Source organism: Lactuca serriola, chromosome 9, assembly GCF_051521515.1.
Source record: "Lactuca serriola cultivar US96UC23 chromosome 9, Lser_US96UC23_V15, whole genome shotgun sequence".
Lineage (NCBI taxonomy): Eukaryota > Viridiplantae > Streptophyta > Magnoliopsida > Asterales > Asteraceae > Lactuca > Lactuca serriola.
The window spans coordinates 218,153,885-218,225,973 of record NC_136416.1 but is presented as its reverse complement, the minus strand read 5'-3'; the positions used below and the strand labels follow the sequence as shown (position 1 = coordinate 218,225,973).

The 72,089-nt window shown below is 36.1% G+C and overlaps 5 protein-coding genes and 3 non-coding genes across 8 annotated transcripts; 3 read left to right on the top strand and 5 right to left on the bottom strand.

Annotated features, from left to right (window-relative positions):
• Positions 1-4,961: 4,961 nt before the first annotated feature.
• Positions 4,962-8,284, bottom strand: LOC145075549 (uncharacterized). Its single transcript, XM_079021755.1, has 7 exons — positions 7,236-8,284; positions 6,960-7,160; positions 6,697-6,803; positions 6,212-6,587; positions 5,877-6,068; positions 5,687-5,793; positions 4,962-5,598 (listed from the first exon to the last, which is right to left on the bottom strand). The coding sequence occupies exons 1-7, from the start codon at positions 8,136-8,138 to the stop codon at positions 5,094-5,096; spliced, it is 2,391 nt and encodes a 796-aa protein (XP_078877881.1). The 5' UTR covers positions 8,139-8,284; the 3' UTR covers positions 4,962-5,093.
• A 5,251-nt stretch (positions 8,285-13,535) lies between these two features.
• On the top strand, positions 13,536-15,258 carry LOC145076947 (Tetratricopeptide repeat (TPR)-like superfamily protein). Its single transcript, XM_079022742.1, has one exon. The coding sequence runs from the start codon at positions 13,700-13,702 to the stop codon at positions 15,158-15,160; it is 1,461 nt and encodes a 486-aa protein (XP_078878868.1). The 5' UTR covers positions 13,536-13,699; the 3' UTR covers positions 15,161-15,258.
• Positions 15,259-15,606: 348 nt separating this feature from the next.
• TRNAA-AGC (transfer RNA alanine (anticodon AGC)) lies at positions 15,607-15,679 on the top strand. Its single transcript has one exon. It is a non-coding gene; the product is annotated as a tRNA-Ala (tRNA).
• Positions 15,680-26,580: 10,901 nt separating this feature from the next.
• On the top strand, positions 26,581-26,653 carry TRNAA-AGC (transfer RNA alanine (anticodon AGC)). The gene has a single exon. It is a non-coding gene; the product is annotated as a tRNA-Ala (tRNA).
• Positions 26,654-31,824: 5,171 nt separating this feature from the next.
• On the bottom strand, positions 31,825-31,897 carry TRNAA-AGC (transfer RNA alanine (anticodon AGC)). Its single transcript has one exon. It is a non-coding gene; the product is annotated as a tRNA-Ala (tRNA).
• A 5,139-nt stretch (positions 31,898-37,036) lies between these two features.
• On the bottom strand, positions 37,037-38,108 carry LOC145072776 (small COPII coat GTPase SAR1A-like). Its single transcript, XM_079019251.1, has 3 exons — positions 37,823-38,108; positions 37,551-37,682; positions 37,037-37,430 (listed from the first exon to the last, which is right to left on the bottom strand). The coding sequence occupies exons 1-3, from the start codon at positions 37,949-37,951 to the stop codon at positions 37,110-37,112; spliced, it is 582 nt and encodes a 193-aa protein (XP_078875377.1). The 5' UTR covers positions 37,952-38,108; the 3' UTR covers positions 37,037-37,109.
• An 11,349-nt stretch (positions 38,109-49,457) lies between these two features.
• On the bottom strand, positions 49,458-50,195 carry LOC145076572 (uncharacterized). Its single transcript, XM_079022399.1, has one exon. The coding sequence runs from the start codon at positions 50,193-50,195 to the stop codon at positions 49,458-49,460; it is 738 nt and encodes a 245-aa protein (XP_078878525.1).
• A 5,387-nt stretch (positions 50,196-55,582) lies between these two features.
• On the bottom strand, positions 55,583-58,970 carry LOC145072097 (calreticulin-like). Its single transcript, XM_079018473.1, has 12 exons — positions 58,813-58,970; positions 57,957-58,064; positions 57,407-57,858; positions 57,218-57,322; positions 57,055-57,141; positions 56,889-56,946; positions 56,715-56,782; positions 56,528-56,623; positions 56,385-56,432; positions 56,156-56,185; positions 55,980-56,039; positions 55,583-55,836 (listed from the first exon to the last, which is right to left on the bottom strand). Exons 1-12 carry the CDS (start codon positions 58,913-58,915, stop codon positions 55,825-55,827), a joined length of 1,227 nt encoding a protein of 408 aa, XP_078874599.1. The 5' UTR covers positions 58,916-58,970; the 3' UTR covers positions 55,583-55,824.
• Between the last annotated feature and the right edge of the window lie 13,119 nt (positions 58,971-72,089).

Below are 72,089 nucleotides of genomic sequence, written 5' to 3'. Positions count from 1 at the left end.
GCGGACTATTCAGACGCTCGAGAACATGCTCCGAGCATATGTGTTGGACTTCAGAGGAAGTTGGGACACATACTTACCATTGGCTGAGTTTTCCTATAACAACAACCACCATTTAAGTATTGGTATGCCTCCCTTCGAGTTGTTGTAAGGGAGGAGGTGTCGGACTCCCATCTGCTGGGAAGAGGTAGGGCAGCGAGTGATGGGTAGCACTGAGATAGTGCTTCAGACGACTAAGCAGATACAACAGGTCTGAAAAAGGTTGTTGACAGCTCAGAGTCGCCAGAAAAGTTGTGCGGATAGGCGACGATTCGAGTTCGAGTTCCAGGTTGGTGACTTCGTACTCCTGAAGGTATCTCCTTGGAAAGGAGTGATCCAATTCAGGAAGATTAGCAAGCTGGGGCCCCGGTACATTGGTCCTTTCAGGGTGACCGCGAGGGTGGGTAGGTAGCTTATCGTTTAGAGCTACCTGCGGAGTTGAGCCAAATTCATGATACCTTCCACATGTCTCTGTTGAGGAAGTGTATAGCTGATGAGTCGGCGGTGGTGCCACTAGAGGATATACAGGTGGATGCGAGCCTAAATTATGTTGAGAGGCCGGATTGGAGGATCAAGATTCTGAGGAACAAGGAGGTGCCCCTGGTTCAGGTCCAATGGCAACATCGGAGAGGGTTCGAGGTGACTTGGGAGCCGGAGTTGGAGATGCGGGAGCAGCATCCAGAGTTGTTTGTAGAGCGAGACTTCGAGGGTGAAGTCTGATTCTAGTGGGGGAGAATTGTAACATCCGGATTTCCAGGTATCATAAATTGAGTATTTATTTTGAGTCAAGGAGAGGGACTCGATGAGTTGACGCCTAAACTCGTCGAGTAGGATCGCGACTGCTGACTTGGTTTAATGAATGGACTCGACGAGTCCGCGCTGTGGACAGAAACCCTAAATCCTTGGGCCTGAGCCCTATTTAAAGGTCCTTATGGCCTTCATATGCGGCCACACACTCTTGAGAAACCCCAAATAAACCAGAGAGCGTAGAGAGAGAGAGAGAGAGGAAGCCATTTTCTTCATTTCTAGTGTGATTTTGCAAGGAAGAAGGAAGGAGGGCAAGCTAAACGGCTTAAGGAGCTCAGATCTGCTACCATTTTATCAGAGGAGGCTGCTAGAGGTATGGATCTATGCTCAATCTCGTGTTTATGGTGATCTACTTGAATCTAGGGTTTTCTTTCCCCTTCTTTAGCTTGGATTCGAAGCTTTTGAGAACCCAAGGTGCAATAACTCTTAGATCTGGACCTTAAGAGGTCCAGAGAGTCCCTTCCATCCTGCTTTATGCCATTCCTTTGGAGATATGAACCTAGGGTGCCATTTTAGAAGCTATTTCTCCAAAAGAAGCATTATTGACGCTGCATGAGTGCCAAGATTGGACCTTTACATGATTATTGATCATTGGGAAGTCAGATCTATAGGTTAGAAAAACAGATCTGACCTCAAAAGGTCATTTGAGCATGGCCATGGTAGAAACTCGCCGAGTCCATAAGAGAACTCGACGAGTCAAGTTGGGGTTTCCCCATGATTCATGACTAGTGGTAACCCGTCGAGTGGAAGGTTCACTCGACGAGTCGAGTGATGCCTTAGAAGGATTCGGAGGACACGCTTGGACTCGCCGAGTCACCCATGTGCACTCGACGATTCTGGTCAAAGTTTGACCGTTGAATAGAGTTGACCATGGTGTTTTGGTCAAGATGATTCTAGAGAGGTCAGAGAAGGGTATGATGGTCTTTTACCCATTATTAGAGATGTGGACATGAGAGGATTTTGATTAGAGATGGTATCCTGTTGATAGGAGGAGGATAGGTCGGAATATTCGAGCATGAGAGTTTATCGAACTTCATACGAGGTGAGTCTTCTAACTATACATTACCTAGAGTGGTAGCTATGTGCAGACCGGAGGGTCTTATGTGTTTGTGTATGCTTGAGATCATGTGCATTGTGTTATATGTATGTTATGTGTTATATAGACCGGATCAGAGGATCCAACGACTCATGAGGCCAGATAGTCCTCAATCAGACCGGACCGGAGGGTCCAACGATCTATGACCGGACCAGAGTGTCCAACGAGCTACGGGACTGTAGGGTCTCGCTGAGACACATCGACCGAAAGGTCGTACCGGGATATAGCCTTGAGTGGCGTATGTGTTGTATGTGGTATTTTGGGGAACTCACTAAGTATTTATGCTTACCGTGTTATATGATATGTGTTTCAGGTACTAGCGAGGATTGCGGGAAGGCGCCGACATGATCTGTACATATTGAAGAAGAGTTGTTTGAGATTCTGGGATTTGTTATTATTATGACATATGACATTATGAGATTTTGAGAACTATTATATGAGTTATGGTTGTTTTATTTAAATGAAAAATTGTTTTAAATTTTTACGTTGTTACATTCATTCAATTTTCTTTTTATTTTTATTTTATATTTATATTTATGTTTTTCTTTTTATTAAGATTCTCTATAGGTACCCTTGTTTTATATATATATATATATATATATATATATATATATATATATATATATATATATGTTTGTTTGATTGATTATGTATATATGTATGTTTGTTTCATTTTCTCTCTATCTTTTCTCTCTTTTCAAAATGAATCCAAACATTCGGAAAATAGTAATGGAAGTTAACGATGATAGTTCATCATCTGAGGATGAACTTATCAACAATAATTTGTTACTTGTATTGTCTCATACTACACAACTGCTTCTTTAGAATAATGCTAATTCAAGAAACATTAAAAGTTGAAACGCAATTCACAAAGATCGTTTAGAGGCTGAACGGTTGCTGATCTAACATTATCTTGCGGATGATTCAACCTATGGTCACGCGCAATTTTGCAGAAGGTTCTGTATGAGCAAATGTTTGTTTATGCGGCTTGTTGGTGACCTGGAGATGAATTATCCTTATTTTTAAACAAATTGGATGCAACAAATCAAAGAAGTTTCAGTACGCTACAAAAATGCACATTAGCAATACGTCAATTAGCAAAGGGTTATAACCCAGACTCATTAGATGAGTATCTGAATATGTCAGAAAGAACTTCTCGTGAAGCTCTTGAAAACTTTTGCTACGATGTTGTCCAAATGTATAAGGCTGAATATTTACGTCGTCCAACATCCATTGACATTCAACTTTTGTATGAAGCACATGAAGCTAGACATGGATTCCCTGGAGTGTTTGGTAGCATTGACTGCACACATTGGAATTGAAGGAATTGTCCAACGGAATTGAGAGGCCAATACATGAGGGGTGACCATCAGTATCCATCAATGATACTAGAAGCGGTGGCATCACAAAATTTATGGTTTTGGCATGCATTCTATGGTGTAGCGAGTTCGAACAATGATTTAAACGTCCTCTACCAAACATGGTTACTATCTTGTGGATGAAATATATCCAACATGGGTTGTATTTGTGAAGGCATATCCATATTCAGTAACTGAAAAAAGATACGGTTCAAGGCGGCACAAGAATCAGCAAGAAAAGACGTAGAACGTGTTTTTGGGTCCTTAAAAGACTTTGGGACATATTAAAAATGTTTGCACAGGCTATGACAGTGAAGAAAACAAAATATATGGTGTACGCTTGTATTATACTACACAATATGATATTGAAATATGAGAGTGTTGCGATATCTCCTGTATATCAGCCTGACCCCCCCCCCCCCCCTCCCCGTCGAAGTTGATGACCAAGAAATAGTACATGAAATGCGCAATGCTGAAACTCAGCACTAGCTTCGATCCGATCTTACTGATCACATTGAACATGTCTACATTCAAACTTTGGATAATAACTAATTAATTTTAATTGTCGTTTTAAGATTTAAATTATGTTGTCTTTTTAAAGTGTGTTTTTTTAATTATTGCGTTTTATAATTATCGCTTATTTGTTTTTTATTTGTAGTGTGGTTTTTTAATTAAATGTTATTTTTAATATTATTTTAGATTTTTTTTATTTGAAATTAGCAAAATAATTTTTTAAATGAAAAAATGTTATGTTTTATTTTATTTTATATTTTCTAATTTAATTAAATAAAAAATAATGATGTGAAAGTAGGTTGAGTGGGATGGGATATGTTGTTGGTTGGAAAAGATAGAAAATAAAAGAAAAATAAAAAAGCTAATATAAGAATAGGTTGAATGAGTTGAGTGAGTTAAAAGGGAATGACTCCATGTCAAGGAGCCTTGACAACCATTTTCTTCTAACACATCAATAAGCCTTCCAATTTCCTAACCAGAGTATTATAATTGTAAAGTTAAACAAAAAAAATTGTCAGGTACTAAAAATATAGTATAGATTAATATAAAGATGATATTAATAATAATATAGTCCACGTGCAAATTATTCATGCTTCACCTGCATCCCTTGAAATACTTCAAAAAGGATGTATTCCAATGTAGCATAGATATTACTTTTGTGGAATCCATCACATGCTCCTTTTCGATCTTGATTTTCTGCCCTGAGTTCATTACAGCTTAGTGAACCCTGACAACTGCAACCAATATCAACATGACTATCGGAGTCAAAAAAGAAAATCACACTTCCAAAAATCCAAGTCGATTTACCCCAGAAATCCATTGCTGCTCCCAATCAATACTATGAACGAAGAAGTGTTACATTCCTTAGATTAGACTGTGGCTGGAGATTCGGCGTTGGTCTCTGAGATCATCCAAGAAGGTTAGGCTAAGGAGCAAGAAGGTCAATCAAGGGTGTTGATTTTTAGGGGCAATAGCGTCAATCCACTTATTTTTTTTAATTATAATGATTATAAATATAAAAAGTAATTATAAAATGTTTTAAATTTTATCTTTTTGGGAAAATATGATATTTTGAAAGTTAGAAAGAATAAATATGATATTTAGCTTTTAAAATGGATAAATAGGATATTTTGAAGTTTAATAAAAATATATACAAAATTCTTTCTATATTAAAATTTTAAAATCCCCGAAAGCCGGATCCAAATAATAGAACATAATATGATCAACATATAACACCATCTAAAGCACTTCCCATAGAGGTCAAGAAGTAGCTCTTACAAATACTAAACATCTCTTTGCATTGGCCTAAACTGAATCCCTTGGACAATAACACCATCTAAAGCACTTCCCATAGATGTTAAGAACACATAGAGCAATCTATGATCTTCTAACTTACGTAATGGTTTACACAGTATAACCTCCATCCAACCATCATTTCTGTGATCCATCCAGTGGTGCATGCTATCATCCGTGCAGTTTTTTGGCATTCTAGGAAATTTGGTTCTTGATATGTACGATGAATCATGGGATGTATCATAGTTCTTCGGCTTGATTATTGGTATATTAATAGGTTCATGTTGATTCAAATGTGCAATTTTGTAACTTCCGGGTTCCATATCCAAGTTGTAAGATACTCTAAAGAAACCCTTATCATCAAGCCGCTTGTGGGTTTCTGCAAATTTGAAGACAAGATAACAAGCATACGAATTTCCAGATGAAAACATGTCTGACTCAAGTTTACATACAAATGCATACGTTCCATATTGAAGTTGTATCGCCTCTTTGAATCTGTTGATGTATAAAGATATATTACTAAGAATTTTTAGAGCAGATTAAGCTAGAGATTAATTATATGATCCAAAGATAAAACAAAAACCTGGAATCAGATACTGACAACCTATTCGAACGATCATCAGAGCGTAAAATCTCTATAGCTGGCAACATATGACATTTCCCACCCGTAGATTTGCATAGGGAGAACCACTGTTCATCAAATAGTTTTTAAAATGTCGTTATAAGGATATTAATTAATAGTATACCATAAGATTTAAAAATGGAGTACCTACCTTTCTACCATTATCAATAAGTATCCCATCACATAGAAGGAAGTAGAGCTCCTTGTTGTTGTTCTTCTTCAAATACATGTCTGATCTCTGAATTATACCTTGGTAATCACTTGGGACCTTCTTCTCCCAATCTGTATCTTCATCTGATATCGATACACTTTCTAGTCCTCGAATCCCAATATGTCTTTTCATCTAGGAAGATAATATTTTGAATTCAATCATACATTGTGATGATAATAAACAAATAGACAATCGGTATTATTCCATATCTTTAACTTAAAATGTATGCTACAAACACACATATTATAATCGAAAGGGTATATAGAGTAGCTTACCATAGGTACGGGTTCAAATTCAATTTGGTGAATCAAGATGTTGGAAATGTCTTGCTCTTCTTTGAAATATGAGATCTTGTCTAACACAACGTAAAATTCAGCATTTTTGTCACCATTGAGAAAATGCCACAATCGAATCTTCAACCATCCATCCTTTTCTCTTTCTGCAATATGCGTAGAGGATACACTCAACTCTTGATATTTCCAGTTTATCCTTGCTAACTTTGATGATTCTCCATAGACATTTTCACGCCCTCTTTGAAAAGAAAAAACTAAGCTAGCTGCATACATGACACCAGGTGATAACATACTTGTACTTATTCGGCAACGAATATTAAGTTGTTCACTATAAGGAAATATTGCCGCCTTTGAAAATCTGCATCCAATTAAATTTATGCATGTTATAACATTACTCGACATATAGTAAACAAGAGTAAGAATTACTTAAGAAACTCAATCCATGAACAAAAGGATAAAAACCCAACCTGAATTTTCTTCCGGATTGCCATTTATAGGATCTTTTATTCATGTTTAAAAATCTTTTTGCTGATATCAGTTCACATTTTATTCCATCTTCGTTAACTGAAAAGACCTGTTCAAAAAGAACCTTTAAGCTACGTGTGATTGATATTATATTATATATTATGTAAAAGATTGTAATTAAAAATGTGTCCTCTAGTATTTTAAGAAGACAATATAACTCAGATACATCATATGGATTATTAATGAAATAGATCGAAGATTTTACCCGTTCGCGATCATCGAAGAGAATTCCCTTGTGAAGAAGTGAGAATAGTTCCTTTTTGGTATTATAAACAGCAAGAGGGTTTAATCTCTTTATTATGTCTTCACTATCCTGTGGTAATTTCATCTTCCAAAATTCCTCAGTATCAAATTCTTGTGCCATGGCATTTTTCAACTTCTCTTCCTTCTCAAATTCATATTCCACCTATCAAAATTAGATGGATATTAATATATGTTTTCTAGTAGTTGATAATAAGGTGGAAAATTGAATCAAACTTACTTGATATTCAAGTGCAGCTTCGAGTTCTTTTACTATATCATCCATCAATGGTCGTTCTTTTGTGTCTCTCTGCAAACATCTATATGCAACCGTAGAAAACGTGTACAAACAATTTGGTGAAATTTGTCCCCTATGAAATATAATTGTATCCAATTTCATTTCTTTGTAGCACTTTTGTGCCAATGTTGGCAAAAAGCGACGAAAATCCTCGTAATTTTCCACACAAAACCTTCCACATAAAACTTCAAATAAAACCACACCGAAGGAGTAAACATCTGATTCTTTTGTCAAGTACCCTGTCTCCATGTAGAGTGGATCACAATACCCAAACGTCCCAACTGTATTAGAGACCAAAAATGTAAATTGTTGGTTAGCTGGGCCGAATTTGGAAAGGCCAAAATCCGAAACCTTGGCTTTCCAGTTTTCATCAATTAGGATGTTGGAGCTCTTGATATCACGATGTAAGACTCTTTGTTGGGTGTCTAAAGGATCATGAAGGTATTGTAGTCCACGAGCTGCCCCTATGCATATATGAAGGCGTTGAATCCATGAAAGATCGTTGCTTTTTAAATACAAGTCGAGACTTTTGTTGGATAGATACTCATACACAAGGATATTCTCACCATTCTCATCACAAAAGCCTAAGAGAGAAACAAGATTTTCATGTTTATATCTAGAAAGCATCATGATTTCTTTCCAAAACTCGGGGGGTCCTTGCCCAAAAGCAGTATCTAAGCGCTTTACAGCAACCATGGTCGGCTTATCTGATAAGACAAGTTCTCCTCTGTAAACTTTCCCGAATCCTCCTACACCAATATAGTTGCTGACCCCAAAATTGTTGGTTGCGGATTCAATTTCTTTGAGCCTAATTTTGAGATGATCAAACTCTTTTATGGAGGACATCCTTTTGATGATCGAAAGAAACACCAAATAAAAATGCAACTGAGCAATTGCAAATGGGATAACTTACGAGTATATTTAAAATATATACCATAACCACTCGGTCAACTCGTTTTGGTATCCTTAAAATGATACTCTAATAGTATAAAATGTTTTCCATACCTACTAAATATATATAATAGGAATTGATTGGGTGAAAAAAGCCAATTCGAGCTGAATTTTCCACAGCATCTTCTTATTTTTCCGTTGAAAAATTAATGCATTTGACAGTTATACCCTCCCTTAATTATTGAGGAGAGAAAGATTCCAAGAATTCTACTTCAGTCTCGTTACTACTCATCTTGCCATCAAATTCGAAATTGAATCTTGTCCACGTGTGCTTCATTCTACGGTATCACTCTAAGTTCTTCATCTTCGACCTCCAATAATCTCGTATCTTCTCATTACCCAAATAAAGTTCAACTAAATTAATCTCCATTTTCATTTCCTCCTTCACATCTATCCAAAACCTGATTGCAATTTGCAGAGAAAAAAGTGAAATCAAAGGTAAAAACAGAAAAGATGAGAACTTGAACAAGTTAAATGGAACTGCAGTTTGATTTTCAGATGTTTACCCAATTAGATATTTTATAGCAAAGTTTACAAAGTTGGGGGGTTTCAATCGATATTGTCGTATCTTGTCTCGCTAGTCAATCAGGAGGTGTTAAAGATTCATGGAGAAGGGGAGATGTTTAAACTGGTTCGAATTTTCCTTAGTTTGAAGACGCATCTGATGGATAATTGTCAATACATTAGTTCTTGACTTTCTTGTGTTTTTTTACTTTCTTGAATATCCCTAAATTAAAAAGAGGGGCATAATTGTCGTTACATTAATTATTTAGGGGATGCAAGTTTCTATCCCCATCCGGTGTATATATAAGGGTCAAATGACGTAGGATGTATGTAAGTGATTATTATTACTTCAAGTTGTGATAATTTATTTGTTTTAAATGCTTGTAAGAAAGTGATTATGATTATGACTTTTTGATTCTTTAATGTAAAAACTAATTCTATATGGAGAAGCAGCCAGTAGGTAAGGAGTTATTATAAGAAACTAATTGTTGGGAGTTTGGGACAAATGTAAAATTACCTAACTCTTAGTAGATTTCCCTTTTTATATATGAATTACAGTAGCTTATGGTCAAATCTTCTCATGGATCATATTGTAACTACAAGAAATGTTATTTTTATCAAGCTTTCTGCATAGACTCAAAGAGGAAATATGTTTTGTTTTCATTATAGTTCAAGATACATCTTTAGCAAAAAAAAAAAAAAAAAAAAAAAAAAAAAAAAAAAAGTGATCAAATGCCAAGCATAAGTCAATATCTTGTTTATTGTTATGGTGATCCGGTTGATCAGCCCCTCCTAGATTAAAAATGACCTAATTTGTATTGTATTCAATGGTATACTGTCGAGATGATTGACACCACTGAATAGTATTAAAAAATTAACAATCTTTTTCTATAGAAATCCAACAGAAAGTTTACATATTGGTAGCCTAATTGGGCACTCTAAGCTCGTATACATAAATAAGCCCAGAAGGCATACAAAGAATCATCCGTTTTACATCCCCCCTTAATTTAGGGTTCTTATTCCAAGTCTTCCAGCTTCATTCGTATTCTGGTGGCAACCGGTTTTGAGATCCAACTTCGAGAAAATGGTTGTTGCATGTAGTTCATCTTCGAGTTTGTCGATGATGAGTACATGTAATTTATCAAACATAGTTGACTTATTTACCATGTTTTGAAAACCGGACCAAACCGGCCTGTTCGACCGGTTCAACCGGGAACCAGTCCCGGATCCGGTTCTTAAAGGCCAAAAAACCGGGTGTTCGTATGAACCGGTAAAAACCGGTCCGGTTCAACCAGTCAAAACTGGAAATTTTAAAAAATATTTATTTTTTTTCAATTTTTGTATTTTTTATATAATTAAATATAATTATGATATCATCCGGTTCTTCCGGTTTTTGAGACCGGTCCGACCGGTTGGACCACTTGAATCATCGAACCAATAAGACGACCGATTAGATCTCCGGTCCGGTTTTCAAATCCTTGCTTATTTAGGGCGATGCAAAACATCCAGCTGACGTTTTTCTTTTTCACCAACAATACTGGGTTTGGGCTTAGAACGGGCTAGTATTGGGTTGTATTCTGTGTGCTTCCAGCCTTCATAAGTTTCTCAATTTCTTCTTTTTGGGCATGCATGTATCTTTATGGTCGAACACAAACGGGTAATGTACATTCCCGAAGGATGATTACATGCTTGTGGCTATGTTGGGGAGGCTACTAAGGTCTTAATGGCTAAAAAAAAAACCCTTTCAGTCGCTTATTTAGCACGATTAGAACTTTGGTTGCTAAATCGGAACACTTCAGAGATTTTGATGTCAATTAAGTCAAAACTCCATATAAAAATAAGTATGAATTTATCATTTTATGTAAATGAAAATGGCAAATACGAAACAAACTGAATATTTAAGAAAAGTAAAAATGAAAAACAAAAGATATGATTGTTGGACCATATCACCATACCATATGCACGTGTAATTTTTTTTTTAACCAATTCTATGTTTAGAAATTCCAAAAAGAAATAGTCCGACAATAAAAAAATAGGGAAAATACCGGCAATAGTCAAAAAAATGGAAGTATTTTCAAAATTTAGACATGAAAATGGACATTTCTGAGTATAGACATGCATTCCGCGGAGGTAGCTCCGCGGAATGGCAAAATTGTAAATAAATTAGTCTATCAAAAAAAAAAAATCAAAATTCATTCTGCGGAGCTACCTCTTAAAAATGAACTCATTCCGCGGAGGTAGATCCGCGGAATGGATCTTCAATTTTTTTTTTCACATCGATTCTTCGGGGTTTATATTCATTCCCCAACTAATTATTTTCAAGAAAAAATTATGTATCATAATCTTTTCTTGAAATAATTAGTTGGGGAATTGATATAAACCTCAAAGATTCGATGTGAAAAAAAAAAAAAAAAAAAAAAAAAAAAAAAAAAAACTGAAGATCCATTCCTCGGAGCTATCTCCGCGGAATGAGTTCATTTCTCGGAGGTAGCTCCGCAGAATGGATCTTGAGTTTTTTTTTAATACACTGATTTATTTACGATTTTGTCATTCCGCGGAGCTACAATAGATTCCGCGGAGCTACCTCCATTGAATCCATGTCTATATCTGAAAATCCAATTTTTTGTGTCTATATTATAAAAATACCCCCTGTTTTTTTACTATTACCCGTATTTTCCCTAAAAAAGTAACCTCCATAAGGCTATACGGTATACATGCAACGAGCATGTTCATGGTTGAGTCGGCTATGAACAACGGGCGTGCACACTACCCCGTTGTTTCGTGGTGGCTCGTGTTCGAGACAACGGAAGCGCATGGCCAATTGGATTGAAGGAAGCGATTTGAACGTTACACTAGCCGTTGAACGGCTAGTTTGTTAAAAAAATCAATTATAAACAATTTATTTACCTATATAAATACAACATTTTTACTCCTTATTTTTTACACCATTCTCTTCTATCTCTATACATAATTTACATACTACATCTTCACAACCAAAAACCATGGATCCCAACCAAAACACCCCTCCAAACTACAGAAATTGCAAACCCGATAATGCTTTTGCGTTAGATACAACACCTCGCCAATTCCCGACTATGGAGTCACCTCAAGGCGGTTTTATCAATCTACTTCAAACCGGTTCCCATATCCAACAAACACCACTTTTCCAACAACAATATCAACCTTTTCCGGCTTTCCAACAACAACAAATGCAACAACAATACCAACAATTCCAACAACGACAACAACTCCAACAACAATCGTCACAACAACAACAACCACCAAGCTCACAACCACCATTTTCACCGGACTTTGTTGCGGAAACGCAACCTTCACCACCACCTCAACCAAAAAAGAAAAAAAGAAAAAAAAAAACCGGCCCGACCCACTACCACCCAAGAAAGGGTCCCATGGACAAAAGAAGAAGAAGAAATGTTAGCGGAGGCATGGGTGGTGGCTTCCGAAGATCCAATTGTAGGAGATAGTCAGCTTTACGGAAGTTTTTGGGAAAAATACGAGCCATTTTTTACGAGTTAATGGGAAGTGAAAATCGAAATGCCGATCAAATTTTGTCGAAATGGCAAGATATTCGACTAAAATGCACCGAGTTTGGAGGAATCTACAACAACCTCCTAAACATACGCAAAAGTGGCTCGAACGATTTTGATGTTTTCAAGGCGGCCATGAACCAATTTGAAAAAACAACGCCAACACGCAAAGTTTTTCCGTATATAAAACCGTGACTAAAATTGAAAGACGCCACAAAATGGAAAGAGCAAACGGAAGGAACTTCCCAACCTTCCGGTTCAAAGTGTTCGAGAAACCCCGATGGAACTTCTCAACAATTGGACGGCCGAACACATATCGACATCAACGACGATCCGATAGATCTTGAAAACGACCAACCTCTTCGTCGGCCCGTTAGAAGAAATAAAGCAAAAAAAAAAGCGGCGTCAACATCTTCGAATTCTAGTGTTATGGATATGTTTGGCGATAAATTTGATCGATATGTTCAACTTCAAGAAACGAAGGCCGAGGTGATAACTCGGATGGAACAAAAAATGATTGAAGCACAATCATCATTTCAAGAGGCACAAGAGACACTCCAAACAAAAAGCGATATGAAAATCTTGAAAATGAAATCGAACGACCTCGAGGGTGAAGACTTGGAACTTTTTCAAGCGATGAAAGAGTCGGTTCGAGCCCGACGTAGGCGTAGGGGGTAGTTTATTTTATTTATGGTTGGAATTTTTAAATTTTTTTAATGTTTTTTTAATTTTTTTTAATTTTATTGTTAGTTTTATTTTTTTTAATTTCAATTAATGTAGTTTTTATTTAATGTAATTTGGTATTTTAATTTAATAGAAAAACTAGTATTAAAAAAATGATTTTAATGTATTTTTGAATTAAATTTAAATAAAAAAAAATTGAGGTGAAATAGTGTGTTAGTGATAGGTATCTCATGCTAGTGGTAGGAGAATGTGGTACTGATACTGCACCCACCACATATATTGTATGTGGTAAGTATATACTTTGACACTAACGCCTTATTCCTGAGTTCTACTTAAGGAGAAAAATGGGAGGATACGGAGGGAAAGTGAGGGGTGGCGAAGGAAAACTGTGTTCCCGAGTTTCATTAATGAAAGGAAAGTGAGGGGAGGGGAAGGATTTTGAAGCCATATTTTCCTTCCAAATTTTCCTCCCAAATTGGACGGATTTGGGAAAAAAGTAAGGGGAAGGAAAATTTCAAGTTTTATTTTCTTTTTCCTCCTAACTCGGGAACACAAGGAACAAGGCGTAAACGAAAGACCACAAAACCAATAACTACAATAACAATGGCAACACAATCAGAAACAACCAGGCCTACTTCCACAAACAGAAAGATCGCTTCATCACTCGGCAATTCATCAATAACTATAATAAAATAATAATGGAAGCTGCACTGTCATAAAATGAGTAGAGGCGGCACGATCAGGGAGGTTGAACGGAAAATCCTCAGCCACCTCCACGGCCGCCGTAGCCGGATACATCTTACCCAAATCCATGCTCACATCCTCCGCCACCACCTCCATCAATCCAACCACATCCTCTCTCACTTCATCTCCGTCTGTGGCTCCCTCCGCAAAATGGATTACGCCCATCTCATCTTTCTCCAAACCCACAACCCCAACATCCTCCTCTACAATTCAATGATCAAAGGTTACTCACTCTCACCACCCTTCCAAACGTCACTTCGCTTATTCTCCACCATGAAGAAACACCGAATTTGGCCTGATGAGTTCACCTTCGCTCCTATACTTAAGTCCTGTTCCAATCTTTCCGATGTTGAATTCGGGCAAACTGTACATTCTCAGGTCGTATCACTTGGATTTCATTGTTTCAGTGCTATTAGAGTCGGAATAGTTGAAATGTATACAAAATTTGGAATATTGGAAGATGCGAAGAAGGTGTTCGATGAAATGCACCACAGAGATGTAATCATTTGGAATTTAATGATTCATGGGTATTGTAAAACAGGAAACATAGATATGGGGTATAACCTCTTTAAACAAATGAAAGAGAGAAACATCGTTTCTTGGAATACAATGTTATCTTCCCTATCAAAAAGTAATCAGGAGTTTGAAGCCATGAAACTTTTCCATGAAATGCGCGACAAAGAATTCGAACCTGATGAGGTAACAATCGTGACAATGCTTCCAGTTTGTGCACGTTTAGGAGAAGACAACATCGGGCAATGGATCCATTCATATGCAAAATCAAATGGATTCTACGAAAATCATGTTTCTGTATGCAATTCACTTATGGATTTCTACTGCAAACGTGGAAATCTTGATTCTGCTTTCATGGTTTTCAATGATATCCCATCAAAAACGGTTGTTTCTTGGAACATCATGATCTCTGGTTTGGCTTTCAATGGGAATGGTGAAAAGGGGTTATCTCTTTTTGATGAAATGATCAAGAACGGATTTAACCCTAACGAATCCACTTTTGTTGGGGTTTTATCATGTTGTGTACATTCAGGGTTGATTCAAAGAGGAAGAGACTTGTTTTCTTCAATGGTGTTGAATCATAAGATTGAGCCAAAGCTTGAGCATTATGGGTGCATGGTTGATCTTCTTGGGCGTGGTGGGTTTGTGAAAGAAGCTTATGGGTTGTTGAAAAGTATGCCAATGAAACCAAATGCTGTTTTATGGGGTGCATTGTTGAGTTCTTGTTGTAATTTTGGTGAGATGGAAGTTGCAGAAGTGGCAATTAAGGAACTTATAACTTTGGAGCCATGGAATTCTGGGAATTATGTTTTGTTGTCGAATTTGTATGCAGAAAGAGGGAAATGGGATGAAGTTGAGAAAGTTAGAGTGTTGATGATGGATAATAAGATTGAGAAAGCACCAGGACAAAGTATGGTTAGGTAATTTAAGTGGAATGTAGTTTACAAAAGGGAAATTAATACCAAGTAAATTTTAATCGTTTTGCTCTTCTTTCGATATTTTTCTAATGATTGTTTATCCTATTTTCTGAAAATAATGTTGTAATACACTAGCAAACACAAATCTTATACAGGGGGGTGGACGAGGTTTTTAAATTTTACATAGAAAAAAAAAAAAAAAAAAAAAAAAAAAAAAAAAAAAAAAAAACGATTGTTCATATAAGGCATGATAATCCAATTTCCAAATCCAAATTTTATGTTTTTAAATTTGTTTACAAAAATGCTAATAAGGAAACCTGAAAGAAGAAAGCGAATTTGTTTTAAGTGGATCAAATTATTGATCTATTCAAATTGAAACAAATATAAGATTCACTCGATGCCTTTTAAGGTTTCAATAAAGTTTTATATGTGATTTAAGATACTATACAAACAGGGGATGTAGCTCAGATGGTAGAGCGCTCGCTTAGCATGCGAGAGGTACGGGGATCGATACCCCGCATCTCCATTTTTTTTATATTTTTACCATAATGGTCCTTCACCTTCCAAAATTTTATATTTTTTTTTTTTTTTTTTAAATAAAAAATGATGCAATGACCAGTTTTTTTAATTTTTAATCTTGTTCGTCATAATTACAAGCTGAACATACATTATGCGTAATAGTTATAAATGATAAATTCAAAACTGTAAACCCATTTCTATAATTTTGGGTTTAATTATGTAAAACATCAACTAGTTATCCGATTTATTACACTATAATCCAAATTATTTTTTTACAATAAGTCTACTTTCTAAGTTAAGTGATATTTCTAGTTTTATTTTTGTAAGTAAGTTATTGCTATCAAACTAAAGAATTATTTATAGGACATAATATAGATCAAATTCATAGAAAATCAAGTTGGCATATAACAAAACTACAAAAGCCAAAAGGTATCCAGTTTTAGACCATTGTATAAGTCCAACTTTTTTTGGACTCAAACCATGAAAAATAACAACCATAAAAACCATTCTTGCAAGAGTTTTTTTAAATTTAGATGGGTTGATTGATTGGTATTGTAATCCTCATGTTTTACTGTATTTTTTTCCTATCTATTTGTTAGTGTTTTATCAGAATTTCGTTCCCTCCAAAAAACTATACGCATATACATATATGTCGAGGTATGCATACATATAATCTCTCTCTCTCTCTCTCTCTCTCTCTCTCTCTCTCTCTCTCTCTCTCTCTCTCTCTCTCTCTCTCTCTCTCTCTCTCTCTCTCTCTCTCTCTCTCTCTCTCTCTCTCTCTCTCTCTCTCTCTCTCATATACAAAGCATACAATGGAAGTCTAAATATAGTACATTAAACATTCTAGAATACAACATAAAATGTAAATAATACAAAATATCCAAAATATAATCGGATGGCTTGTCGTAAGATCGAACTATGAGTTACTCCCGACCACCTACGTATTGAAACATTTTTCTAAATGAACATGTGTAAGTCTAGCAGCTTAGTATTTATATATATTTTTTAGTAGCGCACAGAAGTATGAGATGCATAAAAGCCATTTCCATCGCAATTGAATTTATAACAATTAAGAGCTTGTAGACATCAAGAGACATCTTGTAGACAGTCGTGTAACTTTTTTACATTCTAAATGTTTGATTGCTTATATAAGCATCAAATAATGATTCATTCGAGGTGTCAAACAATCCTAACACCCGTAGACTACACTAGCTACTCTAATAATGTATCTATTGAAAGAAGTACTAATTCATGTAACAAATACCTGAGTGACATTCAAGATTTTATGGATATAATATATAATATATAAATCGAATATGTAAATATGTTTATGTTAAACACCATTCACACTACACACCACCCCTACTCTTGTTTTTGTATTTTTAAGATTTACATTCTACAAATGGTAGGAATAAATGAAAATAACTCGAACATAGACAGATTAACCATGACTACTTTCACAAAGGAGAAGGTATTTTTATTCAAGAGCTTGAAAAAAAGTTATAGTGTAGTTGAAACCCTATCTATCAACCATATTACATAAACAAAGTATGCAAAATAGCTACATAGATCAACTCATGCTATATTTTCACTAACAAAAATGATGCAATAACCGGTTGTTAATTTGTAATTTTGTTCATCATCATTTAAGTTTGTGTTATAAGCTATAATGACCTATATCCATATAGCTATTATATAACTCATGTTCATATAACATTGTTGGAAAATTTAATCTATGCCTTTCTAAACTTTAAGTATTATGCAAATGTCCTTATAAATTTAAATTTACGTATATATCATTCTAAAGCTATACTATTTACATATATCAAAACTTATATTTTAGACAAAATTGCAAAAATGGTCATGTGGTTAAGTGAAACTTGTCACTTTTATCCAAATAGGTTTGGAATAGTATCATATGTCCAAATGTTTTACTTTCTTACAAGTTTGGTCAAATTTGGTTTGAACCTTTTATAAAGACGATTTTGCCCCTTATTATTTAATTTTCCATTTTTATTACAATAATTAAAAACAATTAAAATTAAAACAAAATCAAAGACCTCTCTCTCTCAAATAAAGAGAAAGCATCATCTTTAATATTTGAATGCTTCTGGTACTACCATCTTGTAACAAAAATGAACTCATTTTAAGATAAAAACATTTGAACTCACTGTGGAAAACCAAATCATCGTAGCTAGATTTAAGAACATCACACAGATACACACAAAATCTAGATTTTTTTTATTTGTTCTTCAACATACACACATGCTCAAGAACACAAAATTTGAATCACATATTTGATTTTCTAGGTTTGCTCTTCAACACACACATAATTCTGAATCTTAAAAATGATTACATAGAGTTTGAAAAATGATTTTTGAATCTGTAAGTAAAACATGATTTCATCAACTGGATCATCATGTCCACCCAGAAGCTTGAGATCCCAAAGTGAAAGTACTAGACTCAAGTTCATCTTATCTTTGTTTCTTCTTTTTCTTCAACATATTCCTCACTTCGCATGAGATAGACCTCTTCCCCTACTTCCCTATGAAAATAAAATCAAAATCACATAGGGGTATCCCCTCTCGTGGGCGTGAGGGATGGGGGTTTCACAGCGGGACATGCTGCTTTAAAAGCAACCACAAGCAAAGTCACCAAACATGAGAGATCGTGCATGGAAAATCAACACGTGTTCATACCATTTGCATTTGATACGTTTGGTTTCCTCGCACCAGATTCGCTAAAGCTTCTTAAAAGAGTACAACGAATCATGCATAGTAATGTTATATCCCTTAGATCTTTGGATGTAGTCTTTAAAAGAATTAGCTTTACCATTCAAAAAGGCTTAGCGGCACAGCTTGTTGCCTGTTTTCCATCTCACTCATTGTACGATGACAATTAAAAATAAATAAAATCTGCTTAGAGTTTTAAAAAATAAAAAAAATTAAAAAAAAATTCACACACACATACACACATACACACACACACACACACACACATATATATATATATATATATATTCTAACATAAGAGATAGTTGGATTTCAGAAACAGAAAAACTTGTAATGATGGAAAAAATTTATAGATTTGTCAAACAAAAAAAAGATGAATGGGGTCAGTTGAATGAGGTGCAAGAAAGGAAAATCAATCAAGTAGTGAAAACCATACCTCGGCGAACACGACGAACCCCAAATGGCATCGAAAACAAAAATCTACCACCCACACTGTCGTCTTTGTCTCTACAAACCCTAGTTCGACGAACACGGCAACACTCACTTCGTCTCTTCCTTCTCCGACGACATCATTGTTTTAAATCCTAACATTCGTCGGAATGGAGACAGTGGTTGATTGCTAAGGGTTTCAGCGATTGTGTGAAACCCATTAAAGTTCATTTAAACCCACATTCTGCCTGAAAAAATGATACTAGTTTCGTGAAGTACCATAGGTGTACTTCGAGGATAATGTATCGAACCAAAGATGAGTATTCTTCTTTGACCATTGATGACGATGGCTTTTGAAACGACCCAAAAATTTTCATTTTTCAATATAATCAAAACCATAATATGAGTATCATAACATAAAAACATACGCGATGTATCCCAATCATAATAAAATACTGTGCGGAAAACTGTATCATACTACATCAAATCCAAAACAACTAAAACCATCCCCAGGATAAAAGCTAAGTTGTGGTGTGTGCGATGCTGTCACCCCGAGCTCTTCCCTTTGCTTGCGGAAGTACCTGAAACCAAAACTGAAACTGTAAGCACGAAGCTTAGTGAGCTCCCCCAAAATACCACATACCATACAATAACATATAACACATATTGGGCCTTGCCCACTGCATCGGGCCGAAGCCTGGAAACTGCATCGGACCGAAGTCCGGAACTGACTGGGACCTTGTCCCCTGCATCGGACCAAAGTCCGGAACTAACTGCATCGGACCGAAGTCCGGAACTAACTGCATCGGACTGAAGTCCGAAACTAACTGGGACCTCGTCCCCTGCGTCGGACCGGAGTCCGGAACTAACTGACTGAACATATCATAGCATATCAACTAGCATGAACACATATACTGCATACTACATCGAGCCGTAGCCCGGAACACATAACACGTAACACATAAAACATAGCACATAAATCCTGTCTGAGCCACGAAGGCATCAAACATACTAGCTGCAACATCGGACCGAAGTCCGGAAACTACTGCTAACTGGACGGGCCGGCATTGTGGCCTTAGACCCGTGCCTACTTGAAGGAAACTCACCTCGTAAGCTGGCTGCTGAGTGTGTGGCTCGGGAAGCTAACGGCTGCTGCTCCTGAATCTCCTCGGCTACAAGTCCATAAGCACACTCAATCAAATACTAAACACTGCACTTGGGGTAAAATGACTCTTTTACCCTTGGTCAAAGTCAACTCTCTTTGGGCTGACTCGCCGAGTTGGGCCACCCAACTCGCCGAGTCCTACTCTCACTTCTCAGTTCTACACGCTGCTACTCGTCGAGTGTGGCATCGACTCGACGAGTACCCTCTTGATCCAAGAACTCAGACAATCTTCATCCGACTCGCCGAGCCGTATGAACAAACTCGACGAGTTGTTCATGATCCTAAGAAGATTGCCTTGGACTCGCGCCGAGTTGTATGAACAACTCGCCGAGTCCCTCCATCACTGAGTCTACCCTCAACTCGCTGAGTCCACTCTCTAACTCACTGGATTCACTCGACACTGATCAAAATGAAGGACTCGGGAACTCGCGACCCAACTCGCCGAGTCGTTCTTCCCGACTCGCCGAGTTGCCGCCATGCAACTGACTTTTACTCGATTTTGTTTGAATCCAACACATACAATTGATAGATCTGAGTCCAATAAGCTGATTTACCACGTAAAGTTTCCAACTTTACGTGCACAACCTCATGAATAAGGGAAATAAGGCTAAAAGATGCATAAAATGGGTAGATCTATGGTTAATATGCAAAGTAACTCCAAAAAGACAGTAGATCTGGGCTCTACAACACCCCATCATTCAGATCTAAAGATATCTCGACTTATTAAGGCATTCATGCAAACATAAGGCTTGGAACAAGCATCAACTAGCTCTTAGGAGAGCCCTAATGGAAGTTTAAAGCATATAACAAGAGGGGAACTCCGAAAATACCTCAAATAACTCAGATTTGCCCTTGGATCTTTGCACTACAACTCTTCTCCTTGCTTCTTTCTTCTTCTCCTTCTTCACACCTTCACAAAATGGCACCAAAAACACTTATAAGCTCTCAAGGGAGGATTAGGGTTTTCTCACTGTGTTCTCAGGGTGAGGGAGGCGAGAATGGGGCTATAAGGTGGTTTAAATAGTGGGCAACCCGGGGATTTAGGGTTTCACCCAGACGGATGGACTCGCCGAGTCCAGGATATGGACTCGCCGAGTCCCCGGCTCACGCGTGCTCGCAGCCGCGACCCTACTCGGCGAGTCAGGCTATGAACTCGCCGAGTTCCTCTTGCAAAACTTACAACAATTACCAAGGAATTAACATACCGGAAACGGGTCGTTACAGCTTTACTATCATAAATCACACTACATTGAATTCCTTGAGCACCCATTTGGATTACATTGAAGAACATCAAAATCCATTTAGAAACCGAGTTGGTTTCCATGACTTTGGGTCTTGGTTAAAGCAGGATTGGTGAATTGGAATAGAGAGAGAAGTCTTTAATTTTTGATTTATTTTTAATTATTGTAATAAAATAAAAATGGAAAATTAAATAATAAGGGGCAAAATCGTCTTTACAAAAAAGTTCAATCCAAATTAGACTAAACTCGTAAAAAAATGAAAACTTTGGACCTCTGATGCTGGTCCAAACCTATTTGGACCAAAGTGACAATTTTCACATAACCACATGGATCATTCTTGCAATTTTTTCTATATTTTAATTGAAATCAAACTAATATTATATTAAAAAGTTCAGACTAAACTGCAAAAATTGTCTATTTGGTATATCGAAAATTTTCGCTTTGCTTCAAAAAGATTTAGACTAACACTACTAGTCCAAAACTTTCATTTTATTGTGTTTTTAGTCTAATTGTTTTCAAATATTCAAAAAAAAAGATGGATCTACCTCTCATTTTATATTTCTTTTTCATTTTATTTACTTTACCATTTATTTCATTAAAATAAAATAGTGAAGAGAATATAAACCTACCTACCCCACCCAACCCCCAAGACACTACATTTCTCTTTCTTTAGTTTGGTCGGAAACAACCACTTTCGCCGCCATTAACATTGGATTCCACTACAAGTGGATATAGTGTCACACTCTTCATCTTATCTAGGAAAATCCGACAACAAAAACCTAACCCTAAGGCAGTGAAAACCTGACCATAAAAGCTTCAGGCGGCGGCGATGACGACATCTGTCGAGCTTGTCGGACCACCACTATGGCCAGAGATCTAAAAATGTAAATTATCACCGCCATAGGCCTCTTCCTTCGAAGAACTATTTATCTTCACTAGTTCGGTGTTTAGCGTGTCAAACCCAACAAATGATAGGGGTACAACAGACTCCAAATGCACTGCTTTAATGTACTAAAAACTAGTACAAGGCAAGCAGGGTCGAACCACAGAGACACGGGATAAAAGTCTATACCTCTTTGCGCATGGTACTTTGGTCACAAAGGGGGTTTTGTTTGCAAAATCAAAATAATAAAATAACAAACTACTTTAAAAGCATGTACAAAATGAAATAAACTTGTAAACAGTTGAGTGAATGGTTCTAGTTCCAGTTCTCAATGTTGTTGTTCAACTTGATTATGACTTAATGTAATTCATGATTGCTATTCTAAGTTGGTACTGAAAGATATTAACATGCTCTAATACCTCTCGCTTGTCAAATTATCTAACCAAATAACCCTCTTTGACTAGACCTAGCTTTACTAGTTCAACCTAAACATGCTCTTAGATTGTATTGAAAAATTGCATTAAGTTTTGTACAAGCTTCCTAAAAATGTTCATTTCTTCTCATACGCTCGAAAGTGTGAAAACATGTGATATATGTTTTACAATAAGAAAACTTATTGCTTGTAACCAGTTATTAACTTAATAGAACGATTAAGTGCCCTAAAAGTTAATTAACTACACAAAAATTCAATTCATGAAAGTGGCCAATCAAACACAAATCAAATTCAAGGATTCTAGTTTAAACAAAAACTTAATCACTAGAATAGAATCACAAATCAAATATCAAATCATATGCTTCAAGTCAAGCAATCAACATATTTTTGAACAAGAACAAGAAATTAGGGTTTCTTAGCCACACATGGCAAAGAACAAACAAAAAAAGAATAAAGATGGAATTGAAATGTTTAATGCTTACTAAAATGAAATCAAAAGTGTTTGCAATGATTTGGTCTTCTCAAAAGCTCCAAGAATTCTCCCAAAATCGCCCCCAGTTGTTCCAAAAACCGTCTCTGCCCCTCAAAATTATGTCTTCTCCTGTTTTAATTAATGTTCACGTGCATGCCATAAGGCCATGTATTTTAGCATGGTCGTCCTTTTGCCCATGTGTTTTTGGCATGTCCATTTGTCTTGGCATGGCCCATGCTTTTTGCTAAAGATCCAATAAGTCTTCAGTATTGGCTCCATCTTCAGCCTAGCTTCACCACGAGTCATGTTGCTCAAATATAAGATGAGAAAGGACAAACACGACTCGTGCCGGTGTGACATGAACCGTGTTTTGAACGTAGTCATTTGCTAAGATAATAATGCACAATGAATCAGGTTATGTCTTCATGTTTTCTTCCATGGCATGACCGATCCCATTTCTCTTCAAGATCCAAAGCTCCAAGCTCCAACTTCCATGCTCCATGATCCATAATGCCTGCAAAAATAAATCAAAAATAGTGAAGAACCATGCATTCTTAATGAAATATGCAGTTGCCCAAATAATTAACTAAACGCAAGAACTATAAAGTAGAATGCTATGAAATGACGGAATTAACATGCAAAATAGGTGCATAAAATGCACCTAACAGTCGGACTTACTCTGTTGTATAGCCACCCTCTAAATGTCGAAACCCTAGAAACACTAACATCGTTGTTTGTCTTGCGGATCCAGATCCTCATGACGAATAGAGGACCAAAGGACTAGCGTTGTCCTTCATCTTGCAGCCAACTTTGTCTTTCGTCTCTTCGGAAAAAATGTCGTCGCCCTTCGTCTTCATCCCACCATGCTTCAACAGATCGATCCGGAGAAGGAAGACTTCGGTAGTTGTTATTCATATCTGAAACTTCCTTCCTAAATGACCGCCGCTTTTTCATTTTTGTCTTTCCGGATCTGAGTTGGCGAGCTACGATGGAGATGAAGGACGACATAGATCTAAAGGTCGATGTAGATGGTGCGACGGTAGGAAACCCCCTGAGAAACCTCTTGTCGCCGCCTGTCATAGCAAACCCTAACGGCACACGGATGGTTTGACACCTTCTCTCTCTCTCTCTCTCTCTCTCTCTCTCTCTCTCTGGTCTGAGGTGGTTTAGGGTTTACAAACCCTAGTTTCATTTGTGTCACTCTTCGTCTCTCTTTCTCCGACAACGGCAACGACGACAACTTTCGGTGGTGGTTCTTCTGTTGACGGGTGATGGTGGTGTTAAGTGATGCACCTGGCAAATAAAGGGAGTCACTACAAGGAACGAGACCTATACCGACGACTTTTTCAACACCTATGCCGACGACATGTCATCGGTCAAACCTATACGGACGACTTGTCGACCGTACAAAGTCGTCGATATAGCTCCGTCGGTAAAAGTCAAAATTGTCGTCAGTATAGATGCCGTTGGTACAGATCCACCTATGCTGATGACTTGTCGTCTATAAAGAATAGTCGGGAAAGATTTTCGAGGTAAAAAAAAAAAGTTTTACTATAAATCTATACCGATGACTTGTCATCGGGAAAAGTTTCCAACAGTTTTTATAGGTAAAACTCATACCGACGACATGTCGTCGGTATAAGATTTTTTTTAACTAACAAAAAAAAACAAGTCTTCGTCTTCAAAATAACAAAAAGATTAACAAAAAAAACATAATAAACATCTACTATAAAAATTAGAAAACAAAAAACAAATCTTCATGTTCAAGTCTACAATTATAAACATTGAATCAAACATATATCAAATTTCAACCAAAAAAAACACTAACCTATTTTGTTCTTTTTGATGTGATGGCCGGATTTCGGTGGTCGGATTTGATGGTGGTGGCTGGTGGGCACCGGAAAAGCACAAATTAAGAAAATAAAAGAAAAACCCTCAAATTTGGAGTTAAAATCTTGAGCAATCACAAGCAATCAAGAAAACAAGGACCAAATATGTACCTATATCTCGTCGTTGGTGAAGATGGTGCAAAATCATATGTCGATGACATATGATTATATGCAACTCAACAATGAGTGATGCACTAATGCCTTCTGTAATGGTAAAATCCTATGTCGACGACATGTTGTCGGTATAGGGTTCAAATGCCGACGACATGTGAAGATGGTGCACTATCTTTTGTCTTTATTAAAAGAAATTAAAATTTTCACACGGATCGCCACGTTGGATTCTTACCCTATACCGACGACTTGTCGTCGGCATAGAGTTTCAGATGACCGCGAAATTTTTTGTCTTTCCCACCCACTTTGTCCCGACGACTTGTCGTCTGGATACCTTTTAAGGTCAAACAGATCTAGTCAAAGTAGTCAAATGTTTTGGAGACTACTTGTCGTTGGCAGAGACAACCTTTTAGCGACGATTTTTGTCGTCGGGATACGTGTCGTTGTGATAGCCTGTTATTCTTGTAGTGAGGATGAGTGCTTTTTTTTATTTATTTTAATAAATAAATAATAATTTAAAAAAATACTAACGGCAAATATATCATTTTAAATATTTTTTTAAGACCAAATTTCAAAAAAAAAAAAGAAAATTGGATAGTAGTGCTAGTCCAAACTTTTTTTTTTGCATGAAAGTAACAATTTTCAGTTATTCACATGTACCATTTTTATTGTTTTGTCAAAAAATTATCTAAAAATAAAAAATACATATAACTAAAATGAAACCATTTAATTAGGATTGGGTATTTAATATTGAAAGGTTAATTTTACTCCTCTTCGCATGCACTCGTTTTCTCCTATATATTCTTCTCTGCAAGACTGCACGCAATTTTTCTCAACTAATCATATTGAAAATTTTCAAATCGTTTTACTCCTCTTCTTTCTCCTACACATCGTGTGGTATGGTTGTGTTAGTAGGGGGATCTTGACTTTGGTGTGTGTGTTTTCTTCCTTCTGTATATGTTTGTTTTTGCATGTATCGTTTCAATATCTATGCGCCTTTAGTTTGGTTTTATCTGATAAAATCTTTGCATGTTTTCGTCATGGGTTTATCCTTATACTCCGTTGGCATGTTTATGCCCTTTATCGATCAGTAATTGGAACAGTTTTATTGGATGCTTATTCAGAAAAAGGCTTTGTACTTGGTGGGAGTTTTTTGCTACACTTTGACCATTTTACCCCGGGATTGGTTGTTTTTATGGGGCTGTTTTCGTTTTGGTTAATTGAAGATTTCAACCTCATTACATAATTTTAAATCCGTTTTTAGTTGGTCTGATGCTTTTTGCTCTCAAGTTTACTAGTGGGAAGATTTTTTTTTTGTTTGTTTTGGACCATTTTACCCTCAAGAAAGAAGTTCATGATCGTACCCAAAGGATGAAAATTTTGTTACCGAAAATGCTCATAAGAAAACCGAGGGAAGAAAGCGACTTTCTTTTAGTGGATCAAAATATTAATCTATTCAAACTTGAAACACATATTCTGGACTGATTAAATTGCTTTCTAGAAATTAAAAAAAAGAAAAATAAAGTATCATATAACAGTTTTTAACAAACGGGGATGTAGCTCAGATGGTAGAGCGCTCGCTTAGCATGCGAGAGGTACGGGGATCGATACCCCGCATCTCCAATTTTTAATTTATTACAATAATGGTCCCTTATCTTCCAAAATATTATCACTTTTTTACAATAACAAAAGTATATGCAATAACCGGTTTTTAATTTCTAATTTTGTTCATCATGATTTAAGTTTGTTCTAGAAACTTTCTCAACGCAAATGGATTTTTTCCCCATAGTTTGTCATTAGAAACTAACCATACATTTCTTTAATTAATTTTGGGTTTAATGTTGTAAAAGCTCAATTATAAATATATTTTTTACAATTAAAATCCTTTAAGTCTACTCTTATTAATAGAAATTTTCTGTATTAAAATTTAATAACTTTATAGCAACTCATTTCAACTAATTATTCATGTTAATATTTAGCATTAGTACTATTAGAATTAATATTTTTGATAGAATTGGGAGTGATTTTCTGAGACTTTGTACTTTGTAGCATGCATGTATGAGAATTATATCATGAATTGACCCGCATTTTCATTAAAAAATTAGTTTATGACAAAAAAGAAAGATTAAAACGACGAAAACCCATCTTCAAATTCAATATTCAATTGCAAGAATTTCAGATACACCTTATCATGCAAGAAGTTGATTTCGTTCGTTAATTCATCTTCATGCAGCCGGGCAGCCTCCCCTGCCCGTGACAGCCGGGCGGCCTCTTTTTCCAGTCAGCTTCCACGATGGTAAAAACTTCATCAAATCGACAATCTCCCCATCATCATCATTGAAACCCTTTTCGTCGTTAACCTTCAAATCATCATCTAATGGATCAGAGTTTCTTGATGTTATGATAGAAAGAAGTGTACGACAGACAATTACGGTGGACTTCAATGGCTCCGATGGTAAAATATCAAACCAATCGGAATCAGTGTGAAGGAGCATATGATGATACAGGAATTTCATCGATGGGAAATTGGCTCCACACATGTAACAATTTGGATTTCCATCGTCGTCTGCACACGGCAAATAGAATCTCTTTTTTTCTTCCATATTCAACTTCTGTTATCTGCGAAATCAAGAAAAAGGATAATAAACAAGAGTTTTCAATTAGATTCGCATTAACTTGATATTTATCCAAGTTCGATAAGATCGGACGTTGAGAAAGAGAACTTACACACCAAATCGGAAACACAGTCTCTCTATATCTCCGGCGATAAAATGGGCGTTCTCCGGCAACGTTTTGTTTGTGGATGGTTGTGAAAAATCTAGCGGAAGAAGTGGGTGTTTATATAACACATGCAGTGGGGAGGTTTAGGGTTTCGTTGGTTTCTTGATTTTCTGTTTATATGTTTAATTTGGAAGGAAATCTTAACAACGGATCTTTACGCATTAATGGTAATTGATATTTGCCAAAATTGAACTCTCAAGTAATATTAATCAGAGAAACTAACTAACGATAACCCCTTACAATTAATGCAACCGGGATTAAAATTGATTTTGTTTAAATAAAATACGCTTTTATGAAATTTTGAAATACATTTGAATGTATTTTGGATAACTTTTAATCGGTTAATTTCCTTCACTTTTAATTAAGTTATTATGTTATTTATAACATGTTTGGGATAATCATAAATCACAAGAAAATTGATCCATTTTAAATAACAAAAAAGGCAACTCTGCAACCTTTGTTAATTAAAACATTCAAGAAATTCGGTCATTAAAAGAAAAAAAAAATTGTTGAAAATAGGTTACTAAAATTACATTGGTCTAATGTTAAACAGGACGAGCGTAATAAATAATAAATAATACGTAGTGTCTAGCAATAGTGATGTCTTGTTATATCATATTGCTTTGTTTTTTTTTTTTTTCTAAATATAGGCTATAATAGTTGGCTAGTTGCACAAGGTAGTTGCACCCTAATACAAAAAAGTTGATTTTTTTTACCCTTTTAAGATCAAATTGAGTAGTTGTCTAAGCCACCCTAGGAGTATTTGGGTCACTCAAAAAAATTATATGCATATACATTTACGTCTGGGTATGCATCTCTCTCTCTCTCTCAAATCTTATACAAAGAATACAATATAAGTCGGAATATAGTAAAATAAACGCTCTACAATACAAGTTAAAACGTAATTATTTGATTTCAATCTAAAAATAAAAGTTTTGCATAGACATAGTAGGTAAGAGATCACCACATTGTGCCCCTAACCTTTTTTGGATGTCAATTTTGTTTTCAAAAAAACCACATCTATAGATTTTGTGTCATAACATTACTATATATGACTCGTTGAGCTCTATTGAGAAACTCCACAACATATGGCGTAGGGAAACCGAAAATATCAAATGCAAAAGATATAAATATGATTTGATTTTTCATGCGTGCTTTTCATGTTTTAACACTTTGCATAAGGTAGCTTTTAAAGTGAAGTGGCAGCTCAGGCAGAATAATGAGTGGGCTTGGAGAAACCGTAGAGGAATGTGTTAGAAGTAATCAGAGTGATTAATTTGTGAGGGATCTCGAGCACTAAATCCAGATAATTGGGGGAGAGTTGTAACACATGTTTTTTAAGAAGATTTTATTGTCAGGGTAATTAAATAAAGGATTAAAGAGATTTGGTTTTAGGTTGAATCGCAGCGCGTGTCTGAAATGTCATGTTGTGTCGCCGTATTTTATGCAACCCAAATTTTTGGGACTTAAGCCCTAGTTAAAGGCACTAACTCCAAAGTGTAACACCTGTATTCTATGATGGATCGATTTAGGGTTTTAAGGAGTCAAAAACTTGGTTTTTGGAGAAAATTGGGTGTCACGACGTGATCAAAGATTGGTCATTACGTGACAAGCTAGAGTGTAACATCTCAAAAATCATAGCAAATTTTAAACTTTTCAAAACAACCCATTACTTAAAAAGTGTTTACAAAATCAATGTTTTCAAAATATTATTCAATTCAGAGTCTCCCAAGATCTATCAACATAAAAACCAAGGATATGTACGACCACGTCGTCGCCATGTCACGGTCCTCAGAAGTACCTGAAACAAAACTAAAAATGTAAGCCAACGCTTAGTGAGATGCCCCAAAGTGCCACCATATAAAAATAAAAAACAACAGCATGCATAACTGAGCCTTCAGTCTGACTGGACCTCCTCGCAAGGCCTACAACCCATCTGGACCACTCCCGAGCCTTCGGCATGACTGGATTGCCTCGCAGGGTCTACACCCTATCTAGTCCGCTCGTCGGGCTTTCGGCCTGACTGGACCGCCTCACAGGGCCTATAGTCTATCCAAACCTCCCCGAAGAAAGAGAAGGAGGTGCTCTAGTTGTAGCTTCAGGAAGGAAAAGAATAAATAAAAGGAGGTGCTCTAGTTGTAGATCTAACAAGGAAACATCATCATCATCATCATCATCTTGTGCTTATTATGGACATTTATAAGTGTCCAAGATCCAAACTTTATCGCTTAGTGTTGCTAAATCTAGGTTTTTGTCCCATTTTCTTTATGTTTGAGCAAGCTTGAATGGAAGGGATTCATAAAGTTGGCAACTTTATGGATTCTAAGGGTCCCTTGAGTATCATAAGGTTCAAATCTAGGAGTTGGTTGAGTATTGGATCCAAGCACTGTGAGTTTGGGTGTTATTTCTTAACTTTTCACGTAGAATGGATTGAGGACATGCATGAAGCATGCATTTCCATAAAGTAATCATTTTATGGACCTTTGGAGTCCCCTTAAGCTTCTGGAAAGGTTTGAGTAAGAGACTTATTAGATTAAGGACTCAAATCACTAAAGGGAGGTTTCAGACTGAAGTCACCACATGACATTGAGGGTGTCATAATGTGACCAAGATGATTCTCACGATTAGGTTACCCTGTTGTGCTTACGAAGTGACCAAAGAGGGTTCACGAGTTGGAACGATTAGGTTGTCGTGATGAGTGAGTTATCCGTGACCGAGTTGACTAAATGGAACGAAGTGAGTTGGGATCGGATTGGGTGAGTTCTCACAACATTTTCCACCCTAAAACTAGATTTAAGCATACAACGATCAAGGTTTAAGCTTTATACCTTCAATAGGTCAGAAATGGTGCCAAAATTCTCGATCTTCAAGCCCTTCTTGATGGGTTTGTGAATGACAAACAAAAAAAAACTTATGTGTACATGCAACCCTAATTTCTCGATCTATGTTTTCTCTAATTGAACATACAACATTTGAACATCAATTGGGAAACCCTAAAAGGCATATACTATTTTCGAAATATATAACAAAAGATAGTAAACATACATTTGATTGTTATGTCGTAATAACAATGTGAATCCAAGAGTTCTTGAAGCTTGAGAGCAAGTGTCACAACTCACAATCAAGTGTAACACCTCTAATAGCACACACCCAAATTAAGCAAGAGGATAAGAGAGGAGAGAGGAGGAGGAGGCTTGAGAATTCCGACTATTCTTCTAGGGTTTAGAGTGTCTGAAATTATGAAGGGGTACAACCATTTATATAGCTGATGTAGCTTAGAGCCAAAGCTAGAGTTTTAAGGAGAAAAGTCTAATTCCTTAGCTTAAGGAGTAAGCAGCCCATTAACTTCTCATTCAAGGCCTTTAGACGGTAATTCTAGGGCCTTCCTATGGATAATCGTCTTGATTATATATGAAATGGTTGTTTTATTCTTTATTCTTAATTGTTTTCTTAATTTTGTTTTTGAATGAAAATGATAAAATTCGGGTAAATTTCATGATATAATTTTCATGCAGGAATATTACAAAGTCTCACCAAATCACTCTCAATATTTATCAAATATTAATTTTAATAGTATGCTAAATATTAACATGAATAATTAATTAGCATAACAAAATGAATTGGTAAAAGAAAATCTATATAAAAGTTTAATACAAGCAAATTTCTATTAATGAATTGTGTTATACCTTCTTAACTTCTTTAGTTTGATATATAGCAATTGTTATTTTCAGATATAAACAATAACTTATTTACAATAATAAAACTGGAAAGTTAGCTAATTGATCTTTTACAACATCAAGCCCAAAATTAAAGAAATGGATTAACAGTTTTGAATTAATAAATAATATATAATCCGACATAATGTATGATGGTCAGCTTGTAATGATGCCGAGCAAAAATAGAAAAGATGGATTATATATTATTTATTAAACTCGGACAAAATGTCGGAGTTTTAAAAAAAAAATGGTAAACTTTTCGAAGGTGAAGGACCATTATGGTAAAATACAAATATATGGAGATGCGGGGTATCGATCCCCGTACCTCTCGCATGCTAAGCGAGCGCTCTACCATCTGAGCTACATCCCCAATGTTGTTTTTCTTAGTAAGTTATGTAATCTAAAAACAGATAAAAAAAAAACCATTAAGTTGATCAGTTACATTTATATGCTTCAGTTTGAAAAGATTAATATTCTAAACCACTCAAATTTTCTTACGTACATTTTCGGAACAAATTTAAAAACATAAAATTTGTATTTGGAAATTGGATTATTATGCGTTATATGAACAGTTAATGGCCATTAATTAATCCCTTATTCTCTTTATACCTTCACTCAATACACCACCAAAATTGTCACCCTCATCTAATTCGATCAAGAAGGAATTACAGGATGCAGAAACAAACAACCTTCCATTAGAACTCAGTGTAACATATTACAAATGTTTACACTACGATTTTTATTTAAAAAAAAGAAGTTTTTCATATTTTTAATATTATCTATTTAGTTGTCTTTTTTTTAATAAGACTTTTTTTGAATTTAATGGTTTATATTTTTTTATAAGTTTTCTTATTTATTTTAATTAATTAATCAAAAATAGATATGAGAAGTGTGTTTGTTTGTAACTTCATGAATTTAATGGAATAAAGAATTAGTACGCACAGCTAAACAACTGTGTATGATTATTTATTCATTTTACTTCATCTATTCAAAATTACTCAATACCATGACTTAATGTATTTAGATGCTAACACATTCACTGGTTGTCTTTTTTTTTCCTTTCAACATCTCTCACTAGGGTTGTTCATTATTTGGATAAAACCGAATTATTTTGGATTAGTCTATTTGGTTCGAATATTCGGATTTTTTGATTGGTTTTCAACAAAACCGAATTATTATTTTGAATTCCGGATTGGTTTTGGTTTATAAAATAAGAACCGAATGGTCCAACAAAACCGAATAGACATTTATTATTTATCTATTTATAATATGGGAAAAGTGAATATGTGGTTGTTATGTACCTAAGATATAGAACCTTTTAAACGATGTAGTTTTAAACAAAACAAATCTAATTACATTTTCTCTTATTTTTGTTTTAATAGAATAACATTGAATTAAATTTAATTATGGAATGAAAAAGATCAATTATATATTTTTTATTGCAAATAATTATTGATGTTTATAGAGAAAATAAAAACCTAATATTTTTTAACGAATATAACTCAAACGTTTTGTCTTTCAGTTGAAAAACTACACTCAATGATTTTGTGAAAAACTTTATTGAGGTATGACATGTTTTTCTTTTATCTTTTATTCTATTAGTTTTCATTTAAAATTTAGTAAGGTTGATTAAATGATCACGACTTTTAATGCTTTAAGTTCTTAGACACAATGAATAAAATGAACATAAATTTGATCAGTTTAGTAAATCACCTGATTAAGCAAGAATAATAGTAAAAGAGATATCATGATTAGTTTGGATATAAATTGATCAAAACTACATTGTTTGGAAGGTTCTATATATAAGCTTAGGTACATGACAGTCTTATATTCTCTAAACCCTTATAATATATATCTATAGTAATAATATATTGACGTAAATATAGTTGAATACATATCAATGGAAGGCAAACGGACAACAAGTTGTGTCGCTAGCCATTTCTGGATGACAAAACTAATTCTTTCAACGTAAATATTGTATCTTGATCTATAGTTATTTATTAATTTTGTAATTTATTTTTTCAAAAAGGTTCAAAACGTTTCACCCGATAAAAAAAACATTAATATACGTTTTCTCTCAAAAGTTTTCAATCTATAAAATATTTAACTATAATATATATTATTATTAATTGTTTATAAATGTCAAATCACAATTAAATAATTTCTTTTTGTTTCCTATGTAAAGTTGGGTAATATTATAATTATATGTCGTTTTAAAATATTTTGGTTTTTGAAAACCGAATTATAAAAACCGATCCAACCGAATTGTAATTGGATCGGATCGGATCGAATTTGAATTTAGTTTGAACTATTCGGATCCATGTTTTAAAAACCGAAATCAATTTGGATTCACTTGATTGGATCGGATCAAACTGATCCATCCAAACGAACACCCCTATCTCTCACATTCGTAATATTATTAAAATAGATGAATATTATGAAAATTGTTTTTTTTTCAAATACAAGGATAAAGAGTAAATTATACAGATAGTTCTTATGGTTTAAGGTAATTTGTTCGTTTAGTCCCTATTTTTTTTAAAACTCGGACGGTCCCTAAAATGCATTTTTGTTATACATTTGGTTCCTACTCGACCTTAAATGACTATATTACCCTTCATTGTTTATTTTTTTTATTTATTGTTTATATCTTATTTTCGAATAAGATTAATTATTGTTTAGTTTTTATTTTTTTTTAATAAATAAGATCTCACTAAATGAAATTAAAAATCACCATCACATTCATCATCTCAACCCAACCCTCTCCTCGTCTTCTTCCATTCATGTTCAACTACTCTGACAAACAACCCTTTCATCTTTTCCGTAAAAGAAATACAATCGAATACAAAACTCAGAATTTTTGCTTAAGTTGTCGAAAACCTAACCCTTATAAACCTTCAAATTCAAAACTCACTTTTCTTTCTTCAATGCCCAGACGTTTATAAATCCAAACTAAAGCAACCCTCTATCAAGAAATCAATTTCTTGCTTCAAAATCTAATAAAAAACGAATCCACGGCAAACCCAAATGTTTGTCGATATCGACAGTTTGTTGCTAGAGAAGGGAGACGAACTCACTACTAATTCGATTCAATTGGAGAAGACGAAGTAACAGATTTCATCTGCAAGTGTTAGGGAAGGGATGAGAGTGTTAGGGGATGCCGTCTGTAATCATTTTTAGTAATGTATCGGGGTGTCGACAATATCCTGGCAGTCTGATGTGGATGATAAGGATAAAAGATATGCACTTGAAAGTCACCGATATACACCACCAAAAGTGTGCTTTGTTGACCTTCACCATTAACGATAGATCGTGAGGAGATCTGAAGAGGAAGAGTAACGATGACTTATCTTCACCAGAAGATTTGTTGGCTGTAGAGTTTCTTGATTTAAAGCTCAATGAGAATTTGAATGACAACCATCGACTGATGTGAAATAGAGATTGAGAGAGAGAAACGTGTAGGAGACAATGATTTTATTAACAACGTTGGTGGTGATTCAACAGACGAGTTGTCGATGGGGTTCTTTGTAGAACGATGACGAGATCAAGGTGAGAGATAGTTATCGAGAGAGAGGATCGTGAGGTATAAAGTAGTTTTATATGAATTTTTATTTTATTTTCTTTTATATTATAAATTATAATTATAATAATGGATAATATATATATAACAATTATAATAAAATTAATTTGGTAATTTTATGTTTGATAGGGGCCCAATACGCAACAAATTTACATCTAATTGACCGTCCGAATTAAGAAAAAGAATTAGGTACCAAACATGCAAATTATCCCGGACCACATGGACCATTTGCGTAATTTAGTAAGGATAAAATTGTCATTCATTATTTTATTCACTTAAGAAAAAGACAAAACTGCACAAATAGTTAGCTTAAAATTGCCACTTTGGTCAAAAAGGTTTGGACTAGCACCAGAGGTCCAAACTTTTCATTTTATTGCGAATTTGGTCATATTCAAAATCAGATGTGCTTGAAATGACGTTTTTGCCCTTTCTATTTGTTTTTCCAATTTTTTTATTACTTTCACTTAAATAAAAATAAAAAACTCTATTCCTAATAACCCACCCAAACCCCCACCCATTTCCCTCACCGGAGACTTTATCTTTCTCCCTCTCTTTACTATTCACCGGGAAACAACCTCAACCAGACAACCATCGGCCGCCGGACAACGACATCATCCTTCTCTCACCAAAGCTCCACCGTCGCCTGCCATGGACCAACATCGTCTTTGTCATTTTGGACGAAGGATATAGGCGTCTTTAAAGTGTCATCGTCCAAACCTCACCCCACTTTGGTATAAGCTGTAAACATCGCCTCCGTCCAGATCTGTAAACATCGCCGCCTGGAAACTCGAACCTGTAAACGTCGTTCACCTCACCCCATTTTGGTCTGGGCCGCTGGTTGAGAGAGATGTAGACACGACGAGCAGATCCGGATCCGAACACGATGAATAGACCCGCTGTAACACGACTGATGAAGACAAAGATGACGATGTCGACAGCGAGCTAGGGTTTGCTGAGGAACGACAAAACGACAAAGAAATAGAGAAACGAGGACGACGTCGAGCTAGGGTTTGTTGAGGAAGACGGCGTCGGACCTCCCTTCTTCGAGTTGTAGATCGGAGCAACGGTGGATTCGATTTGCTAGGTGGTGGTTGTATTTTACAGATCTGGAGCAAGGGTTTGCACACAGTGGTGGTCCGTCAATGGTTTCTCAGTCCTTCTCTCTCTCTCTCTCTCTCTCTCCGACGTTGAGGATTGATGAACATATATATGGCGAAAATCAACAAGGCAAAGGGCGATGGCAAAATGGGTGGCATCTGCAGTGGAGCTCCGATGTCGAAGTTTTTGTTGTTGGTCGGAGGTTGTTTCCGGCGAAATTGGTGGTGCTCTGACAACTAGTGAGAGAGAGAGAGAGAGAGAGTTAAAATGTCAAAAGCGAGAGGGTTGAATTTTATTTTTTTATTTTTTTTTAATCAGAAAAACATTAATGTAATTAAAATAATAAAAAATAAAAATATTAAGGGCAAAAACAAGAGGGTTGAATTTTATTTTTTTATTTTTCTTTTAATCAGAAAAACATTAATGTAATTAAAATAATAAAAAATAAAAATATTAAGGGCAAAAACGTCATTATAAAAAAAATATAAACAAATTGGACCAAACTCGCAACAAAATGAAAATTTTGGACCTATGGTGCTACTCCAAACTTTTTTGGACCAAAGTGTCAATTTTAAGCTAACCACAGAGACCATTTGTGGAGATTTGTCTAAGAAAAACAACATACAAAACGAAAATAAAACATATAATCATCATTACTCATCTAGCCAATTTATTCTTAAACTTAATACAACTTTATAATATGTTTGGGATGACATAAAACCAAAACTTGATATAATATGACAAGATTGTGTCAAAACAAAATAAAAAGAACATAGAACATGCTATTTTCAAAACAAAATAACTCCAACAAAATTCCAAAACCACAAAAAAAAATTGCCAAAACGATAAAAAAAAGATATATTATAAACTTGTCTAGTTAACAACTCATATTTTTCGATCTTTTTTCCTACTTGATATACTGAGACACCCACTTAAACCCATCTCCATACCCCATCTTCCTCACAATGCTACACATAAACACCTCCAATGGCCTAACACCCGAATTTTCAAGATTCACCTTACCTTTCCCGGTGGTCAACCCGGTCAAACCCAAATGGAAACGCAATTCTTCTTCAGATGCAGCATAATTCAGGTCAATCTTGTTGCCCAAAATCAAGAAAGGTACATTTGCCAATGATTCGTCTGACAAAAGTGCATCCAGTTCTTTCTTTGATTCCGCAAATCGTTCTCTATCATATGCATCCACCAAGTAAACAACCGCATCAACCTTCATTAAAAAAACAAGAACACAATTAACTACAATTCATCATTATTCAATCCTTGTTGTATAGAAGAACACGATGTATATTCAACTACAGCATCAAATACAGATTCAATCGAATCATACCTTCGCATAATAATCCTTCCAAACTCTTCGAGCGATCTGATGCCCTCCCAAATCAAAGGCTTTGAACTTAATTTTACCAATACTCAGCTCTTCAGATGTCGGATATTGTGTTGGTTGATGCTGAACAAGTCTCTGAAAAGATTAACGCCACACAAATCGGTTTTTAGATTGAAGGAAGTGGTGTTTTCAGACATTATCGCAGAAAATGTGATGCAAAGTATCAATCATATATCGAAATTTTCTATAACAACACGATGATCAAATGAACTAACCTCATCTTTCAACATATGAAGCAAAGTGGTTTTGCCGGCATTATCGAGCCCTAGAAACAAGATCTTAGCCTCCTTCTGCCATAGACCTAGCGACGCCAGAACTCCATAGAACCAATCCACCAAAAACATGATTACTAGTCTCTACAAAATCTATGAGCTTCGATTTTTCAAAAATTGCGAACAACAACCAAGTTCTCTAATCAATTACACCCAATTGAATTCGATTCAACAACTAAAGCTTCCTAGAAGAACAAGAAAAGCAGAAACGAAATCAAATGTGGCACAATTTTGAATTTAGGTCTTTTTTGGTATAGTTATATACCACCTGTGTGTGTGTGCCAGTGGAATGTGAGCCGTTGGATCTATCAAACCGGTTGATCATAGAAAGTGAGTGTATCGAACCAATAGGATTTGAGAGAAATGGAAGTATTGTGTCATCAAGTGAATCTGAGCCGTTAGATTGATTTGCTAGGCTGTAGTGTAGCTGATCAGATCTTCTTATTTGCATGTTGCCCCTTCAAGAATACCTTATTTTTTCAATTTGGCCTATATATTCAAATATTTGTCATTATCTTTTCTATACTTTTAAGTACAATAAATTTAAGTAACATGTTATTCGGTCCGGAAATAGATCGAACTGGACCGGATTCGAATAAAACAAAAAGCGAATAAGATTAATTTGATGAACCGAAAACCAGACCGATTAAACCAATATCAGGTTTGGTTCATCATTCATGTATTAATCGGTTAGGTTCGTTTATTACCTGAATAAACAGAATAATATTTACAATATTTATAAGTATCGAATGGAATCGAAAAGAATCGAATAAACCATATTATTTTGTACTTTTTTTAAACTTACAAGGTTGCTTTTGTAATTATTTAAGGTATAATAAATATAATAAGATATATTTTCCAATCGTATTGAACTATTTCTCTCGTTGTGTTTCACAAGTTTTAAAATAATATATTTTTTTATATTTTTAACATGTTATGATGCTTCTGTTAAATGCTAACTCATATCAATTCATTTAAAAAAAATCATGATTGATTATAAGAACTATAAATTATATGCTTCCAAATCTTAAGAAATAGTTATGAAAGCAATATATTAAACACTAAATATTAAGCATCTAAAAATTCATATAAAAGTATATAAGTTAAATATCAAACATTAAGCACCCAAACCAAAATAGCTGAGAACCAAATCGGATAGATTGTTCAGTCCTAATGTAGTCTGGTTCCTTTAGAACCGATTAAGCAAATATTTAGGTAACCCGAACAAAAATAACCGAGAACTAAATAAGCATAAAATACATATCCGAGAACCAAACAAAATAACTTATTCGGTCCTATTCGGTTTGGTACAGTTCGGTTCCGGTTCAAGTTTAGGTATTTGGTCCAAACGATCATCCATTCATTTATGTAACATTGGTTTTATTATTGTAAGTACATGTAAAGTAGTTAACCTTAATTTCTTGTCCATCATTGAAAATTTTATATAAAAATAAGTTATAAAAAAAGTTAATTTGTTTATAAAATAATTGTAACAAAATATAAGTAATATATTTTACAAAAAGAAAAAAAGACTAATGAATACAATTTCTTCTTTCGAAATCTTTTATAAGTAAAAAATATAATATAATATAATATGGTATGCATTAGGTCAGATTGACATATAATGATAGTTGTCAGTAGATTTATGTTTAATCCAAACAATGAACATTGAAAATGAGTAAATGGCTATTACGCTATTAGAAAGAAACCTCATAGGTTGTCTTATTCTTCAGACGAAAAAAGATAGTCTTGCAAGGTTTTATTGATGTTGATATGGAGGGATGTATGGATTTGGAAAAAGCACAACATGTTATGTGTTCACTATCGGGGGGGGGGGGTGGGGGGGGACAATAATCAGTTGGATGTCCTGGTTACAGAAAATGTGCTCTTTCAACCACACAAATAGAGTACATGACTATTACATAAGCGAGCAAGAAGCTTATATGGTTGAAGAACTTCCTATTAGAACTAGTGATACAGTAGGAAGATTATGTATTGTATTGTGATAACCAGAGTGCAATCCACTTGTCAAATAATCTAGTGTTTCACATTAGGATGAAACACATTCATATAAAGGTGTCACTTTATCTATGAACTTATAATGATAAGACTCTAAATTTGAAAACCCTTAGTACAAAGAATCTATCAAACATGTTTACCAAAGTAGTGATGATAGAAAGTTGAAGTTGTATATGGCTTCGAATGGCATTTTCAAATACTTAAAGAGAATGCCTCAACTAGAGACAAAGATGGGGGTTACAAAATTTTAGATTGGATAGCAATGGATTAGTTGATTAGCCTCTAAGTGAGAGATTATTGAGTTGTGAAGTATGATTCTCCTATCGGCCTCATACCTGCTAGCCAGACCAAATAGATTAGTTCATATATCATATTCAACATTAAAATGCATCATTGACCAGATTTATCAGAGTTAGAATTTGGGTCAATTTGCCCGTATAAATAAATCTCTTATGAATTCTTGTAACCCTAAGTTAGCAAAAATTGTAATGGGTCATTCATTAATAAAATCTCTTTGTTGTTTGTCCAAGGACGTAACTCAATTTTTCATATCCACTGAACCACGTTAAATATCGTTTTCTTGTTTTTTGTTTTTATTATTACTATGTGTGTGTGAAATCGTTAATAGTTTGTTGAAATGCTTAAAGCCTAACATGTGTATGCTACTGTAACAAATATGAAAGAAAGTTATATTTTTGGGGAAAATGCACTCAAATTATTATCATATAAACCAAAGAAATTCTTGGTACCATCTCAAATATTTTTTAGGTTATGTTACTAACAAGGATCATTGAAATAACGGGTGATATTGTTTGACTACCATATATCTATATTTACAACCAACGAGTTGAAATTATTAGCGTTTTATGCTGTTGTTGATTGATAAAAGTAGATATATGATTTGATACGTGTTAATAAAAGATGATGATTATGTCACTAATTAAAAATTATAAGTTGCTTAAATCCTAAGAAAGTTGTATCTTTATTCTTTGACGCCTTTAGATTATGCTCCTGTGTGTAAGAGGTCAAATTATGGATAAATCCTAGTTTGATTAAAATTTGAAGTTGTGTCGTTATCCATTTAGGGATTCGGATTTTTGAAAGAGTTTCATTTTTGGTAAATAAAGGATAAATGATAACATCATAAACGCATAATGTTATCTTTTCTTTATTTAAATTAAAAAGAAAAAAAACATAAAGTACAACTTAATTATGCACTAAATTGGTTAACATTTTTCCATTTGATCGTATACCTATTTTCTCTATTGAACAACTTGAGATTGGCCAAGTTGTTGATTTAGTAACTACATCATCATGTTCATATAGATATTTTAGGGTGGACCTTGAAGAATTAAATATAATCAAAAATTCAAGACGAACAAAAAAAATTCACTTATTGTTATTATAAATTTTATTTTTAAATAAAAATATATAACAAAAAAAATTAAACACTATACAACTATCCACTTTATCCCTCGAAACCCCCCTTGCAAAATATGCATACTATTATCACACTAAAACTTAAAAGATTAAACATCTATAAAGATAGCCAACCAAAAGAAGCAATATAAACCGGATAGATGTTTAATTATTGGAAAAAGAATTGTCTACGTCATTCCATGATGATCTTTATTTTTCCACTATAGAAGCATTTTCCCAAGTGTTTGAGAAATGATTCCCTTAATATAATAGGCCTATTAAGGGAGGTAGTTTCACATTTTGCAACACCATCTTTCTTTTCTCTTTATCTTAAACACTTGCACACATAGAAATTTTTGCAAGTGATTTCTTTTCATTCATTTTTATCTTCTTAATTGAGCATCAAAAACCTTGCACAATCTCAAAGAATACGCACGATAAAGAAAGTGATGAACCATATAAATTAATAAGCATATATTTTTGATGATCTTTCAACTTGAGATTTCAAGAGAATAAGGTGGTGTTTGTTTTTTATTAAAAACATCTTCAAACCTCTTTGTGTTGCGCGGCGCAGCACACACACAACACTTTCTATTCCGCAGTTGTTTGTTTTTTCGCAGACTTCGAAGTTAAAAACGTCTTCCCGTCCTCTTTTTGGGACAACACTTGAAAATTACTTCTGAACTCTTCAAACCAACCTAAACCTAAAAAAAAAAAAAACAAAAACAAAACGGCCAACACATTATTCCCACAGCTTCTCGTTCCAAGAAGTCGATCGCAACACCTCTCGTCGACCACACTCCTCCTCCCAGCACGGCCATCATCGGCGCAACCCCCCACCGGCGTAGCCCCCTTCCGGCAATCCCTCATCGCAGGTATGGTTTTTTTTTCGTTTTTTGTTGCTGAAGGCAGCGCATCTGCTTGGGGTCCTGGAATATACATTGATTATCGACTAATTTCAATTTTTTTTTAAATTGATAAAATATTAGAACAATAGAGCATCAATGAAAAGCCAGGTATGTGTTTTGATGAAGACAGTCTTTAAAAGGAAACAAGAAAATTTTGACCAAGGTGTTCGTGAAAATACCTTAAAGAAGAAGCCATGTGATTTTGATTTTGGTTCAATGATGATGTTAATTTGTTCTTGTGGTGAGTTGATGTCGTTTCTTCAGCTTTCTTTCAAGAAAAAAAAAAGAACCAAATGGAGCTTTGTTCTAAAGATAGGGAAAGAACAATCACCAAGCTATTTACCATGTTTGTTGGAACTACATGGGGCATGAGAAGACTCTCGATATGAAAATCACCGTCCACCTACTTGCGATTTGAAAAGTAAAAGATGATTCTAGATTTGGAAAATGATTTTTGTAGTGATTTGTTCAATGAGTACATCAATTTAAAAAAAAATGTGATTTTTGATGATCAAAATTGTATTTTATGTAGTTTCATTTTTTGATGATCAAATTTGTATTTCGGTTTATTAAAACACTTTATTTTAAATTTTTAAATATCTGCAGCAGCCTGCAAATGTTAAAAAAACAAACACGCTTCTCATTATAGTCTGCAGTCGTTTGGTCCACCTCTTCTGCTGTAGAGGTCTGCAGAAGTGGTCCGCAGACTTCAGACAGTTTCACTTCGGAAAAACAAACAACACCTAAGTTTAAATCATAAATTTTAAATCTATCAAAGATTCAAGGGATGCTGACTCTGACACCAAGTGCAAAAGCACCTTAGGGAGGAAGGTGTTGTTGGCACTTGATCTAAATCCTAAACAAAAACACCTGAGGGTAATCCATGGGAAAATGACATTATAGTCGTAGATGTTTTTTCACATTTGCTCATTCAATCCTTTATATTATTTATGTGCCTTTTAAGGGAACCATCAAGTGGGCAACCTGTCTTTTTAGTCTCTTTTACTTGTTTTAGTCGGTTTGAGTGACACATAGAAAAAACTTAGGGCCCATCTCTCTCTCACTCATTCTCTCTCTCTCTCTCTCTCTCTCTCATTCACACACACAACTCCTCCTTTTTCTAGACTTTGCCTTCTCTATACATCCACAAATCGATGAACAAAAGCTAAAAATAATCCATAGAAAAAGAAACTTGAACATAAACAAATCAATGAACACCCTATGTGCTTCCTTTCCAACAAATTTCTTATTTCCTTGTTTCCAACCTTTGCCCCTGGTTTATCTTAATCATATCCTGAAAATATGATCAATTTGCCATCGTTTTATATAAAATTGCATAAACAAACTGTTTCTTTCAATCCATCTCTTTGGATTCTTCATTATGTGCTTCTCCGGTGACAAAAATCACCAACCACTACATACACCATTTTTAACGGGAAAACTTAGAAACCCTATTTCGTCTTCTTCAATTGGGTTTACAAACCTAAATCTTAAAACCCATTGAACCCAAGAACAAAATGATTTAAATGTAAACCTAATGAATAGATGTTAGCAAAAGAGAATTCGCCCACTAATCTAAGACTTCACACGAACAGGTCGGATGTTTCTACTACTTCCACTCGCATCATCCTGTAATGCTTGAATCTCGATATGTTCCTCTTTTGATCTTGCATATTTAAATTGTCCCATTTCGACTCTTGAGTTGTACGCGGGGCGTACAACGAGGTACGCTTAGCGTACAAGTGATGAAGCGAGTACGCGGGGCGTACCTAATGGTACGCTTAGCGTACTCATGCGAGGGTGTGATCGGGGTCCCGGATACGTAGGCAAGGCGTACAGCTTCGTACGCAAGGTGTACGCAGTGATTAATGAAAACCCTAATTTTAGGGTTTGGCCACTATATAAGCATCCCTGTGGACTTGAAACCCTCATTTCACCAGCCTCCTTGTCCCCTTTACCCTGCATTCAAACCCTAATCCCATCTTATTTTGGAGCTTAAAAGGCTATTTGGAAGAGTATTTTGGTGCTTGAAGGAAGATGTCCATCCTTGAAGCTTCATTGAAGGAGTGAAGGCTTATAGATCCAGAACCTAATCATCTTTGGGCACTCATTTGAGGTATAAAGTCTTGAACTTGATGCTTATTAGCTTAGATCTCTTTTGGTTTGGGTTTATGGACCCTTTTGGTCCCATTGATGAGATTTTATGAGTCAACATCGTTTTTGAAGCTTAGAGTTGCCACTCTTGGTGTTATTTGGGTCCTTGAGTCATAAAGTTGTCATTTTTGAGGTTGAGATCCATTCATGCATGACTTAGGGCCATTTTCATGGAAGTAGAATGTTATATTTTGAGTTTGGGCTCATTTGAAGCATGCAATGTCACCAAGTTTGTGACTTTATAGGTCTAGACATTGATTAGGACTTAGATATGTGGTGTGGACCTGTGGGATAAGCATTAAGTGCTTAATGTCAAAAGATGGCTTAATAGAAGAGTACGATGGTCGTACAAGTCTATATGCGCAACATACAAGCCAGAAAGCGAGTACGCGTTGCGTACAGCTGAGTACGCCCTGCATACTCAGTCAGAGTGGGCTTCATATATTTGGGCCTCAGTTTAGGTCATTTCTTGGACCTTGTTGCTTTGGGCCTTAGTGGGCCATCTGAAATTAAGCTTTTAGACTAAGGATATGATTGGTCTTTAGGTTAAGGCCCATTAGAGGGGTTAGGGCCCAATTTGGAAAATTGGGCCATAAGTGGGCCACTAGTGGGCTTTGGTAAATTATTTAGTGTTGGGTCTTTTAAATTGGGGTTTTGGGCCTTAGTCATGGATCAAATTAGGCCAGGGGTAAAATGGCCATTTTACCCCAAGTATGGAGTATTGAATGTTAACTAAGACCCAAGTATTGATTGGATGTTATTTTGTACTGATAGCTCGAGGAGTCGTTAGGGCAGCAGCTAAGGAATTCTTTCTGTGAGATCCAACATTTGAGGTGAGTTTCCTCACTGGGTTTAGCGGGTCTAAGGCACCAATGTCGGCCCTTATTGATTATGTTAGGATGCTAGGAGTCTGCATGACCCTTGCATGTGTTATGTGCTGCTATGTATACCGAGTGAGGATCGATGCCAGGCGAGGCCTGAGGACCGAAACATATGTTAGTGTTTATGATCATTATATGTGTTAGCAAGACTATGTGATATTGATTTTATGTGTATAGTGGGCGAGGCCTGAGAATAACAGATATATAAACCGAGTGGGGCTCGATGCCGGGCGAGGCCCGATGTCGGGCAAGGGCCCACTATGTGATTTATTGCGTATGGTATAGGGTTGTTTGGGGAACTCACTAAGCTTTGTGCTTACTACTTTCAGTTTGTGTTTCAAGTACTTCTGTTTGCAAAGGGAAGAGCTCGGGTTGACTGCATCGCACACACCATTAGGATTATGCATATGATATTTTACTATGATTTTTATGACATTTGATACATTGGATATTTTGAGATGTATGGATGATATTTGGAAATAGTATTTTATCTATTTTAAAAATGAAATTTTTGGGACCATATTTTGGGATGTTACACATCCACTTCATAGTTGTTATCCTTCTCTGAGAAAAACTTAATTGCTAGATCATCAAGACTAATTTTCAGGATATCTAGACCTTTCACGATTTTAACAAACTTGCTCCTCGGAGTAGGAAGAACACATGAATCAATCTCCGTTGGAACAAGAGAGTCTTTGAGGCTCAAACGACGAAGAGGTCGGCAAGTTATTGATTGAGGGTGATGAAGTTCCAAAATTGATTAATGCGGTGAGAATTGAGAGAATATTTGGTTGATAATGTTTAATGGGGTTTCTTTTGTTGATTTAGGGGAATAGGAGAGATATAGATAGAGATAGATAGATAAAGAGAGGGGGAAAGAGAGAGAGAGAGAGAGAGTGTGTGTGTGTGTGTAAGGGAAAGAGACGTGTCATTTCTTTTATAATAAACAAATAAATGATAAGACAATTAAGTGAGTTGGCATAAGGGGTAACCTGGTTACCACTTCGTTTTAGCAAGAAGGGGCTATTCGACCTAACAAAACCAACTTTGTTCCCTTAGAAGACACAAAAGTAACATAAGGGACTGAATGAGCAAATGTGAAATATGTTGTAGGACTACAGTGTCATTTTCCCAAAAAGTATCCACGAGCTTCTACGCATGGATTTGGTTTCGTGGAAAACCCATGGATAAAGGCCATTACCCACAGATTACCCAAAGGTTATGGGTGAAGGTCAATTTTTGTTGTAGTATTTATTGTAAAGTTATGTAGTATTCTTAGGAGTTAACAAGAGGATTCTATAAAGAGATGTAATCTTGTATGAATTTACAAAGAGAACTTGTAAAACCAATTTAACTAGGTTTAGGGTTATGGAGACGAAGATGTGAATCTATGAAGTAAACAAATAATAATAAATAAAGGCATGGATAAGGAAAGATGAGGTATTATTGGATCCCTGATCCCGATATATATAATATACAATAAAAATATAAGCTATATTATGATAATAATGGATTACATTTTATTACTCGTGTATGACCTTTGCTTCAAAAAAGATGGTTGTAAACCTTAAGATAATGAAAGTTCTATGAATTTTGGATAATATCATTTTGTTTGTAGGATGTTTTCATTAAATTTAGTCAATTAAAGTTTTTATCAATATAATTTTATGGATTTAGGTGCTATTAGTACTATGGGGTTGATTAGAGTTTATATTTATGTTATTGTAAATCCTCCCTAATAAATAAAGATCTTTTTTCCACATGTCAAATTCTCATTTATTTTGTCACATGTAATTTTGTGGTTATTTTAGATTAATTTTTATTCCACATGTCATTATATGTTTTTTTTATTTTATTAAATTCTTTTTCTGGAAACCGGCAAATATATTAATAAAAGAAACCACATCAAGCTAATGTGGGAAAAACAAAAAGTACAAGACAATCAAAAACAAAAATTACAGACAAAGAGACGGGCATAAGTTCCAAACTCTCCAACCCACCGTTTTGCATGGAGTTCTGTGTTTGCACCAAGTAAACGTCATAGCTTTTATCATTTCTATTATGATCGCCGGTGATGTGTGAATCTGTTCGTACACCCGTTTATTCCTGGCTAACCATAAGCACCATAATGCTCCATTAAATATCATATTCAACAGCCTCTTTTTTCTATTACATCCAGAACACCTTGAGACGAATAGTATCAAGTCCTTTACCGAAGTGAATCTTCCACAATTGAGTTCACACCAGGATATTATCGAATCTAAGACGGAAATCGCAATTGGGCATGTAATCAAAATGTGGTCAGATGTCTCCTCATCTAAGCAACAACCACTGCATCTAGTTGATGGGATATTGATCCCACGCCTGCTGAGTGCCACCGCCGATGGAATTCTTCCTTGTTTTGCTCTCCACATGAAGGAGAGAATCTTGAACGGAGTCCATTTCCCCCAATCGAACGGTCCATCACATACAACCTAGCCAGCTAGTTCAATCCTTTCACGTAACCGATACACCATGAATCGTCCATCAGAAAAAAACTTTGATTTCCACTCACCCTCACCCACATTCCACGATATTACTTCTTTGGGATCAATGTTGATCGTTTGCTGGAATGACCTGGATTTGATTATGTTTTTCCATACCCCCGTACTCGATCTATTCGCAAACACTGACCAGTGCCTTCCTTCTAAATTATGCAAACATCGAATAGTTTTTGCCCACAGTGATGAGTTCTCAGATTTCAGACGCCACATCCATTTTGCTAGCAGTGAAATGTTGAGAGATTTAATCGAACCTAGTCCGATCCCCCCAGTCGTCTTTGGAGAAACAAGCTTATTCCAAGCCACCCAATTAATACTTTTTTTCTCATACTCCTTGTTCGAAATAAAGTTTCTTCTGATTTTTTCCAACGTGTCGATCACACCTTTCGGGACTGCAAAGATCGACATATAATATATAGGCAGGTTACCAAGGACCGCCTTTGCGAGGGTTATTCTACCACCGAAACTTAAAGATTTCGCTTTCCAAGTCGTGAGCTTATTTTGGAACTTATCAATGACCGGTCTCCATGCTCGCTTCCTATTCATATTTTCGCCCACCGGAACTCCCAAATAAGTGAAGGGAATGGATGAAGGTTCACACCCTAGGGGAGCCACCGAGTTTGAAACTTCTGAATTAGATACCCCCACCCCAAAGACTTTTGACTTCATGAAGTTCACTTTTAGTCCGGACGACACATGGAAGCACCGTAATATTCTTGATAAATTTGCGATGTTCCTCCTTGACCATTCGCCTATGAATAGCGCATCATTTACATAGAATAAATGAGACAAGCAAATGTTAGGTTGTGAAAATTTAATTCCTTCATATATTCCTTTCTCCACTGCTGTTATCATTGCTTTATTGAGTCCCTCCATCGCGATTATAAACAGAAAGGGAGAGAGTGGGTCACCCTGTCTGACCCCCTTTGTCATTGAAAACTCTTTAGTTGGGCTACCATTGATTATTACCGATGCCCTCCCAGAACCCAAACAACCATTCATCCATATTCTCCATTTCAATCCAAATCCCATTTGTTCCATGATAGAATCCAGGAACGCCCAATTTATCGAATCAAATGCTTTATTAAAATCAGCTTTGAAGAGTAGTATCTTTTTGCCTTTTGCCTTTGCCCAAGAGCAAAGCTCGTTAACTATCATCGTCCCTTCCAGTATATTCCTTCCTTCCACATAAGCTGATTGTACCTCTCCAATGATATTACCAATCACGTTTTTTAATCTAATTGCCAGCAACTTCGCAATAATTGTATATATCGATCCAATCAAGCTTATTGGTCTGAAATCTCCAAAGTTTCCCTTAGATTTCTCCACTAGAGATATGAAGGAGGAGTTACAACCACACGATAGCTTTCCGTGAACTTCAAAATACTTTACCATCCCCACAATCTCCTCTCTCAACAGCTCCCAGAATTTTTTTATGAATTTAAACGTGAATCCGTCCGGTCCCGGTGATTTATCATCCCCACATGCCCAAACCGCTCTTTTTATTTCCTCTATTGTAATTCCAGCTTCCAAGTATCTAGCATCCATTCCAGAAAGCCTTTTGAAACATGGATTGGAGAATTTTGGTCTAATTGGCCATCTTTCTTTAAATTTATTCCCAAAGAACTTTTCTGCCTCCTTTTTGATTTCCACCAGGTTAGTACTCCAAGCACCATTTATCATGGTTTTTGCGATTTCTGTTGTTCACATAGTTATGGAAGAAGCGAGTGTTCTCATCACCATCGATCTCCCATTTTAATTTTGCCCTTTGCTTCAGGTTCATGGCCAACCTTCTCGCGTGATCGTCGACCTTAACTCCCAAAATTGATCTTTCTTTCATCTCATTAATAGTCAGGGGCCTAGATTCCGCCCCCATTTCAATTTCAGCTATTCTCTTTTTCCATTCATCGACTTCCTTCAACTCCTTATCAATTGTGTTTATTTTCCAGTTTCTAATCGCTAGTTTGAGATGCTTCAATTTATTCAAGAAAATTATGTCAGGGGTACCGTAACCTCTGAACACTGAGCACGCTTCCTTAATAACTCCATCCAATTTGTCGTTAAGTAGCCAGGAGTTTAAGAGCTTGAACGGGGGCGGTCCAAAATCCTCGTTTCTAGCTCTCAATATAATAGGGGAATGGTCTGATAGGTCTCTATTCATTGCAAAGGAGGAAGCAAGAGGATATACAGAAAGGAAATTGGAGCATACCAGAAAACGATCTAACTTACTCAGTTTCCCACCAAGGGTTTTGAAGTATGTAAATTTTTGACCTCCCATCTTCAAGTCCGTCAATTCGCCATTGAGGATGAATTTGTTGAACTCATTTGCACTCCGAGCACAGAATTCAGAGTTTATACGTTCATCTGGGCGCCTTACCACATTGAAATCCCCCATGAAGATCCAGGTTGTTGATCTCGATAGTTTTATTGCCAACAGTTCGTCCCACACTTTAGCTTTCTCGCGTTCCTGTTGAGGGCCATAGACATTTACGAACCCAGTTAGCCCATCAATTCACACAAAGTTCCCCATTGTTACAATATAATTCCTTGATTTAATCACTTCCACTAATGAGAACATTCTACTATCCCATATCGTTATTATTCCTCCCGATCTTCCCGTAGTGAATACTTGCTCAAATTTGCAGTCTGCGTCACCCCAGCAGTTAGTTGGATTGAAAAGCGGGGAAGATTCACCCAATTTCGTTTCCTGAATCCCAACCAGACATAATTTATTCTCTCTCCTCAGTCTCCCACCCAATCCGTTTTATGTTTCTCTCCCAGACCTCTGAGGTTTAGTGACATGATGTTCATTGTATTAGCTGGTTTTCTCCTTCTTCGCCCATTACATCTTTGAGGACTTCGTTGTCACATTCCATATCGAAGCCCAACATTTTGCCTACCTCCACCGTGTTCCTGATTTCCGATGATGATGTCGAGTGTGACTCGTCGTCCGATTCTGGGAGCAGGATTTGGGATGGGATCGGTTCTTAATTTAAGTCGATGGGGGGCTGATTTGAAGACACCAATTGATTTTGATTTTCCATGGGCGACTCAAGAATCGGCGTCAATATCCGTCTTCTTTTATCATAGGCTCCTTTAAAGTTGTTGTTGACCCGACCCGAAAATGGTTCACTTCGACCCATATTGTTAGGAAAAGGCCCAAAACAGCCAGTTAAAGGTAACGAGTTTAGGGGCCCGTTTGACGAGTCCATATGGCCCAGATTGTTATTTAAATGTAATAATAAATGCATATCAATTTCATTAATAAACTTTCCTTCTAATTTTAAAATTACTAAATTAAAGATTCAATAATTTTTTTTATTTATTTATCTAATTTATTTGTTTAAATTTAAAAAAGAAAAAAAAAACACTTTAATTTTTATAATTTAATATTTTCTTATTTTTCTTATAAATTAAAGCTTCTCAAATGTTTAGAATTTTGTATTTAATTTTTTTTAAATAAACTCATGTAATATATGGGTCTCACGTCTAGTTTGTAATACATAAAAAAAATGTAATATTGTGATGACCAAAATCATCGATTTGCAATATTTTTTGCAAATTTTGCAAGGAGTTTTCTAAATGCACAATCCTATTTTGAAATGTAATTAAAGAAAACATAAAATATATAATTGTGAAAAGTCACATTGCGCCAAGATGGTGGTCAATCCCCTAAATGATTATTTTTTTTAGATTTCTGTTAAATAAAATATTCAGACCATAATGAACCGAATAATTTAAAATAGTTGTTAAAACGTTTTAACACGACAAACTATATTACTCATACTACTTTGATACATTCATAATTTCAACATCACAAAAATGTGAGGCATATCATTTAGTTGTCTCTATTCCATAGTGCAATAGTGAATGTTATATTCGTAACAGAAATTTCCACTTTGGTATTTTATTTGGTAAAATGATTTGTGTTGGGTCCTTAAATTTCCCCATATGAGGATAGCATCATTTTTTTTTTGCATCTTGTACCTTGAAGCTAATTTATCTTCCTATCCCATTCCATTAATTCTTGATTCGATCACAACACATTCCAATCCTCTTTCCTATGATTGCCTTTCAAAGAGGATATAATCGACAGACAATCGAATTGATCTTAATTCAGGGTCGATTTGGGTAATAGTATAAATGCCATTATTTGTCATGTTTCACTATATAAATAAACAAAAATCATTTTGCGAAAAAAATCACACACACATACATGGGGTAAAATCACACACACATACATGGGGTTCCCCTCTTATTTCTATTAACGGTTGGGTAGTCAATATACCAAATCTACTATAATAAATGAATGTTTTTTGCCACATGTCCTCTTCTTATTTATTTGGACACATGGCATTTTCTAGAATTTTTAAAATTTTCTATTTTCCACTTGTCATTTTATTGTATTTTTCATTTTATTAAATTAAAATTTCACATTTAATATGTAAGGTAATATATATGTAAAGTATTTATTAGAAAGGGTTTATATATGTAATGTATTCAATACATTAAAGTCTCATTAATTTTAATAATTCAAAAAATTTCTCATTTTTCTTATAAATTCAAACTTTGAATTAAATTTCATATTTAATTTTTTTAAATAAACTCATGTAATACATGGGTCTCACACCTAATGAATTATCAATTCAGGGCTAGAAAATCGTTACATTTCCGGTTGTTTTACAACAAAATTACATCATTCCTATAAAAAAAAAATAAGGTAAGAGATAAATAAGATGATCGGCAACCCTAATTGTAAGATTGAAAGAATGCTTCCAAAATCTATGCCACAAAGGAAAAAAAAAAGTTTTTTTTCCTAATCCTACATAAGAAATTTGCAAACAAAGTTTTTTATTGTGATAAATAATGTGTTGTGTGTCCGACTACAAAGACCACTAAGCGAATAAATCTACACACGAAAAGGGCAGGCAACATCAAGTAAAACATGGATAAATACACAAGAAATGGAGAGAAATACAAGAAGTAAGATGAGAACATAAGTAAATAGAAAAACATCAATAAGTACGTGGGAACTAGCAAGCAAACATAAACAAAAATGAAGTTAGACCCTAAACTACATCAATACTAATCTACAACTTTTATTTTAGACCTCCACGCTCTCCTATCTATGGTCATGTCCCCGAAGAGGGATAACTCATTCATATCTAACCTAACATTATCTTCTCACTTCCTTCCCAGTCAACCTCTCTTCCTTGTACCCTTGATGGGATCATCTCCACTTTCCTAACCGTAGCATACAGTTGTCTCCTATAGACAAGTCCTGACTGTTTTATATTTCTTTTAAACAAACTCATCTTTAAAAGAAACAGACAAAAAATATACTCCCTCCGTCTCATATTAATAGTCCATGTTTCCTTTTTGGTTTGTCCCAAAATAATTGCCTACTTCTAAAAATTAATATGTCTTTTACCATAATACCCCTCATTATTAGTTAAATTACCATAAAATTAAATATAACTATCATAGAATTAAATGCAACATAAGGGTAAGACTGTCATTTCATTTAATAAAGTTAATGGTAATTAATGTTTTCTTAAACTGTATGTTTTTTGTCTGTGGACTATTATTTTGGGACAGATGGAGTATTAAACATAACCGTATAGAAAGCTTTGAACCCGAATTCAACCCCATTTATATCTCAACTTGACGATATTTACAATTCAAAATAACATAAAAATATTTTGAATTCTTGTCTCCTTTGGTTCCCCAACGGATTTTAGTCTTTTAAGGTAAATACATACACTCTGGATGATTAATTCAGCCCAACTACTTAATGTGTCATATTCGTTCTTCCAAGCTCCTAGATCTGAGATGACACCATCCATTCGGGTTTTAATCTTAGTTGAAGTGAACTTTTTATTGGCATCTTGAACACCTTTTTGGTCTCCCAACAACTTTCAAATATTGCCTTTTAGCACTTGTAAATGTTTTTTTTAAGAAACTAAACGGTTATGAATTGTCATCGGATCTTGAGACCAATCTTCTTTACTAAACATCAAGTCGGTTCATATGAATCAATGAATGGACCATAGTGAGTAACCAATTATTTATGATAATGCCTATGAATCTTATATATATCAGACATGGTATATTTGGTCTTAAAATTTGTTGTTATTTATATCATTTTAGTTATGTTTTTCGCACGCCATAATACTAAAATATGAAGTTCTATGGACATTTAGATTTATTATATTTAATAATCTTTTATGTCATTTTTGGTTGAAGCTTATACTCTAAATATTGTCTGATTTCAAAACTAATTATATGGTTGTAAATTACCGATTTCAATGAGAAGATTTTAACAATTTAAAATCTGTGAACAATAACTTTAATATATATATATTTTTGCCTTTATAATTAATTGAAACTGCTTAATCTGATTTTCTATCATAACTTTTTATATAATACTCGATTTAAATCTAAATATATCATTGAGACCATCTAATTTTTATCTACTTATCTACATAATGATACAACTTTTTCTAAGTCTTACATATGTAACACATTACTCATTTTCTGTCTAAAAAATCTGTTTTTATATATAAAATGTGTTTTTCGTACATCATATGATTGACATGTACGGTTTCACGGACATTTAAATCCATAATAATTTGATAACATGCATGTGATTTTCCACCGACCAAAGATACTCAAAATATTGTCCGAAACTCCGAAAGTAATTGAAGCATTGTGATTGTCATAATCCCCAAGCCAACGAGCAAACTTTTCATAATAGTATATCTCAATGCATAATATCACAAACTAAAGAATTCGACCATTTTCTTAATTATCCATATAAAATATTAAACGGCTTTACACAAACCGTTAAAATACTCGCACGCCCACAATTCTGCCTCCAGTTAATATTTTTATCAAACTCATAATATCGATCCAAATTCATTTAATTCATTTCCCAAGTTTCCGTTCTATATCTTTTTGGCATATTATTTTTTTTAGAAAGGCTAACATACTCTAAAAGTCTAAATCCTACTCAAACACTATAACATTTGTCCATTACATGACTTGAAGTCTCAAGAAGCCAGTGGGCCTTTTATTGGCATATTATATAGGCACTAGGCAGCCATCATCACCATCAAAAGCATGTCGATATCTTTTTTGATGCTGATGTATTATGACAAAAATATAATCTTTTGTATAATTAAAGACAATAGAGCTTTAAATTATGCCTTGCTTTTTACACAGTTTTCTCTTTTGATATTTTGAAAATATTTGAAAGTATCTACCCTAATAAATAAGAATGATTTTGCCACATGTTCTTCTCTCATTCAATTTGACATATGTCATTTTGTCATAATTTAGAGATATATTTATTTTCCACTTGTCATTTATTTCATTTTCCATTTCTAATATATTATTAATTAGTTTCCATAAATTAAACCTGATATTAATTTTAAATTTTAAATTTTAAATTTCAATTTCAATTTCAAATAAATTTACAGTTTAAACCTTTGTGTTTAACATTTTGTTGTAATTAACTTATTTAGTATACGGGTCTAATAACTAAACAATAATTTTAATTTATTTATTTTTTGCATGTTTTTTTTCTCATAATTTTTATTTATTTCAAATTTCAAATTCAAATAAACTTCTCATTTAATTTTGTTTTAAATCAACCCGTATAATATACGGGTTTCACAACTAGTATTTATTATTTGTAGTTTGAAATATCTCAAGTGACCAAAAAGAAAATACAAAAATAAATTCACATTAAATCATTAGATAAAGTGATAAAACATAAGCTGAGGTAATTAGATGGCTATTCCATTCCATTCCATTCCAATTCCAATCCACCACAACAGATTCCAATAAAATTCCTGTAGTAAATAGAGACCAATGGAATTCTCAATTCAGGGTTCAGAAAATCTCATCTGCATTACATTTCCAGTTGTTTATAATCTCTATTAAAAAAAAGTCCTAGAAACTCAACTTAAAAGTAAAATAGAAAAAAAAAAATCTTAAACTCTAACTGCTGAAAGCCTCTTCTATAGCTCATCCTGCATACATAAATAAATACAAAAAATAAGAATGAGAATCAGTGTGTAGACAAAAAGAGACATATGCAAGAAATAGCACTATACTTTCATTTATTTATTGATTACAAATGATAAAAGTATATTTGCTATTTTATCATAATTACCTTAACATCATTTTCATCAGCCTCTTCCTCATCTTCTGGTTCAGCATCATCATTATCAGCCTGAAAAAAAAAAACATAACATTTAATAAATTTAAAATCCAGAATTAAAAATTAAAAATAATAATCATAATAAAAGTTGTCAAAGAAAGGATAAAAGTTGTCAGAGAAAGGCTTACATCAGAATCAGCAGGATCATCCTTTGATTCCTAAAAGGGGGACAAAAAAATAAAGAGTTATGGAAAAGAAAAAAGCATTATACTTTGATAAAAGAAAATTCTCAATTATAGCAATGAAAATTGCTTAGTATTTGAATAAGATTCTATCATTTGGTAGATTTTTTAAAGTATTATGCTATAATAAATAATTATATGAAAGTAAGAAACAATGAACAGAAAGATTTGATACCTCTTCCTCCTTTTTCTTTTCTAGCTCTTCAAATGCTGCCTTTTCAGCCTAAAAAAAAAAAAAGAATTAAGCATAATGAGAATTAGAAAATATTTAATATAAAGAATAAACCAGAAAAAAGACTTATATAAAAAGTAACTTACATCTTTTTGTTTTCCCCATGTTTGTTCAGCCACTTGTTTGGCATATTCAGGATCATCACATATCAAGACATTGTCAAAAAGAGTTCCAGATTTAACCTGTAAAAAAAAAATAAACATCACATTTATTTCAGCATTCAATCAAAAAAAGATAACAAAATTGCATTCAATACAATTATAAAATTATTACCTGCCACAACTCAATACCAACATACTTCAACTTGGGGAAAACATAGAGATCTGGGTCATCTTTAAAATCTACATTTCATATAAGAAAAGAAAAAGAAAATCAGTGTCAATAAATAAATAAAAAACATGAAGAATCAGAGATTGAAAACAACTTGAAAGATGAAAGAACAAAAACCTGGGTTGTCAATCATGGGTGCCTTCCACTTTCCTTTGTAGTTGGGGTTCTTGATTTTCTGTCAAATGGAAAACATTTTTATAACATATGTTACTTAGTAACTTACTTATTGATATATAATGTTATAAAAATGTGCAATTTAAAAGTAAAAAGAAAAAACACAAACCTTTGCCTTCCATGGACCCTTGTAATCAGGGTTTGGAATAGTTGGAACAGTCCACTCACCATCTTCCTCATCATCCCAATCCTCTGGCTGCAATTTTAGCTCATTATAATCAAAAACTAAATAATTAAAAATGTAAAATTGATTATGGAAATGGAAATTAAACCTTCTTGGCATCAGGGTCTGAAATCTCCTTTGGGATGTCATCATAACCATCAGGCTTCTTGTCTTCAGGGTCAGGGATGAATTCCTTCTCATCCCAATCTTCAGGCTGTAAATTAATTTAGAATTGAGTTAGTATTAGAAGGAAGGGGGACTTAACTTTAAAGAAAGTCAAGAAACAAAGTACAATTACCTTTTTGGCCTCAGGGTCCTTTATCTGTTTTGCTGGAAGAAGATCCCAATCAGAGTACAAACTTCCTGTTTGTTTCTCAACATTATCAATTGAGATGGTGTAGGTGGCATCAGGGCGAAGGACAAAGGTATAAACATGTGAAAGTTGATCAGTTTCACAAGGAACATCTTTCTTGATCAATTTGTTTTCTCCATTGTATGTGAGAATTGCATGAACCTTCTTTGTTGCATACCCACAAATATCAGGTCCAAACATGATGCTGTATGGGGTATCACCACCAAATTTCTTTTGATCAACATCACCACTCAGCAATTTCATGTAGCCACCACCACAATCGAGCTTCTGTTCATGCTTAACAGAAAACTGGAAGACTAAAGTTTTATCCTTGTTGCTGAATTCAGGGTACTCAGCTGAAATTGCATAAAACCTGTAGTCTTCACTGGTTTGGATACCTATTACCAAATAGAAAGAAAGAAAAACAGTTTATGTAAGTAAGTGACTAAGCAAAAACTTATATTTAAAAGCCTTTACATTGCACAAAAGGGCTTACCTTTATCATTGGCATCTCCATTCCATTTACCAGAAGTGTAATTCCACTCCCCAGCCATGTTCTCATCTTTCTTCCAGTCAGATTTTACCCACCTGCTTTCCCATCCATCTGATGATAAACATTGAATGATTTGAATCATATGTATTAGATAAACAACAAAATATTATGTAATGTAAAAAGAATTAGCTACATGAATGTAGAACTTATTTTGAAAACGAACTATATTCTGCAGAAGGCCAGAAGCCACATGGGGAAAGCAGAAAATTTTGAATACGCTGAAGATGTTTTTTTCTCATAAATATGTCCCAAGGATCGGGCTACTATAGTGGAACTGTTATCATCACTAGAAACAGTAATCAATGTCTAGGGATGGGCGTGATTGAATTGTTGATCTATCATAAAGAAAAGAACAGATCCATCGATAAATAGCCTTGATTCGAACACACCTAAAAGAGCGATGTACCATTATAATTCTGCTCAGGCATTGACGATTGTGCATAACAGCAATATCTCACAATGGGCGTAACAGCCACCTAGCTACACCAAAAGCAGAAATACTATGCTAAAACCAGACTAAAAATAACAGATATCAGTTCCTTTCGTCACTCTTTCAACACATCAAATTGACGCTTAAAGACTTCAGTCTGCTAACGGCTTCAAATTAGATAATTCATTCCAATCTCGATTGATATACCAACTATTCTCATCGATCAACTACAAATTTACATATCTAACCTTGACGGAATAGATCAGGTCATCCTAAGCAAATCGGACTAATACAAGTTCATACGAACTGAAACGTCTATATAGATTCAAAATGCAAGCAAATTCATAACGATGTTCGTTGAAGACTTACCATCGAAGCGCTCCTCAAAGAACACTTTAGCAGAAGCGATCGAGAAGAGCAGAAGTAGAGCTAGAAAGGCTAGAGAAGTAGGGTTTAACCTCCGATTCGCCATCGCTACACAGAGTGTGTGTGTGTGATCACGAGATAGAGAGCGGGGTTTAAATATGCGGACTTCGTCTTTGGTAATGACGTTTGGATCAGCGTTGAGTTTTCGAAGAAACGGATCCACGTTGGAGCATAAAACCACGTGGACGAATAATAGATGAACACGTCAGAAGTTTGTGTCACAGGTGCCACCTGGCTATCGTTGATTGGGTATTACTACGAGCCGGCTACTGAAGAAAGTAGAGTAGATTTTACGAAATTAGATATTTATGAGATTAGCCCTTTTGTTTAACGATTTGGCAATTATGACATATTTATAATTATTTACGAGAATTTATTTATATAGAAAATAGTAATTTTTTTCGGTTCTTATTTATTAGGGTTTGATGTGAATAAATTACATGTTATTTAGGAAAAAACAAGGTTTAACCAGTTTCATTTGATTTGGCATATGTGAGCTTTACATGTAGACGTTTTCGTATAAATATTTGTCCAAGAACTATCTTTGAACAGATAAAGAGAAAATATTTGTTCCATCTTGTAAACATGCATGTGATAAGTTTGAAGAGAAACGATATGGCATATGGTTATAACGTCAATGAAGGTCTTTATTAGTAAGAAGTGGAAGGAATTTGCAATGGTCATAATCTTTGGTACCGTGGGAATATATGCAAAACATATTAGACAAAAGATAATGGAAAAATGACATATATGCCCTATTATGTTTTTAGAGTTTACCCATTTAGCCACTTAACTTATTTTGTGGCTTAATAAGGGAATGAATTACACTTTGTCAGGTCGATTAAGTCCTTATTTCAATTGTGAAGGGGTCGGTCGGTCATTTTTAGTCCACCTCCTTCTACTAACACCACATCAGATATTGATTGTGACTTTTGTGTAATGTCATGTCATTAATAGTCGCTTCCTTCTTACTGTTAGTATATACTTTATAAAAGAGCCCTTTTACCTCCACTGTTCAACACTTCATCGATAAACTCTTTCTTGTGATCTGCTTCTGATTCCTTAAACATGGAACATGTATTCTTACAAGTAGATGTCCACTTTCCAAGGAATGTTCGGCAGAAACCCCATACGCTACACCGATGGAATTACTCAGAGGTTTTCGGATATCGATTTCGCAACCATGGACAAGGATGGGTGTGTTGCGTTCATCGAAAGGTTCACTGGGGAAAAGTGTGAGAAGCTTTATTGCTTCCAACCTGATATTGATTTTCCAAAAGGTTTGACTTTAATTAGCAATGACCCGGATTATTTCGAATTTATAGCAATTGCATATGAATGTGGTGTTATACTCCCTATATATGTACTATGTAGACCATTTTGGGAATAGTAACATGCAGGAATGGTTGGATTAACACAAAGACGAGGTTGTTGGTAACATAGAGGAAGAAGTACTTGATGGTGCAAGACTGGTTAAGGAAGTTGCAACAGGGCATCAGGATGTGGGTGACATTGACAATGAGTAAGAGAATGGCGATGAGGATGACGACGAGGATGAGGATGCCGTTGACAATGAGGATGACCATCTGAAGTGTCATACCCCCGAACCAGACGGCGGAAACGTCCGGGGGCTTGTGCGTGACTTCATCTTGTAATATCATCACAATGTATATAATTGAAACAAGACAACGCCATCATCATACATATCAAAATACAACTAGCATCGTGTACATCAAGTATAGTATTATAAGTTACATGCCAAAATGAAAGTTCAATATACGATGATAACAAAAATACAATAATTTCCACATTCTCTGTTGACCTTTCCGCTTATCGGTTCCCTGAGAATACAAGTTATTTTGAAAACGTCAACATATATAACGTTGGTGAGTTCATAAGCATGTTTGAATGAAAAGTTTTGAATAGTTCGTAAAACACCAAAAAATCCGATATTTTCTGTAAATAGTGTGAAAGTAATGTGTCAAAATCAAGTATTAATGCATGTGTGTTTGCTGCTTTTGGAATGTATAGATAAACAAAAATGTAATCCAGATAAAATTCATGTATTTTCTGTTGTACGTAGAAGGTAATGTGTAAATGTATTTATCCCAGAAAATCTGATATTTTCTGCTTATTAAAGTATCGTAATCAAAAATCCCAAGACCGAGTATCGATGCATGTATGTTTTTAGTATCGTCAAGATTGGTATAAATATACTGAAATCTTTGATGGAGTTAGTCTCTAAGTGAGCCGTTACAACCATGCTTGATAATGACCAATTTGCCTGTCTTGGCGTTTTCAGGCGTCGATTTTGATGTAGGTAAGGTTTTTCGGCCTAAACTGGCCTAGTCTAGTTGTAGCGAACAGCTAAGGCGTGGGGGGGGGGGGGGGGGTCACCCCATATAGATCTATACACAAATTCCCGCTCTCCCTCCAGGAAACTCTGGTTATAACTACAGGCTACGATCATACACTCAAATGTGTCAACCGACAAGTCTCACTAGATTCTTAACTTGTTCACGAGTAATGAATTGCACCAAGTATAATGTTTACGTGCATGTTTTAAGTTTTCAAATCCAAAAGTATGTATATGAATATATGAAGTTCAATGGATATGTAGAGGGATAGTTAAGATCCACTAAGCATGTGATTTTCAGTCCAAGCCCAATTAGCATGTAAATGGACCACTAAGGCCTAATAAACATGTAAAAGGGTAATTTAGGCCAAATAGGCATGTAAATGGACCACTAAGGCCCAATAAACATGTGATCCATAGTTTAGGCCCAAATTAGCCATGTTATACTGATATTTGAGCTTTGTTGATTATATGGAACTTGCTACGTGTATGCTTTTAAAATTGTATACAGTTAGGAGCTTATAGCCTCAGAATGATTGATTTGGCCTTATTTCCTGTTCCTTGTCTGGTTGTGGTCCTAGGGTAGAATCTTTTATTCGAATGTCTATTTGATCCTTTTTCTATGTATAATTTCCATGCATAAAGGCAACCTGTCATGATTGGTTTGATTGATATGAGTAGAGTAAATCTTAGGACAACTTGAGATTGATGTATGCGGTAGTTGTGGAATATGGTTCAGTTTTTGGATGAATTGGGGTTATCAGGTAGAGCATTGGGGAAAGGTACAGATAGGTGTGGAAGGTAGTATTGGGCCCGTACTATTGAAAGCACAGGGCATGTACCCGAACCAATGTTAGATCTGACGACTTCAAGGAGGACTGGTGTAGGAAGATCCCTTATATGGAAATCATGAACATTGTGATTTATGACTTTACAGTTCAGCATGGTGGTGACACGATTTTGAGCAGGAGGATCAGGATCGGGATCTGGATACGGGGCGGGACCGGGCGACACTGTCGATGTCATTGATGAGAGGTTGCGCGAGCTTATCGCAGCCGAGGTTACCAAGGGCATCCTTGATGCTACCCCAGTCATTTTTGGGACAGTCAAGGAGGGTATGATAGAGATTATGGAGGAGAGACTGAGGGCATTCAGGGCTGAGATTGTTGTGGGTCAGGTTGGGGCCCGAACTCCCTCATTCCGGGAGATAATGGCGTGCGGAGCGCTGGAGTTTCTCGGGTTCAGGGACCCATCGTTAGCCGAAGTTGGGTGGCTGATATTAAGAATGCTCATTGCATAATTTCTTGCCCTGATGCGGCCAAGGTGGGTTTTGCTTCGTGTATGCTAAGAGACAGAGCCCGAGATTGGTGGGGAGAGGTGACCAGCCATGTGGGAGCAGCTGGTGTGGCTGAGATGACGTGGGTCGAGTTTGTTTAGAGTTTCGATGCGGAGTTTGCACCACCTATTGAGGTGCAACGGCTTGTGAGGTAGTTTCACGACCTTCAGCAGACCACTAAGACTGTGGCGGAGATCACCACCAAGTTTCGAGAACGGGCTTTGTTGATCCCGCAGTACGCTACAGATAAGGATTTGAGGAGGACGAAATATCATTCCATGCTGAGTGATGATATCCGAGAGTTTGTGAGCTTTACAAGGTGCAAAACCCTGAATGAGATGGTGGAGATGGCCCGGGAACGAGAGATGGAGTTAGACTTCCGCACCAAGCAAAAACCAGAGCAGGCACAGACAGTGGTGGGTCAGGCTAAGAAGCGTAAGACCTCCGACACTTCCAGCAGGGGCCAGCAGGGTCGAGGCCGGTGTACCAAGTGCGGTAAACCACATAGTGGGTTTTGTCGGGAGGCAGGCTCGGGATGCTATGCTTATGTCCAATTGGTCCAGATGATCAGGTATTGCCCCAAGAAGGGCTTGATTTGCTTTTACTGCAACCAGATAGGCCACAAGCAGACCGGTTATTCGAGGTTGCAGGGAGGGAGAGGAGCTGTGGTGGCGCCTGTGCCCGCTACGTTGAGGATTACCGATTGTCGCCCTGCCAAGGCGGATGTTCCAGCGGTGAAGAGCTGCACATTTCAGTTGACCATCGAGGAGGCTCGGGCAGCGCCAGACGTTGTGGCTGGTACATGTCTATTATTCTTTGTTATTATTATTTGTATGATTTATGTGTACTTTATGCTTGTATAGGGACCTTTTGGTTAATGGTATGTCAGTGCATGTTTTGTTTGATTCGGGTGCTACCCGATCGTTCGTATCTCTTGCGCTTATCAAGAAGCTTTGGGACGCGCCTGGAGCTCTGGATTCCCCACTCGAGGTAGAGATTGCAGATGACCGCACCGTTAGTGTTGCGTGGGTGTATCAGGACTGTGTCTTGAATGTGTTTGGTGAGAGGTTTCATGGACCTAGTCCCGATACCGTTGCGAGGGTTGAAGGTGATTGTCGGGATGGATTGGCTGGGGGGAAACGGGGCCATGATCGATTGTGAGCGCCAGTTGGTGAGGGTTCGAACCCCAAGTGAGGGAGAGCTGGTGATACATGGAGATAGGGCCTCGTAGGGGCCGACTTTCTGTTCGGCTGTGAGGGCTAGGAGATTTCTGCAGCAGGCTATAATTGGAGGTTTACCCAGGATTTCTCCAAGATAGTTGTGTCATTAATCCACTTGACAAAGAAGAATGTGACATTTCGGTGAGACACGGACCAACAGTTGGCTTTTGAGACCCTGAGACGGACGTTATGCGAGGCCCCAATCCTAGTACTACCCGAGGGGTTAGACGATTTGGTGGTGTACTGCGACACATCGATTTTGGGGTTAGGTGTTGTATTGATGCAGAGGCGGCACATGATAGCTTACGCCTCGAGGAAATTTAAGCCTCATGAGGCAAATTACCCCACTCATGACCTAGAGCCGGGGGCGGTGGTGTATGCCCTCAAGATTTGGAGGCACTATTTATATAGAGTACGGTGCACCATTTATACCGATCACAAGAGTTTGAAATATTTGATGGATCAACAGAACCACAACATGCGACAAAGGAGGTGGTTGGATGTGCTGAAGGATTATGATTGTGAGATCCTATACCATCTTGGGAATGCCAACGTGATGGCCGATGCTTTGAGCCGCAAGGCGGCAGAGTCCCCAATTAGGAACATTTGTATGAGGATGACGGTGATTTCTCCTTTGTTAGATATGATCACATAGGCCCAGGTCGAGGGAGTGAAGAAAGAGAACTGGAAGATAGAGAAAATTCGGGCCAATATCCTTTGTTTGTTACAGATAGTTGTGTCCTCTTGACGTAGTGTGGCCGGGTGTGGGTATTGGTGACTGGGGGAGTGAGACAGAGGATATTACAGGAGGCACACAAGTCCAAGTTCTCTATACATCCAGGGGCTACGAAAATGTATAAGGACTTGAGATTGAGTTATTGGTGGCCTGCATGAAGCAAGAGATTGTCCGGTTCATGGAATGGTGCTTGACCTGCAGGAAGTTCAAGGTCGAGTGTCCGCGGCCACATGGCAAGGTACAACCACTACCCATTCCCATGTGGAAGCGGGAAGAGATCACTATGGACTTCATCACGAAGTTACCTAGGACTGCGAGGGGTGTGGACGCCATATGGGTGATCGTAAACAGACTGAAGAAGAGTGCCCACTTCATCCCGATTCTTGAGAGTATATCCGCCGAAAAGTTGGCGGATATTTATGTACGAGAGGTGGTGGATAGGCATGGGGTGCCAGTGTCGGTGGTCTCTGACAGAGATGTCCTGTTTACATCTAGGTTTTGGAAGAAGTTCCACGAGGAACTGGGTACTCAGCTACATTTTAGTATAACGTATCACCCTCATACTGATGGCCAGAGCGAGAGGACGATCCAAACACTGGAGGACATTCTTCGAGCATGCGTGCTGGATTTTCAAGGTAGTTGGGACATGTACCTCCCACTGGCAGAGTTTTCGTACAATAATAGTTATCATGCCAGTATCGACCGAGCTCCATTTGATATGTTATATGGACGAAGGTGTAGGACCCCGGTTTGTTGGGACGAGGTTGGGGATCGAGTCATGGGGAGCACTGAGGTAGTGCTGAAGACTACCGGACTGATTCAGCAGGTGTGTGATCGGATGCGGGTCGCGTAGAGCCTTCAGAAAAGTTATGTTGACCGACGGCGATCAGATCTTGAGTTTCAGGTGGGGGATTTTGTGTTACTGAAAGTGTCCCCCAGGAAGGGGATTATCAGGTTTCGGAAGAGGGGCAATCTGGGGCCTCGGTATATAGGCTCGTTTAGGAGCATGGCTCGGGTGGGCAAGGTGACATATCGCTTGGATCTACCAGAGGAGCTTAGCCAGATTCACAACACCTTCCACGTGTCTCAGCTTCAGAAGTGTGTCACTGACGAGTCCGCAGTCATCTCGTTGGACGATATTCAGGTGGATGGGAGCTTGAACTACATTGAGAGGCTGGCTGCCATCTTAGATAGGAAGACAAAGGGTCTTCGGGACAAGGAGGTGAAGCTGGTAAAGGTATAATGGCAGCACCGAAGAGGCTCCGAATGGACTTAGGAGCCGGAGGAGGAGATGCGGGAGCATTATCCCGATCTATTTGCAGCTACGGACTTTTAGGACGAAGTCTAGTTCAAGTGGGGGAGAGTTATAACACTCCAAATCAGGTACACCTTTAAAACCCTTGAAAATGAATTAATGAACAAAATGGTCCCTCTCGTACGTTGGGCGTACCTAAGGGTACGCTTAGCATACTATGGGAGAAGGATCGCGAAGGAGCCTTGCGTACGCGGGGCGTACGCAACAAAGGGCCAAAACCCTAAATCTCAGACTTGACCCCTATTTAAACACCTTTTAGCCTCTTGGACCAAACCCTATCAGTCTCTTTAGCCTCATTTCGTCCACCTACAGTTGAGATATTGTGTGAGAGGGTTTTGAGCTTAAGGAGTAGGTTTTTGTGGCTATTTTATAGTTTATTCAAAGAAGGGGGAATTGCTAAGCAATCTTGGGGTGGTTTGGTGCTTCAAGAATCTGTATCTAGGTCACTTTGCAAAGCTTCTGGAGGTATAAAGCTATGACCTTGCCATCTTATTCATTAGATTTACCTAGGGTTTTCTAGTTTTGTCCCTTTGGTTGATTCTGGACCTCCTCTTGTGAGTTAAGCAAATACAGAGGATGGAAATGTTAGATCTGAGGTCCCTTGGTCCTTTTGCAACATAAAGATGGAGTATTGGTGGGTGTTTTGACCTCATGCATGGGTTACGGACCTTATAAAGGTCTTAATGGGGGTGTTGGGAACATATGAGGCGTGTAAAGGCAAAAGGTTGCCAACTTTATGCCCTAGGTCGTCTTAATGAGCTAGATCTGACTTTTAGGCTTGTGGGAATCAAGTATTAAGCACTTAATGGAAAAAGTGATTACTCTGTTAGTACGTTGGGCATGACCTAGTGTACGCGGCGCGTAAGTCCCTGAGCCCCAGTACGTTGTGCGTACTAGGGTGGTACGCTAAGCGTATGCATCTCAGATGAGCTTGAATCTGTTTTGGGACTTGAGCTATTGGGCCTCATTTAGTTATTGGACTTGGTTGCATTCTGAGAATAGTGGGCCATTTTATCTGTTTTGGGCATTGGAGTAATGGTAGGGCCTTATTAGGCCAAGAGGCCCATTAATGATTTTGGGCATGGACTTTGGGCCCATTAACAAAGAAAGGACATTTGGGCCTTTTTGGAAGGACTTAAGGTTTGGGTTTACCTTTGATTATATGATGTCCTTGTTGGGTTTTGAGCATTCTAACACTCCTAAGTGTACATGCAACCCTAAATACCTTGGATCTATGTTTTCTCTATTATACATAGAAATATGAACATCCAAGGTATTATCCTAATCTAGCATACAAAACAATGAATATAACAAGAAAGAATACATACCTCTTTGATGTAGAATGTCTTCATGAAGCTTGAGTGCCTAGTGCCTCAAGTGTGACACCTCAAATGGTTCACACAACACCAAATACACTTGGAATGACTTGAGAGAAATCCACAACTCATGAAATCGACTAGCCCTTCTTTTACACACACTAGTGCCGATTTTGGTGAATAATATGATGCTTATATAGTGTGTTACAATTAGGGTTACACCATGTAAACCCTAATTGTCATGACCTTTGATTTCCATGACCCATGGGTTATGTAACCTCCATGGAGCATCCTATGGGTTTAACCCAACTTGATTATCCATGGAGCTTTGGCCCACTATATAAGTTATGGATGATTTGCACAATCAACCCATATATTTAATTAGTCTTCTTTTGATCACATAATTAATTCTAAATTAATTATTGATCAATACTAATTAAATATTATTATTCTTATTATTAATATACTAGAACTTATAATATATTAATAACCATAAGTGTCTTATTTCTCTCATTTAGTCTATCCAAATGCATGATGCCATGCAACCCAAATGGACCATGCCGAGTTGGGTCAAGTCTTACCAATTATAGTTATGGACTTAGACATTAATACAACAGTCCTAAGATGGATTAATCTTATGGCTCAGCACGGGAGGTTACTAACAGTTAGGAGAGCAGTTTTTGGATTCTTCGGACAGAGGTGAGTCTCCTCACCATGCCAATGGGTCTAAGGCACCAAGGCCGGCCCATTTCTTGATATGTAGTGTCCTAGCTGAAATTGTATTATTTGGTATGATAGTTGGTATGAGCTAGGAAATATGCTAGTAGTATGTGTGGTATGTTTGTATGGAAGACCTTGGGAGAGCCCATGACACTTGGATGTAAGACCTTGTGGAGAGCCCATGGCTTTCCTATCAAAGACCATGGGTGAGCCCATGGCACTTAGGTGTAACACCATGTGGGGAGCCCATGGCATCCTGGAGTAAGACCCTGGGGACGAGCCCACAGCCTCCTTATCTTTTGTATGCATAGCTTATGTGATATGTATAGTTGTTTTAGCTAGTATGATATGTGGTATGTGGTTTGTATATGGGTATGCTCTGGGGAACCCACTAAGCTTTCAACTTACCATTTATGGATTTGTTTCAGGTACATCTGATCCCAAGGGCAAAGGCAAGGTGTGATGGCGTGACGTGCACTCTCTCTCTCACCGATATGATATGGGACACTCTGATGTTTTTAAATAAAGTTGTAATAAATTTGGATTTGAAAACAATTGTTTTGAATTTCATAGTTTATGCAAATGTGTTTGATTAATTAAAAATGAATAATTTCTTTAAAAATTTGGGTCATGACGGATTTAGAACAGAGTCTCCCAAGATCAACAACATAAAAAGCAGGGATAGGTACGGTCACACCTTCGCATTCCCACAATCCTCTGAAGTACCTGAAATCATAACCAAAAACTATAAGCCAAAGCTTAGTGAGTTTCCCCAAAGTACCACCACATAATACATGTATCATATACAAACATGCATGTTGGGTCCAATCAGTCATCGGACTGGAATACCCCCGGAACCACAGCCATCGGGTTGGATTACCCTGGTCCAATTAGTCATTGAATTGGAATGTCAATATACAACAGGTCCACTCAGTCATCGGATTGGAATACCAAAATACAATGAGCCCACTCAGTCATCGGACTGGAATACCCTCGGTTCCACTCAGCCATCGGGCTGGAATACCCCCGGTCTGTTGACTCACGCACAAAGCAGTAAAGTCTCAAACCAACACAATATGTCGACATATAACAGATAACAAACATAATCAACAAACAGATAATCATGCAACTAGTAATCACAGGTTGTCTTACAGATCTACCGATCTACGCATATCAACAACTATCGCCAGAAACCCAACATCTTAATACATTAAGCCGATATTATTGAATCTAAGAGATTTAAAACTCAGATCTCGACCAAAATGAGATCTAAAAGGGTAAAGTTTCCAACTTTACCCCTAGGAACCACTGAAATGGGTCCAATCCCAAACCCTAGACTTAAAAGAGTGAGGGCTTAACCATTAAGCACTTAATATTCAAAGATAAACCCCAAATTGCAGATCTGACACCCTAGAGCTGGAAGACCACATAAAGTTTCCAACTTTACGCCCATGCATGACTAGGAGAGGCTCAAATGTTCAAGAAGGGCTTAATAAGGAACTTAATGAATGCATGAAGCCCTTAAATCCATAAAGTTGGCACCTTTATCCCAAAAGAGTCCATGAAAACCCCAGATCTGAAAGAATAAGGCTTTGGGACGTCCTCCTCCCAACATCCATCCAACCCATGACTAAAACATAACAATTTAACCCAAAAGAGAGATCTCAACATCTAGCCATAAAGAAAAGAACTTGATACCTCAAACTACTTGCAAAATGAGTAGCAATTCTGTATCCAAGACTTCCTTCTCCAAGCTTAGTAACTTCAAAATCTTCTAACTCCTTCATAATACACAAAATGAACACCAAACTTCCTTACAAAGATTAAATGCTTGACAATGGAAGCTACAACTCGTTTTAGGGTTTTGATAACAATGGAGGCTGAGAAGGAGGCCAACCAAAGGGACTTAAGGCTTTTAAATAGGGTGCAACACCCTAAAAATTAGGGTTTCTAACCCAACTGCCAACTCGTCGTGTTGAGGCACCTTAACACGTTGAGTTGGTTCATTAAATTTTATGGCCAATAACATATCGACACGCTGAGTTGAGGCTCTAACTCGCCGAGTCCCAAGGAGAAAACCTAAACAACTTGGAATCAACTTCATACCGGAAATCAAATGTTAGGAAATCCTTGTTGCGACCACTTCAACTTTCTTCTTAGATATTGGGTCTATCTATTATTTTATTTTTCATATTTTTATTATTATTTTATTACGTCGTTATAAGCACATATATCGCACATAAATCACATAATAGTCAAATAATTATTCTTCATTACTTCAAAATAGGTTACAATTGTTGATCCTAACTATTACATAATTATAATAATGCTTAGCCTAGAAACACGGGCGTTTCTTCAAAAAATCGCTTTGATCTTCGAAGACCCGCTCTGATACCAATTAATGTGAACTATGAGCACTGAGTCGGCATGCATAACTAAAATGAACACAAATAACACGGTGAATTTGGGTGTCTAGGAGATGTATTCAATCATGAAAGGTGTTACAAAAAAGTATAATCTAGATCTAGACAAATAAATAGCTCACACTAACACTCTCAATGTTATATCTCTCAACCACGCCTCTATAAGTGGTATGGAACCCATCTTATATAGAGGTGTTTAAATGCCTCTCCCTCCCTCTATCTATCTATCTCTCATATCACAAGGTTACTCTATGACATGCAAGTGGGTCTACAAGAGTCAAACCACTACAAAGTTATATATGGAATATGGATAAATTTGTATCCCAACATTCTCCCCCGTAAAAGCTAAGAATGGATGACCCGCTTCAGATCTTCCAAAATCGAGCAACTTCACGAACCAAGCCTTAAGCATGACACATGTTGAAATGAACTTCAAATCTTCAATTCTTCAATGACGTTCCAATTCGGGTTCTAGAGTGCGAGACCATACAAGCTGAGCATCAAAATGTAATTAGGAGTATCCAAATCTCCACAAGATTACCCAAAAGTTGAGTATAAAAACACACTCCAAAAATCTTCAATAAGTCCAAACCTATAATGAACTAATCACTTCTGAATCTCCAATTGAACCACTTCATAAACTTTGTTGCTCAAGGTCACTTTGGTCTTCAATTATGCGTAATATGAAAAATTAAACTTGTTGGATTAGTGTCTAAGTCCATAACTATAATTGGTATGTACTTGACCCGACTCGGCATGGTCCATTTGGGTTGCATGGCATCGAAACATTTGGATAGACCGTTTGTGAGAAGAGGACATTTGTGATATATTAATATATTATAAGTTCTAATATATAAATATGAAATCATGTTATTTAATTACTATTGATCAAGAATTAATTTTGACTTTATTTAGTGATCAAAAGAGACTTATTAAATATATGGGGATTGATTGTGTAAATAATTCATTCTTATATATGTGGGCTTATGATCCATGATTCCTTATGTTGGGTTTAACCCATGTGGTGACGCATGGATATTCCATGGAGGTTAAAACCCATGGAGCATAAGGTATGGGTAAATTCATGGGTTACATGGTGTAACCCTAATGTGCACACTATATAAGGACCCCTTTAGCTCAAGAAATTGGCACTAGTGATACATATATGAGGGCTAGCCGATTTGAGCATGAGTGTCTTCTTCTCATGGTTATTCCAAGTGTTGATGATGTTGTGTGAACCATTTGAGGTGTCACGCTTGGGGCACTAGGCTCTCGAGCTTCATGGAGTCAAGCTACATCAACAAGGTATGTATTCTATCTATTTTATTACCCAAGTATCAAAGATTGTATGCTAATTAAGGTAATACCTTGGAATATTCATATTTTCATGTATAATAGATTAAACATAGATCCAAGGTATTTAGGGTTGCATGTACACCATAGGAGTATTAGAATGCTCAAAACCCAACAGTGGTATCAGAGCCTAGGCTTGTTTTCTTGTTATACTTGCAAAATTGGCTGAAGAATCGAAGTTTGTTGCTATCTGCTCAGCAGAATCGTCGAGTCCATGAGGGGACTCGACGAGTCAAAGGCTAAATTCATCCAACTCGCCGAGTTGGTTCGTGCACTCGACGGGTTGGACCCCCAAACAGCGTATCTTCGACTGTTTTGGCTAGAATTGGACTAGGAACATTACCTTAAGTTGTTTTTCAACTTATAAACCTATTTTTGGTGTGGTAATGTTCATTCTAATCCAATTTAAAAGATAATTGTCAATAGATTCATGTTTTGTATTAGT

What these genes read in the sequence shown, in the direction of transcription:
- LOC145075549 (XM_079021755.1), bottom strand. Translation starts at nt 8,138, where the DNA reads ATGTCCTCCATAAAAGAGTTTGATCATCTCAAAATTAGGCTCAAAGAA. An exon ending in TCTTCGATGATCGCGAACGG is followed by an intron (nt 6,804 to 6,959) that starts GTAAAATCTTCG and finishes CTTTTTGAACAG; the next exon opens with GTCTTTTCAGTTAACGAAGA. An exon ending in AATTTGAACCCGTACCTATG is followed by an intron (nt 6,069 to 6,211) that starts GTAAGCTACTCT and finishes TTATCTTCCTAG; the next exon opens with ATGAAAAGACATATTGGGAT.
- LOC145076947 (XM_079022742.1), top strand. Translation starts at nt 13,700, where the DNA reads ATGAGTAGAGGCGGCACGATCAGGGAGGTTGAACGGAAAATCCTCAGC.
- LOC145072776 (XM_079019251.1), bottom strand. Translation starts at nt 37,951, where the DNA reads ATGTTTTTGGTGGATTGGTTCTATGGAGTTCTGGCGTCGCTAGGTCTA. An exon ending in TTCATATGTTGAAAGATGAG is followed by an intron (nt 37,683 to 37,822) that starts GTTAGTTCATTT and finishes TAATCTTTTCAG; the next exon opens with AGACTTGTTCAGCATCAACC. An exon ending in GGAAGGATTATTATGCGAAG is followed by an intron (nt 37,431 to 37,550) that starts GTATGATTCGAT and finishes TTTTTAATGAAG; the next exon opens with GTTGATGCGGTTGTTTACTT.
- LOC145076572 (XM_079022399.1), bottom strand. Translation starts at nt 50,195, where the DNA reads ATGGGGGATTTCAATGTGGTAAGGCGCCCAGATGAACGTATAAACTCT.
- LOC145072097 (XM_079018473.1), bottom strand. Translation starts at nt 58,915, where the DNA reads ATGGCGAATCGGAGGTTAAACCCTACTTCTCTAGCCTTTCTAGCTCTA. An exon ending in CTTTGAGGAGCGCTTCGATG is followed by an intron (nt 58,065 to 58,812) that starts GTAAGTCTTCAA and finishes GTTTATCATCAG; the next exon opens with ATGGATGGGAAAGCAGGTGG. An exon ending in AGGACCCTGAGGCCAAAAAG is followed by an intron (nt 57,323 to 57,406) that starts GTAATTGTACTT and finishes ATTAATTTACAG; the next exon opens with CCTGAAGATTGGGATGAGAA.